Raw genomic sequence first — 72,089 nt, 5'->3', positions numbered from 1 at the left:
AGTTAATGTGTTAGCGAGACATAGTTGTGCTCCTACAAGGAGACACTGGAACGGAATTAAACACATATTGAGGTATCTAAAAGGGACTATCGATTTGGGCTTATTTTATTCTAGCAATTGCAGTCCCGATCTTGTTGGTTATGCCGATGCAGGATATTTATCTGACCCACACAAAGCTAGATCTCAAACAGGCTATGTATTTATTTGTGGGGGCGCTGCCATATCTTGGCGATCTACAAAGCAGTCTATTGTGGCTACCTCATCAAATCATGCTGAGATAATAGCTATTCATGAAGCGACCCGTGAAGTTGTGTGGCTGAGGTCAATGATACATCTCATTCGAGAAAAGTGTGGTTTGAAATGTGATAAAATACCCACAATCTTATATGAAGATAATGCAGCATGCATTGCCCAATTGAAAGGAGGATTCATAAAAGGAGATAGGACAAAGCACATTTCACCAAAGTTGTTCTTCACACACGAGCTCCAAAAGAATGGTGATATCAATGTGCAACAGATTCGTTCAAGTGATAATATGGCTGATTTGTTCACCAAGTCTCTACCAACCGCAACTTTCGAGAAGATGGTGCACAAGATTGGAATGCGAAGATTCAAATATTTGGACTGAAGTTCTCATCAGGGGGAGTTAATACATGTTGTACTCTTTTTTCCATACAAGGTTTTGTCCCACTGGGTTTTTCTTGTAAGGTTTTTAATGAGGCAACCAAAATGTATATTATTAGAAATATGTACTCTTTTTCCTTCACTAGAATTTTTCCCACTGGGTTTTTTCTGGTAAGGTTTTAACGAGGCATATTATCTATCAATGGACATCCAAGGGGGAGTGTTGTAAAATATATATGAATGTCCATATAGCCTAGGTTTTTCACATGTCCTAAATAAGAATAGGTACATGTACATTTGGTGGCAAGGTACATGTACATTTGGTGGCATGTATGAAATGAAGAAAATGAAGCAACACAAGTTTGATTTTAATTCTTGGTGTTGTCATTGATGACTTCATCAAGAGATTTACCATCTCTATAAATAGATGGTTAAGTTCTCAATTTGAGATATCAACAAGAAGTGAAATATAATATCTCCCTTCTTTCTACAAAGTTATTAGTTTGCTTCTCTTGTTTATTTCCAATTATATAGTTTTATAACACAGTTCATATTGTTCTGCATATTTTTTTTTCTTAAAATAGTGAGTGAAATAAAAGAAATGCAGAAAGTACCTTTGTGTTTATAGTGTTCTCTGTTCAATCAAGATGGTGGGCTTGGGCTCTCTAGTGAGGTTTAAACGGGCCAAGTGCACAAATAGCCCAATTGAGGACCTCTATTTAAGGTGGGCAATTCGCAGAATTGCCCTTCTTTTGGGGTGGTCTTTAAATTTTGCCCTTCGCTAAATCCCATGGGTTTCAGGTTCGAACCCCCACACAGTCAAAATTTTTTAAAAAAATCGCAAGACAGAGTTTAAATTTCGCTATGCCCCCATCGGCATACACTTGTGAAGGAATTAACAAAGTTATGCCGGACCTGACATATTTATGCCTTATGGGCAGACTTGGCATAAGTATGCCGGTTCCGGCATAACTTTGATAATTCCTTCACAAGTTTATGCCGGATCCGGCATAAAAGTTTGCCCATTAAAAGTATGCCCCCATCGGCATAAACTTGTTCAGGAATTACCAAACTTATGCTGATGGGGGCATACTTATGCCTTATGGGCAAACTTTGCCTTGAAGCATATATATGTATATTTTTTTAATTTTTCAAGGTAAGCCTTTAGTAATGCCTTAACTAAAAGTGTGCCCATAAAATATAACTAAAAGCATGCCCCATAAGGCGTAAGTTTTCCTTAAGGCATAACTAAAAGTTTGTCTTATAAGACAAAGTTTAAATTTTGAAGTTTGCCCATTAAAAGTATGCCCCCATCGGCATAAATTTGTTCAGGAATTTCCAAACTTATGCCGATGGGGGCATACTTATGCCTTATGGGCAAACTTTGCCTTGAAGCATATATATATATATATATATATTTTAAACTTTTCAAGGTAAACCTTTAGTAATGCCTTAAATAAAAGTGTGCCCATAAAAAATAACTAAAAGTATGCCCCATAAGGCGTAAGTTTTCCTTAAGGCATAACTAAAAGTTTGCCTTACAAGGTAAAGTTTAAATTTTGTATGCCCCCTCCGGCAGACTTTGCCTTGAGGGGCAGACTTTTAGTTATGCCGGATCCGGCATAACTTTACCTTTTTCTTAAAGATTGTATGCTGGATCCGGCATACAATGCCCTAGTCCTGCCTTGCGAAATTATTTTTTTATTTTATGCTTGAGCGGGGGTTCGAACCCAGAACTTCATGTATTCGCTCATCTTTCCAAGCAAAGGGCAAAATTTAAAGACTACAAATATGAAGGGCAAAATTTAAAGACCACAAATTTGAGGGGCAAAATTTAAAGACCACCCCAAACGAAGGGCAATCCGTGCAAAAAAATGATTTAAGGTATAGCCGAAATTCATACTCACTAAACTTTGAGACCTTTTTTTTCACAAAAATCACTTATGATAAGGTTTGATCAGTTCATTAAATTCTACTCCCTTTCTCGTAATAAATGTCACATCAGCAAAAAATATGCATATTAAGAAACTAATAATGCAATGTAAAGTTTACCAAATTACCCTATATAATAAAAATAAATTGTTTTTACCTTTTGATTAGAGAATGCACAAGAAGTAAACCTTTTGACATTGGAATCCAAACCAAGTTACTATGTGGCTTTTCCAATCATCATTTCGATGTTAATTTATTGTCTAAGGGTAGAATTGGAAAAAAAATAGTAAATTTATGTCTTGGTTTCCTAAGGTGACACTTATTATGAGACAAATAAATATTTGCTAAGGTAACACTTATTATGGGACGGAGGGAGTAATTCTCTAACTTTTCTTTAAACAATGGTCCTCTCAACTATTTAGTATGGGATGCATGCATAAATATACCCTTGGGCCATCTAATTTATAAAATATGACCGAAATATACACTGTCTATATACTTCGATTGTATAGGTAGTGTATAGGCATGTATAGGTATGCATATTATACACACGCACACCCATATGTATGCATTGTATATGTATATTTAATATAAACAATACACTACCCATATACTATATACATATTTCGTAAACTAAATGGTTGAATGGTATTTAGCTGTAATTTCCCCTACTAGTATTTGCTTACTTTCCTGTTCAATCCATTTTATGGTTTTTAAACCAATCCATGTGTGTGATAAACTAATAATTAGACTAATACATGAGTATCATATTCGCTTTTTTTTTTTTTAATCTTTTCTAGGTTTCATAACTAAAACAAAAGAAATTGTGTTTTATGATTATAGCATTTTCGAATGACTGAAAGTTGAGAAACACTAACTTAGCATTTTTGCGTGAGTGAAAGTTGAAAACACAAACGTAATATTTTGTAAATTTTCATGTTAGAAGCGTGTAATTATGGTGAAGTATTTGTGGTTTTGATGGTAGATACACCGGTGTATCTCCTTTTTCATTAGAAGTCGGTATTACACTGTAGAAACACTTGGAATAATACACTTGGGATAAAAATCTCTTCTCAAGATATTTTTCAATATGACAATAGTTTAAATTACCAATAAGATTCTGTTGCATCTCGTAATATTATTTATAATCAAAAGAAAAGAAGAGAAGCGGAGGAAAAAAATGAAGAGAGAGGAAGAAAGCCTGAGAAACAAAGTAAAAAAGGGGCCGCTTTTTTTTATTAAACAAATTGCTCAAAATTTAGAAATTGATTTATTTAAAAGGAATAAAGTTATTCTTAGTTTAATGCTTTATGAGCATCTTCTAAGTTAAGCATTGGAATCTACGTTCCTCATAAAATCTGCACACTGAAGAATTTTTTATTATTGCTTTGTACATTTCCTGTTGTCTGAAGCAATCATCTATCAATTAGATCAGTTGATCATATCATTTTGACATTCAGTTCACATTGAATGGTTCCTCCTTTGCTAAAGGGCATAACTTATTAATCTTCTGGTTGTGAAAAGGGATTTTAGCTATAAAAATTGGACATTATTTTTTTTGCTTTTAACAAAACTTGTGGGTTTTTAAAAGTAGCAAGATTTTTTTTAACAAAATATAACATGCAATTTACACATAATTTGCATATAAAATTTATATTGTATACAATCGGATCAAAACATACATAAAACTTACATCCAGCTTGCATATGTTGTTGTATGTCGTTTGCATGCATTTTATATGATATGTGTATGTGATCACGTTATGTCTAGTGATACATTGGATATACAAATAATATACACCCAAAATACAAAAAACATACAACTTATTTATACATTGGAATCTAGAAAAAAAAAACATCATTATTCTTCTTCCTCTCCGAGTTTCAATATGAAATTCCAATCAAAACTAACTCTAATCTTCATCATACTCTCTCAAAATTCACATATTAATTCCAAAGGATATTCTTAATCGTTTGCAACAACACTTAATCCAAACAAATACAAATGTAAAATTCAATTTTCGAGTTTAAAGCTTTGAAGCTTTTTAATGGTTGTTAATAGAACTTTTAAAAGAGTTTACTGGTTTGGGTGTGTTTGTTGAGAACAAAAGAGAGATGGAGAGAAGAGGGGGGAAATTAGAGCTTAAAATGGGGAAGATTGGAGCTTAATCCCTCGCTTTTTTTAAATTATGTTGCTATGATTGCTAAAATATTATTATATTTTATAAGTAAGTGTAAATACCCTAACAATATAATTAAGACTTAAAAACAATTGTATCCGTATAAAATTCTCTTGTGAAAACCTCTATTGGCCTGATTAAATATAGGGGAAAGTTCACGCATGTCCCATCAAATAAAAAGAAAAATTACCCGCCCATACCTCGATTACTTTTGTGCCCCCAGAAAAAATATTTATCCGAGATGCCCCCCAGTTATGATACCAATATGATATATAAATATAGTGAGATGGTATCATGAAAAATGCTTCAGTCCTTCTGTTAGTCCTCCATGATACCATCATGGTATATAAATATACTGAGATGGTATCGTGAAATATGCTTCTGTCCTTCTCTTAGTCCTCCATGATCATCATGGTATATAAATATACCGAGACAGTATTATGAATTATCTATGTTCATTTATTAAAAATGACACACTCTTTTCGAAAAAAACCTCTATGATACCATCGTCTTAGATACATATACTGTGATGGTATCATGAAGGACTGCTTCAGTCCTTCAATGAGACACTCCTTAGGACCATGGTACCATCATAGTATATAAATATATTGAGATGGTATCATGGAGGACTGTTTCAGTTCTTTTCTTAGTCCTCTATGATACCATCGTGATATATAAATATACTGCGATTGTATCACAGAGAGGAAAGAGAGGAAGGGGTTTGGCCGAGGGATATGTCGGGTAAATATTTTTAGCTGGTGGGGGTATAAGCGAAAATAATTTGGGAGAGGCATGGGCAGGTAAATATTTTCTATTTTGGGGGCAATTAGTGATGTTTTCTCTTAAATATATGGAAACAAATTTAACAGTGGGTTGGATCTTCCAGCTGATCGATCGGACTTTGCAGATAAAGATATATTTATAGTAGAAATAGAGCTGACTAGTCATTTTTCTATCTTAGTTTTTGAAAGATAGCTACTATTATTGAGTTTCAAATTTCAAGAGTGAAATTTCAAATTATTATCCTGAAGTTTTCTTGTGTATTTTGAAACCTTAGGGCAGTAACTATTTTTAGTTACAAGAGTTGAAACGTGAGTATTTGTAAAATTTTCTGAACTTTTGGAAGGACTCCTTTTGCTGGTTTTATTTTCGTAAATATTATGAATTACAAAGAATTTAATCAGTAATTTCATTATTATTAATTAATTTTTTTAAAAACAAATAAATGTATGACAAAAAACACATCACCTGCGTAATGATGGGATATCCCTAATTCCCTATCATATACTGAACTAAATTGTTTAATCATGTATGGAATATATAATAAAAATCAGAAGAAATTGTTCACTATGAGTCCAGAAATTGTGAGTTCTCAAACAAAAAAAAATGATGTTATTTTTTTGGTGAAGAATTTGTTTAGCAGGAATGATTTGGCTGCACTTGAAATTGAGCTCATGGAAGAATTCTCTTGATCTTTTCTTCTTGTTATTCTTGATCTATCATTCTTATCTTCTTTTCTTAGCACGACTCTCAAATTAAAGGCAAGATCGAATGTGGTGTAAGGATTTTAAGTTTAAACGTTCAACATTTAAGTTTGTGTTCAGGATTTTAGTATTTTTAAATTATTGTAGGTTATAAAATAATAACTTATTGTTAGTTAACATGATTTGAGATGAAGAAATGAAGAAGAAGACATGTATGAGAAATGAGTATCAATTGTATTCAATAATCTGATCAATAAACAGAAGCAGTTTCTAATTAACTAATTAACTAACTTTTGGACTTCACATAGTTAGTTAAATAATTAACTTCCTGAACTGGTAAAATGACTAATCTCCCCTTCTATACTTTAACACTCCCCCTCAAACTAGGTGGGGTAAAGATGTTTAAGAAATCTAGCTTGGACAATAAAAACTCATGCTGGACCTTGCTCAACCCTTTGGTTAATACATCAGCAGGCTGATCTTTGGTGCATATGTGCTTGATCACAATCTGTCCTTGTTGAAGCTTTTCTCTTATGAAGTGGCAAACTATTTCTATATGTTTTGTCCTCTCATGATATAAAGGATTTGCAGCTATCTGATTGTTGCTTTACTGTCACTAAACACCTCAACTGGTGGTGCAATATCTGCACCAATATCTTTTAGTACACCTAGTAACTAGGTTATCTCTGAAACGGTAGATGCTAGACTTTTGTACTCAGCTTCAGCTGAGCTTCAAGACACTGTTGTCTGCTTCTTTGCTTCCCATGACACTAAAGACTCACCGACTTTGATCATGAACCCTGTTACTGATTTCCTTTTAAGAGGACAAGATGCCCAGTTTGCATCACAAAATTCAGACACTGTTTTTGCTGGCTTGCTAGACAATAGTATTCCAAGACCTGGTTGAGCTTTTATATATCTTACAATCCTAAGTGCAGCATCCATATGTGACTTCTTTAGTTGTTGCAAAAATTGATTGAGTGTCTGAACTGCAAAGGAAATGTCAGGCCTGTTCATTGCCAAATAGAGTAGCTTTCCTATCAATCTTTGAGATGCAGTCTGATCAATTAATGGATCTTCAACTGCATGTTTCTTCTTCTGATTTTGTGTGTGATCACCAAATTTCTTTGAAGTAAGTTTGACATTAATATCAATAAGTGTTCTTGCTGGTTTTGCTGCTGACAGACCAGCTTCAGATATATGTTCTAAGGCATATTTTATCTGATGCATGATTATTCCTCTTTGTGATCTGGCGAATTCAATGCCAAGAAAATACTTTAACTCACCCAAGTCCTTCGTCTTAAAAGACTATTTTAGGGACTGTTTTGTTTATTCAATTACTTACAATGAGTTGTCTGTAATCAGCATATCATCAACATATACTAATACTAGAACAATACTCTCAGCAGTCTTTCTTATGAATAGAGAGTAGTTATGCTGACTTCGTTTGAAATTCATCTTAATCAAGACCTCAGTGAGTTTAGCATTCCATTGCCTTGGTGTTTGTTTAAGTCATACAATGACTTTACCGGTCTACATACTTGCTCCCCCTGACTGGTGAATTCTTGAGGCAAACTCATATATATTTCATCATAAAGATCACCTTGAAGAAATGCATTGTACACATCTATTTGATGAATGTGCCAATAGTTTGATGCTGCCAAAGATAAGATAGTCCTTACAGTCACCATCTTCACAACTGGACTGATAGTTTCTTTGTAATCTATGTCTTCCTTTTGACTATATCCTTTTGCCACCAGTTTTGCCTTGAATCTCTTAACTTCACCATTAGTTTATACTTTATCTTATAAATCCACCGGAGCCTATAGGAGTTTTTCCTGCTGGTAGATCAATAACTTCCCATGTATTTTGTTGCTTTCAATATTTCAGCCAGCATGGCCTCCACCCATCCAGGATCTTTAGCTGCTTCATCATAGCTAGTAGGCTCAGTAAGACTTGAGAAAGCAGCAATATATGCTTGATATACAGGAGGTAGGCTTTCATAACTGACATAGCTGCACAAAGGATAGTGTACATATTCATTGATATTCAAGGATACAAAATCTTTCATCTAGACTGGAGGTTGCTTTCCTTTTGATGACCTCCTTTCGGCAATCCTGGATTGAGACTGACCACTTTTATCATTTTTAGGCATAATCTCTTAATTCACTTCTTGAGCTGGTAATGGTATTGCATTTTGTTCCTGATCTTGCACATGGTGTGGTGGTGATTGTTGATGTGATCTTACACTTGGATCATGTACAACTTCGTTTTCACTTCCATGACTAGGCACACATGAACTTTACCTACAATTGTTTTGAGTATCAGATGCTGACACTTCAGTGTCAAACATCAATCTTGCATCTGGTGTACTGCCTACAAATATTCACATCAGTAGTTGATGTTGCTGCAAATGGAAATGTTTCTTCTTAAAAGATAACATCCTTACTGACAAAAAAACTTTTGTTAGACATATCATATAAAATATCCCTTGTGCACTTCAGAGTAGCGCATATGCACATCACTTTTTTCTAGGCATCATTTTGTCTGTTTCTGTTAGATTCTTTGCAAAATACAAACACCCCAAAACTCTGTGATGTGTTAGCAGTGGTTGTTTATTGTGCAATCTCTCATAAGGAGACTTGTTATCTATCACCTTACTAGGAATCCTGTTGTTCAGATAAACTGTAGCCAACACACAGTGTCTCCAAAACTTAATAGGAATCTTAGCTTGAAATCTTAATGTCCTTATGACCTCTAAAATATGTCATGCTTCCTTTCTACTACTCCATTTTGCTGAGGAGTATAATGACACGTTCTTTGATGCAGTATACCCAATCTTTTGAATAAAAAATCACAAACAATGTTCCCAAATTCTATGCCATTATCAGTTCTTATGACCTTTACACATTTATCAAATTGAGTTTGAACAAACTGCATAAATTGTTGAATTGAAACACACACATCTGATTTCTGTTTCAACAAAATTGATCAAGTCATTCTGAAAAAATCATCAACAATCAAGAAGTATTTATTTCCATCAATTGTAGCTGTTTTGTGAGGACCCCAAAGGTCTACATGAATTAATCAATTGAAACACACCACTGCTTCTAATACTACTAACAGGAAATGCTAATCTAGTCTGCTTGGCATGAGGACAAGCTATACACTTGTCAATCTTATTACTAACATGTGGTAAATCCATATACAATACTCTTCCTCGAACACCAGAAGACACATCACCAAATATCTTATGCCACAGTTCTACATTTGACAGCTTCACACTTGCTTGCAGCTTAGATCTATCTTGAACAGCTAAAGAAGTACTTCTAGCAATCTTTTTAAGTCCTTGTATTTCCTTCAACAACAGATACAATTCTCCTTCTTCGTTACCAATCTCCCTTACCTTGTCGTTGGAGAGATCCAAGAAAACATAGAAATTAGGAATGAAGGAGACTGAGCATCCTAACTATCTTGTAATCTTACTAACAGTCATCAAATTGTGTTTGAACTGAGGCACATGGAAAAAATTTGTAATAATACTTCTAGGAGAAACAACACTTGACCCTACATGTGTTACTGATGCAATATCACCATTAGGAAGAAACACTTTCTTTGGAACCAGAGGGTTGCTCACTGTTTCCTTTGATAACACATCTAATTTAGATGCCATATGATCAGTAGTACCTCTATCTATGATCCACACTTCACTATCTTCTGAAATAAGTAAAGCTTTACTTGCTATGTTTGTTGAGTCTGAAGGTTCTACATTCTTTGAAGTAGAGATTTGTTGGTTATGTAGAATCTGCAGGATCTGCTCATATTGATCCTTAGTGAATCCACATTTTTACAGCTGTCTTGCATATTATGCATTCTTGGTTGATCCTTTGTTGTAAGACTGTTGGTTGATCATGTTAGTATTTAGTCCATAACTGAAATTTGCCTATTGTTGAGAAACACCAGAGTTGCTAGTATCAAACTGCTCAGTCTGGACATTATAAGCAGTACTAGTTCCATTCCCATGTGGCTTCTTTTTTTATTTAAAATCAGAAGGGTATCCAACTAGCTTGACCCTTGTATTTACAGAAGTCATACACCACATTTGGATTATAAGGCTTATTAAATTTTTGATTCCCATAAGACTAAGAATTCTGAGAATTTTCACCTGTATAATTATGAAATTTTGAGTACATCACCAATGAGTCAATATTTTTGGATGGTATTCCACTCTGACTCTCCATAGTACCACCACTAACATTGGTAGAAATAGCCTTTTGCCCTTCATCACCAATAATCATGGCATAAGCCCGATTTATCTAGGTAAAGGGTTCATGAGCAACAACTGACTCCTAGCCTGTTGATAGGAATCATTTAATCCCATCAAGAATTGATACAATTTCTGTCTATGAACATGAGCCAAGAAACCTTTAGACCTTTCACAATTACAAGGAGGTGGAACTAAAGCATCATATTCATTCCACAAGTTCTTGAGTTTAGTGTAATGGGCTGAAATAGAAGTAGTACCTTGATAAAGAGTGGCAATTTCTCTGTGAATATTATAAGCTCTTGATCCATCTACTCTATCAAATCTTCCTTTTAGATCATCCCAGAAATCACAAGCAGTTGTACCAAATACAACTCCACCAATAAGACTCTTAGAGACTGAGTTCATAAACCAAGAAAACACTATGGCATTGACCCTATCCCATTGATGCCACAAATCTTCACCATAGATTTCGTTTTTACAAGAACCATCAACTAGTCCCATTTATTTCTACTCATTAGAGCTAGTTTCATCGAATTACTGACGAGCGCAAAACACAACATAAATTAAGCGCTTCTCTAGTCAAAGATAGTATAGTTTAGTATCGTCTCTGATACGCTCAAATTACACCTATTAATGGTATAACGCGGACGTTGTCAAATATAGTAACCCAACAAGGTTGGGTCGAATCCCACAGGGAATATGGTGTGAAAAAGTTACTAAAGTCGTAGATGCTAAGTTCTAGGTCTAATGTTTTAATCCGATGATTTTGGTAAAAGTTGGTTTTTCTATAACTAATTGCTAAACTATTGCTTTGGTGGAAATTTAGGGTAAAAGAAACTAAGGTTGTGTCCCCGCTAGATAGGGTGTATGATCATGGGTATTGATTTTGATATACTTATAATTGATCATTATTTGAATGCACTTAATCTCTATGTGAATCTGTACTATTTCTCAATAAATAAAGATTATGTCTTTTTATGATTTTCCCAAATATAAGAAAGTAACCATGAAGAACGATTAATCATGTCAAGTAAATTCTTCTTATTCCTAAGTGAATTTATTAAACAAAGTTTAAAGCTTTGAGTCCTTGTTAGTTATTCTTACCAACCCTAATTATTTTCCCAAATAAATTAAGGTTTATGGCTTTAATCAGTGTTTGCAACCATTAATTATGAATGAAGAATAACTAAACCCTAATAATCCATTATTTGTATATCAATCACAAACCCAATCACAAAACACTCATCATTGGGTTCACAACCCTAGTAAGGGAATTTAGCTACTCATGACAAAGAACAAGAAAGAAGAAATTGAAGAATTCATAATTGCTTACTTTGGAATGAAAGAGGAATTGATAATACTTGAATTGATGTTTGAATCTTCAAAAACTAGAGAGTATTTAATGTTATAAGTCAAGAGACAAAAATATAATAACTGATGTCTATTAAAAACCCTACAATGACTATTTATAGGTTTTGGAAATACACAAGTTACAGATTTGCACTTTAATCCTGCCGTTACGAAATACGGTCCGTAAACTGATTTACGGACCGTAAAGTCCATTTACGATCCAATCGTCCTTCAGTTGAGAGCAAATTCCATCTTTTGAAATACGGAAGTAAAGTGGTTTACGGCCCGTAAACTGCATGATCATTTTTCACTTGCCAAAACTCATACTTTCTGCCAGATGCTCGAATGATTAAATATGTGATAGAATACGGACCGTAAACTGAAATACGGTCCGTAAACTTAGCTCGTAAATCACCATCTTCTCATCTTGCCTTTCTGTTTCTAGTATCTTTTAATATGACCATGGAATACGGCCCGTATTGTACTTTACGGACCGTAAACTGAGTTTACGACATGGTTTAGCCTCTTCAACTGCTATCATGCCAAATCTGTTCCTTCTCCTGAAAAACACTAAAAACCACGTAAAATCACATGGATTTGCTTAAAAACAAGTAAAACTTATAGCAGAAAAGCATCGATTTGTGGCGTAAAATCACTCCACATCAACACCCCCAACTTAAAGTCTTTGCTTGTCCTCAAGCAAGCCATACAAAACAATGACTCAATCTAACACCTAGATATCATAGGATAACAATGTCTACATTGGTTTTGACTCTGAATCACCGGCATGCATGTTTTTCTTCAAAGGACCAACCCAATTTTCTAATTCAAAGCAATATACACAACTCAAGAACGTTATGACTAACAATGAAGCTTCAATACATGCCATTACGTTATCGAGCATATTATGATGCACACAAATGCTACTTCGGCGGTCACTTTATTTTGCTCAATTCTCATCCTTATGCCTCATATAGACCAAAAAATGTCCCAACACACATATATACAAGAAGAATGGGACGAAGATGAAAGAGAAGAGAAAAACACTCACACTCACAAAGAATTCATATCTACACATGCAAATACCATAGACTTGCCCTTATTTTCTATGTTCTCATCCTATGCTCGTTCGGTTGTGATCACATTAGGACTTGTTTCGGCTTGTAATGTAGGCTTAGGGACGGGTAGGATACTTTTTGGGTATTAGTGATTCACCCTCCTTGACGCTACATCTCTTTACCTTGATTTGCCTCTTTTCTTTCTAACCCCTTTATTTTCTTTCACGTTTTCGACCTCGATGTGGTTATATTCCTATCCAACTAGCAGTTCTTTTTGTGTTTCAATTTTCTGATGATTTTTTTTATATTCTATGCAACCACCACATCGATTCTCTACTAGCAAACTCCACTACCCCCAAGATTTGTTCTCAACATCTACTTCACATTTAATTCACCCCCAACTTAGGCGCTTTGCCTCGTCTATCTAGTAGCATCAAGGAGGGAACGGGTGCGAAGATGGGTACATTTCACAACGGGTGAGGTTTCATTAGGCTAGCTAAGAAAAAGGTCAAAAAGGCTCAAAAAGGGAAACTAGTGATATTTTCAGCTTTTGGAGATGCTTATTTCGGCACAATGACTTATTTACACAAAGAAAGCCTAAGATCATTTCACAACCAAACTAACTTTCGGATTTCAAAGAAGACCAGCCAGGAAAGTTCTAGATTATACATGCGTAAACATAATTAAACTAACAACTCACACACACATCGGCATAAGGATAGTTATTTTTGCACTTGTGGCCTCCTAAGTAGTCATTCATCACACACAATACCCTAATAATCACAATGTCATATAAATAATCAATCATGTCAAACAATAACTGTTCTAAGTATGCATTTTTAAAATTTCTAAGGGGTCCAAAATTTTCAACAAACCACAACACATGCCAATAGTTACACAGTAATACCAAATAAGTCAAAATTATTCTACTCAACCTAAGCAACACCCTAAACTTGCCAGTTTCAACAAAATAAACCCCCCTCAGGAAAAGAACTTTGGCAAAGAAAAGCCGAAGGGGTTCCTAAACATATATTTACACTACCTTACTATCAATTAGTCCCACCCCAACTAAAGAATCAAGTACTGTCTCAGTGCTTCAATTATAAGAACGAGGGAAAAAAAGAATGGTACCTTGATGCTGTGAGCATCTCATAGCTGGCCCGCCGCATCTGGTGGTTTACTTGAGGACTCTCCTGGTTGGCGCTGTGGCTCAACTAATGACTGAAAGATCGCCTGCTGCAGTTCCTTCTTTTCAGTCTTCTTTAATCTCATGGCCAACTCCTCCGGGTCCTCAGATGACTCACGGACCCTCTTTCCAGTACCACGAAGAGAGGGTTCGGCATCCTCCGTCTCCTCCTCAGAATCAAGCAAATCCAGCACCTTAAATGTAGTAGGCAAAATGGCACATGGTGATGGTGCTGGTGCTGGTGCGGCTACCATCCCGTGCCCCTTGAGTGCTTTAAGCTCTTTTTTCAGCTTCTCCAACTCACTCCTCAAAGAACTAGACTCCCCACCGGGTGTGGTCTGCTCTCGAGTCAACAATCTCGCCTCAAAGCTGTCTAGTCTAGCCTGATACACCTCGTGCTTTTTCTCAAACTCCACACGGATCTTTGTGGTCGCCTCAGTAACCAGCTGCTGCACTATTCTCACCACTTTCGGCCTGAATTGTTGTAAGATTTTGTCTACTTGCCTTTCGGTTCGCACCGCTTTGATTGTAATCTGGTTGTAGTTAGCAAGGCTGAAGTACAGAAACCCCAGCTCTGGATCAGCAGGCTCGGCTGTCGCAGCGGCAGTGGCAGACCCCGAAGGATGGCCCTATGTGGCAGGAGGTGGTGGTGGAGGTCGTGCCTCAGAAATACCCAGTGTGGCTGTAGCAGCCTGTGTATCGATAGTGTCTGGAACACCTGCCGTGGGAGCCTCAGGCCCAGTAGTAGCAGCACCCAACTCGAACCCTACTAGATCAGTCCCGTAAGAACGGCTCGGACTCAACTCTAACTGAGTGTCATCGTCATCACCGGACTGATTTGCCTCCCGGTTATTTTTGATTATCACCTTATTTTTCCTCTAATCCCCTACATGCGCAGCTGTGATGGTACCGTCCCAATCTGGAAGCTGAAATATCCTTGCCCGTCGACACAATTCCGTGATAAGACACGGAAATATCATGTTCTGGTTGGGCTTGTGTGCCCGCACATGCAGTTCCTCAGCTATTAACTCTCCAATATCCATCGGGTACCTTGACATGAAAGAGGCAATAGTTACTGCCTGACTGGTGGAAAGGGTATTATCTGCCTGGGTTGGCGTGATCCTGTACCGCAGCAACGTCCACCAGAATTTAGCCTCTGTGGACAAACAGCTTTTAGTGATCTTGACTTTCCCATCATTAGTCCATTTTTGCTCATGTGGCTCAGATGTGATAAGTGCCGCAGTCCATTAGCTGACGGATTTCTTGTCCTTCCTGTCTCGTTTGTCTAGGAACAGGCTCAAATCAGTAGGAGCCACAAAATCATCACCAAATAGGACCCTGTTGATGGCTTTGGAGGAAATATCAACCAGGGAGTTCCGGACTGTGACATTTTCCAGTATGGAAATCTGATGCCAAGCAAGACTCGACTTCTTCATCGACATCAGGACGGCCCCATATGATGCATAGAACTCCCGCACAATATGCGGAGCATACTCTCCCGGCTCATGAGTGAACACATCTAACTTGTACCCTTTGATGGTATCATCCAGCTGTGGATGAGCTGAAATACCATAAAAAATCAGCCGCCATTCTTCAAATATTTTTCGCGGTGGCTGTCCACCAGTTTCGGTCCCGACCATCCATTGGTCATACAATTTCTTTGACCCTTTTACCGAGAACCGCAACTTTTCTTCCTCTAGCCGTTTGGTCCTGACGGCCAGTTTTCGACCCTTAGGTGGCGTACCATCATCCGGATCATTATCATCACTAGGCCCCATTGAGTCACTCTCCTGATCCGTTAGGGTGGCTGCCCCTCTGCTTGATGCCTCCACGTCAGAATCCCCCTCTTCAGACTGGGAGTCTTCCGACGCAGATTTGGACGAGGTCATAGGTGATGGATGTGATGGTGTTGCCGTTGTGTCTTGCGTGGGGGCCCCCCTGACCTTTGGTAGTGGTATCACCTCGGCGTACTCCGATCCTGATTGTTCCCCTTTCGAATTGGAAGGTTCATCTATCAACCTTGAATCCAAGTGCGCTTTCTTTCTTTTGCCCGTGCTTTAGGCCCCCTCTTTCTTTGCGTTCCTTTTTTGACCCATTCCTGCAAAAGACAATAACATCTTAGTTACCATGGACCATCCAATCAAAGGTAAGACAACTTGACTGTGCACAGATTCTATGTTATGTCTGTGGTCGTAAATTCACAAGACGGACCGTAAACTGATTTACGGTCCGTAAAGTGCGATCGTAAACTGCAATTTTCTTTAAGGACATTCTGTCCCTTTGTAATATGCTTAAATGCGGACCGTAAACTAAAATACGATCCGTAAAGTACGATCGTATTTCACATCACAAACAGATACATATTCTGATTTCAAAATTTCATTTCACATTTCAGTTTCATAATGTGTTCGGGGATTGGGCTACTCAGACTTCACCCATTTTCTACCAATTTTCATAATTCCTGTAAGAGTCAAGCCATTGGTGGGCCGACCAAAGCTTCAAATTTTGAATTCTGAAGTATGGAATGCCCTCTAACCCATTTGGGTTTAATTAACAATTACCCATGAGAATTTACAGAGTTTAACATATCAGTCCCCTCACAAGATCATTAACCAAGATAGACAAGCACTTCATTTCATAATCCTAGCCTAATCAATACTTACCATTACATGCAACTCACTACTGGAAAGTAAAATGAGAGAGAGTGTTTATCATACCTTTCTATTATGAACCCACAGATCACTATAAGCACAAATTTTGGAGAGAACACAACTTGAATCACAAACAAATTTAAACCTAGGGCAGAGGGGGTACGAATTTTTTTGTGAGATGGGTTTGTTGGTGGGTGGGAGTTGTGTATTTATGGTGTTTAGGAGATGGAAGATGATGTGTTTGGGAAGATGGAAGATGATGGGTGATGATGGGTGATTGTGGGACTGATCGTTTCAGTGGAAGGGAAATTTATGGAGGGAAGTTTAATGGGTGTAATGTTTTAATGGAGGGAATGATCGTGGTTCTCTGCCCTTATTTAAAACGTTGTAATGTTTTAAATCGTGCCTCTTTCAGTTTTTTTTTTATTTCTAAATACGGTCCGTCAATTAGTTTACGACCCGTATTTAGAGAGGTTGATGAGGGCAGAACACTGTAATGTCTCATGGTAGTTTACGATTAGGTTTACGGGCCGTATTGTGAAATACGATCCGTCCTCCATGGTCGTAAACTAGCATATTACATTACAGTGCTTACTGTTACGTAACATTGTTAAATACGTCCTGGTTTACGGTCCGTATTGTGGAATACGGTCCGTAAACTATAGGCGTATTTTGCAATGTTACGAGACAGTTTCTGACAACTGAACTTACTTGCTTTTCAGCAATATTTTCTGCAACATATCCCTGCACCAAAACAACCATTACCCTATATGTAATAAAAAAACAAAAGAAAAATAAACATTACACTTGGGTTGCCTCCCAAGAAGCGCTTGATTTAACGTCGCGGCACGACGGTGGTGACCATTCACTCCTTATCTTGGTACACCAGATCATTGTTCGTTCCTAGGTGTTTCAACCTGTAGTGATCAACAATCCTATCCTCTGAAATCATTCCGTGATAGTGCTTCAATCTCTGCCTATTCACCTCAAATGTCCGAGTACCATCTCCGGACTTCAATTCAACCGCTTCATGGGGTGAAACACCTACCACCTCAAACGGACTAGACCACCTGGACTTAAGTTTACCCGGTAGCTTCCGCCGAGAGTTAAACAGTAATACATAGTCACCCTTGTAGAACTCTCGCTTCAGAATCTTCTTGTCATGGTATTGCTTCATCCTTTCTTTATAAAGGGTTGCACTCTCATATGCCTGGTATCGAAATTCATCCATCTCATTTAATTGAAACAACCGCAGCTTGGTTGCTTCCTCCCAATCCATATTCAGTTTCTTCAGCGCCCACATAGCTTTGTGTGTAAGTTCAACCGACAAGTGACAAGCTTTCCCGAATACAAGCTTGAAGGGTGAAGTCCCAATTGGAGTCTTGAAAGCAGTCCGGTATGCCTATAGAGCATCATCGAGCTTGCGGGCCCAATCAGTTCTATTGGCATTCACTGTCTTTGCTAGAATACTTTTGATCTCCCTATTGGACACTTCAACCTATCCACTTGTCTGAGGGTGATAAGGCGTTACCACCCTATGCTTTACACCATATTTCTCCATCAGTCCCGCGAAAGCTCTATTACAAAAATGGGATCCACCATCGCTGATTATAGCCCTCGGAGTACCAAAACAAGTAAATATGTTCTTCTTAAGGAACCCCATAACACTCTTGGCCTCATTATTAGGTAAATCCACCGCTTCTACCCATTTTGACACGTAGTCCACAGCTACCAAGATGTATTTCATGCCACTAGAACTCACAAAAGGTCCCATAAAGTCAATCCCCAGACATCGACCACTTCCACCTCCATAACAAAATTCATAGGCATCTCTTGTCTTCTGGCGATATTCCCTTGCCTCTGACATTGATCACAAGACCACACTAATAGATTAACATCATAAAAAATAGTTGGTCAGTAATAGCTGCACTCAAGTACCTTAGCTGCAGTCCGGTTTCCGCTATGATGACCCCCAACAGGAGAATCATGGCATGCTTTTAGAATCGCCATCACTTCACTTTCCGGAACACAACGCCGAATGATGTTTTCAGCGCATGTTCGGAACAAATAAGGCTCGTCCCAGTAGTACTGTCGAGCATCCCGTAAGAATTTCTTCTTTTGGTAGGCTTTGATATCTTCTGGAACTATCTCTGTTACCAAATAATTGGCAATGCCAGCATACCACGGGGCCACCTCATTTGACACAGCCAACACCCTCTCATCTGGAAAAGCATCATCTATATCAAGCTCATCAGAAGGTCTCCCAGCTTCTTCAAGCCGAGAGAGATGGTTAGCCACCTGGTTTTCAGTGCCCTTTCGGTCCTTCACCTCAAAATCAAACTCTTGCAGCAATAGCACCCATCTGATCAGTCGCGGCTTTGCTTCCTTCTTTTCCATGAGGTATCTCAAGGCTGCATGATCAGTATAAACCACAACTTTCGACCCCAACAAGTAGGCCCGAAATTTCTCGAAAGAAAACACAATGGCAAGCAGCTCTTGCTCTGTCACTGTGTAATTCATCTGTGCAGCATTCAGTGTTCTGCTAGTATAATAGATCGGGTGCATAATTTTATTATGCCTCTGCCCAAGCAAAACACTTGTTGCAAAACCACTAGCATCACACATCAGTTCAAATGGTAGGGACCAGTCAGGAGCAACAATAATAGGAGCTGTAGTGAGACGCTCTTTTAACACCTCAAACACCTTCTGGTACTTATCATCAAACACAAATTTAGCCTCTTTTTCAAGAAACTTGCACAATGGATTGGCAATTTTGGAGAAATCTTTGATGAAGCGCCTGTAGAACCAGCATGTCCCAAGAAACTTCGGACACCTTTGACTGAGATAGGTGAAGGAAGTTTTGCAATCACATCAATTTTTGCTTGATCGACCTCGATTCCCTTTTCAAAGATTTTATGACTGAGGACGATTCCTTCCTTCACCATAAAATGACACTTCTCCCAGTTTAGCACCAGATTAGTCTCCTCACACATTTTTAGCACTTGACCCAGATGACCAAGACAATCTTCAAATGAATCACCCACCACAGAAAAGTCATCCATGAACACCTCCAAGAAATCCTCTACCATGTCAGAGAAGATTGACAACATGCACCTCTGAAAGGTGGCTGGTGCATTACACAAACCAAACGACATCCGGCTGAATGCAAATGTCCCATAAGGACAAGTAAAAATGGTCTTCTCTTGATCCTCCAAAGCGATGTTGATCTGATTGTAGCCCGACTAACCATCAAGGAAACAATAGTAGGAACGCCCTGCTAACTTATCAAGCATCTGATCAATGAAGGGCATAGGGAAATGGTCCTTGCAAGTGGCTGTATTGAGCTTGTGATAGTCCATACAAACTCTTCATCCGGTGACAGTTCTGGTCGGGATCAACTCATTCTTTGCATTTGGCACAACAATGATGCCGCCCTTCTTAGGAACACATTGGACCGGGCTCACCCATTTACTATCAGCAATCGGGTAAACCACGCCTGCATCCAGCCATTTGATGATCTCTTTCTTGACGACCTCTTGCATATTTTCGTTCAGTATCCTCTGATGCTCTACACTAAGTTTTCTACCTTCCTCCAACTGAATTTTATGCTCACAGATCCCAGATGGAATACCTTGAATGTCTGCTATGGTCCAACCAATCGCTGCAAAATCTGCTCCTCAATCAATAAGGTTGAAACAATCACCGGTAATGTATTGTCCGGACCAAGAAACTCATATCTCAGATGTGATGGGAGATGCTTAAGCTCCAACTTAGGTGACTCAATGATCGAAGGCTTTGCTGGAGGAGTTGTTTTTTTTTCCAGATCAAGATTCAACTTCTTTGGGTGGTATGTGTATGAGCCCAACCCAACAAGTGAGTTAATTGTCTCCACATAGCCTTCCATGTCTTCAACATCGAAATTCATAAGAATACCAGCTAAAGCCTCACCCAAACTCTCTTCTTCCATCTTGAACTCCACTGCTTCATCAACAACATTGAATGAATCAATTACCGAAATACTCTCGTAAGCACTTGGTAACTTCATCCCTTTGCTAGCCTGAAAAGTCACTTCTTCATTATTGACTCGAAACTTTATTTTATTTTTCTCCGAATCCATCAGAGCCCTCCCTGTAGCAAGGAAAGATCTCCCCAGAATGATAGGAATGTCATCAACAACACAGTCAAGAATCACGAAATCAGCGGGCAACATAAAATCACCAACCCGCATAATTACATCATCAACCACCCCAACAGGTCTTTTGATAGACCTATCAGCTATCTGCAATCTCATTGTAGTCGGCCTTGGCATCCCCAAACCTGATTGTTTATATATAGCAAGGGGCATCAAATTTATACTCGCCCCATGTCACACAAAGCACGAGCAAAATCATGGTGCCCAATAGAACAAGGAATGGTGAACGCCCCAGGATCTCCCCTTTTCTGCACAGTTGTAGTTGAAATGATGGAACTCACAGTGTGAGTCAAACTTATGGTTTCATGATGCACCGTTTTCTTCTTGGTCAGCAGATCCTTCAAATATTTTGCAAAAACCGGGCATCTTCTTGACAGCTTCCAAGAAGGGAAAATTTAGAGATAACTGCTTCAGCTGATCATAAAACTTCTCAAACTTAGCATCTCCCTTCTTCTTTACCAACCTCTGAGGAAAAGGAGGTTTAGATTTGAAAAGCTGTGTCAAAGGGCGGAGAGCCCCTTTTACAGACTGCTTGCTTGTGTTATCAGCTTCCCTCACCATCTCTGGAATCTCAGCAACCTTCTTGTCAGTAGGAATCTCATCAACAATAATGGGTGTTTCAGACTGCACCTCATTCTCTTCATCTATCGGCTCAAGATCAATCACCTTCTCAGCAACCCCCTGTATTGTTTTACCACTTCTAGTAGTGATGGCAAATGCACGGTCTATACCGCCTCCCCCATTCTTGGGATTTGGAATAGTGTCACTTGGAAGTCCTCCCTTTTTTGGAGGGTGCTGCTCTCTAGAAATATCCCTCATCTGCGACTCAAGCTTCTGAATAGCAGCTGTATGGGAACCCACTGTTTCTTTCAGCCCAAATAAAGCCCTTTCAGACTTAGATTGATTTGCCAGAATCATCTCAAGCATTGCTTCGACTTTCGAACTACCCTGCTCTGTTGACTGCCCCTTCGGTGGTATATAAGGATTGGAACTCTTGTTCCCAAAATTGTTGCTGTTGTTGTAGCTCCCTTGGTTCGCACCACCATAATTATTGTTGTAGTTCCCAGAGTTGTTGTAAGCACCTTGACCTTGCTGAGGTCTCCACTGATTCTGATTCTGATAGCCACCTTGGTAATTCTGTCTTTGATAACCCCCTTAAGAGTTATTAACATAATTAGCATCTTCAACCTGCATAGGTGGCCCATCAAGGAACGGACCATCTTGAGCATGGTACATCCCTTTTGGCAAAACTGTATCATCCTCACAAACATTTACCTTCTTGATTTGAGATTCATCAAACTTTTTCGTCAGCAAGGAAATATTTGTTGCAAGTTCTGCCAATGTTTGCTGAGTGTCTTGATTCTCCTTCACTATATTCTGGATCATAGCACTACCATACGGTACCACATCAGCATTGTTTGAGTTCCAAGCCTGATTCTGAGTTGTCAGCTTGTTAAGTATGGTGGTTACTAGTCGAAAGGTCTTGTTCATAAAACACCGATCAGCTGCATTGTTAGCTAATGATTGTGACACTGGATCTAACCCTCGGTAGAACTTCTCTATCAATATATTTTTTGAAAAACCATGATTCGGGCTCTTCTGCAAATACTCCTTGAACCTCTCCCAGGCTTCATATAGTTGTTCCCCCGGTCGCTGCTTGAATTCATATATCTTGTCGCGAATCTCAGCCTTCTTGCTAGGGGGGTACCACTTTGTAAGAAAAACAACTACCATCTCTGCCCATGAAGTAATCGAATTTCGGGATAGCTTCTCGAACCATGTTCTTGCCTCTCCAGCTAAGGAATATTTGAATAACCTCAACCGAATAACATCTTGTGGAACATTGTTCTGGATGTGATTAGCACACACATCCACAAAATTCTGCAAATGACGTTGAGGGTCATTCTCGGTAGAGTTCCGAAAGTATCCCTCAAGTTTCAACAGCTGGTATAGAGATGAGTCAATTTTCACAGTAGCAGCTCCAACTCAAGGTTGAGCAATAGCAGATGCATAGTCCTTCTCTTGAACAAGTTCAGCAAAAATATTCTCATCATCAGATTCATTCGCCTGATTGTTCAACCGATTCTCCTGATTACCAGCACGCTGATTTTGCTGATTTTGATTCATGTTCACCTGGTTTACACAGAGTAGCAAACAAGGTGTGATGGAATAAGCAAAAGACTTTAATCAAAACAAACACTATTTAGTAATTTCAAAATCATATTCCTCGGCAGCGGCGCCAAAATTTGATACGCTCAAATTACACCTATTAATGGTATAACGCGGACGTTATCAAATATAGTAACCCAACAAGGTTGGGGTCGAATCCCACAGGGAATATGATGTGAAAAAGTTACTAAAGTCGTAGATGCTAAGTTCTAGGTCTAATGTCTTAATCCGATGATTTTGGTAAAAGTTGGGTTTTCTATAACTAATTGCTAAACTATTGCTTTGGTGGAAATTTAAGGTAAAAGAAACTAAGGTTGTGTCCCCGCTAGATAGGGTGTATGATCATGGGTATTGATTTTGATATACTTATAATTGATCATTATATGAATGCACTTAATCTCTATGTGAATCTGTACTATTTCCCAATAAATAAATATTATGTCTTTCTATGATTTTCCCAAATATAAGAAAGTAACCATGAAGAACGATTAATCATGCCAAGTAAATTCTTCTTATTCCTAAGTGAATTTATTAAACAAAGTTTAAAGCTTTGAGTCCTTGTTAGTTATTCTTACCAACCCTAATTATTTTTCCAAATAAATTAAGGTTTATGGCTTTAATCAATGTTTGCAACCATTAATTATGAATGAAGAATGAAGAATAACTAAACCCTAATAATCCATTATTTGTATATCAATCACAAACCCAATCACAAAACACTCATCATTGGGTTCACAACCCTAGTAAGGGAATTTAGCTACTCATGACAAAGAACAAGAAAGAAGAAATTGAAGAATTCATAATTGCTTACTTTGGAATGAAAGAGGAATTGATAATACTTGAATTGATGTTTGAATCTTCAAAAACTAGAGAGTATTTAATGTTCTAAGTCAAGAGACAAAAATATAATAACTGATGTCTATTAAAAACCCTACAATGACTATTTATAGGTTTTGGAAATACACAGTTACAGATTTGCACTTTAGTCCCGCCGTTACGAAATACGGTCCGTAAACTGATTTACGGACCGTAAAGTCCATTTACGACCCAAACGTCCTTCAGTTGAGAGCAAATTCCATCTTTTGAAGTACGGACCGCGAAGTGGTTTACGGCCCGTAAATTGCATGATCGTCTTTCACTTGCCAAAACTCAAACTTTCTGCCAGATGCTCGAATGATTAAATACGTGATGGAATACGGCCCGTAAACTGAAATACTGTCCGTAAACTTAGCTCGTAAATCACCATCTTCTCAGCTTTCCTTTCTGTTTCTGGTATCTTTTAATACGACCATGGAATACGGCCCGTATTGTACTTCACGGTACTGAGTTTACGACCTGGTTTAGCCTCTTCAACTGCTGTCATGCCAAATCTGTTCCTTCTCCTGAAAAACACTAAAAACCACGTAAAATCACATGGACTTGCTTAAAAAAAGTAAAACTTATAGCAGAAAAGCATCGATTTGTGGCGTAAAATCACGCCACATCAGTCTCCACGGGGATTGATACAAATAATTACTTAAACGGAACCTTGCTCAGTATTATTCAAGAAATAAAAACTTGAGTTTGTTGTGGTTATAAAGAACGATTATCAACTACAACGTAATTAAAGACAATTGACAACGAGAGCAAATGTTACTATTAATATGAGAAGTAAGGGTAGTAGACAAGACAAATGCAGGATTTTAGCAATTAGCTTCGATTCGTTTTATCATTCTCCTCTAAATTTTATTGAGTCTCCCGAATTCAATAAGTAATTAGTTTACTCTTGAATCTAATAAACATCTTCCGATTGTTTATATAGATTTCACAAATTAAACTAATGCAAGCCCTCAAAATGTTAAAAAAATATGGATAGAAATAGATCTTCAGAGGACTTCTAATGAATATCGTCAACTTATAACTCAAGATAAATTATTCAGGTGTCTCTTCCTATTACTCGATAAAATCCTTCAATCATGAGCTAAATCAGATTTATATTAAGATAATTCATAAAACACTTTTTGTTCCGATTAAAGCATCCAAAAATATCTCAATAATCAAATAAAACTACTATCCATTAGTTCAAGACTGATGAAAAACCTGTGAACATATGCAAGAAAACATTAAGGGTTTAGTCTCAAAGAAAACGTCTCTCGAATATTTTCCTCTTTGGTTCAGCCAATAATTCAAAAAGCTCTTTTGATTACTTAGAAGAATCACCAATTAAAACCAAATAAAATAATATAAAGATATTCACCAAACTATTCTTCTTTCTATTAAATAAAATAGTAAATAACTTTGCAATTAAATTTAAAATCCTGTTAATGAATTCAAGTAATAAAACAAGAATCGAAACTAAAAACGTCAATCAATACATCTTGTCTGTCAAAACCCTATAAGAAAAATACTTCATAATAGAATAAAAGAACATGGAAGAAATAGAAGTAGAAAACAGTACAACTGACGATTGGTCCAAACTTCTGTATTGAATTGATCGTGATGGAAAGTAATGAATTCGGCCGCCAAATCCTCTTCTACGGCCTTCCAATTCCTCGTAGGTCCAAAGTCCCTCCAAAACGTGTTTAGAATGTATTTATAACATGTCCTAAAAGTTCCGGCACGAAAATATTCTTAAAAGAACGAACTGAAAAATCTGCACAAAAATGACTTGGCGCAATACGGCCAGAGCGGCGCGTCGCGCCAGGCAAAAATTTCAGCGGGTTTGTTTTTCCTCCGAAACTACTGCTTCATCCTTGGTCTTCACTGCTGCCACATTAGTTGTTAATTTTTCTGCTTTTGCTCATTTATATATCATCAAAGCAATGCTCCAATCATGAGCTATAATGTTCCAATCATTAGCCATTTCTTTACTTCTTGATGCCATGTAGACAGTATTTAATTGTCTTCATTTAATTCTCACGCAGCCTCGTGTGTATATATATATATATATATATATATATATATTCCTTCTTTTTTCAATTTCAACAATTTCCTGCTCAATTTACTTCAAATCTCATCATCTTCGCACCGCTTTATTCTTACATTAAAATATAAAATTAAGCACAGATCAATATAATTTTATGTTCAAACGCGATTAGAGTGTTGTAAATAAGAGAGAAAATATAGCTAAAAATCAGTGTTTATGGTCACGCATCAATTACTCCATACATTGTAGTTTTCAGTACCCAACAACTGAATGGTTATAACACTAATCCCATTAATATTAGCAGCACTCAAATATAGAGGATGCCTATAGTCAATACCTTGACCTTGAGTCGAACCAGCATTAGAAATTCCAGTTCCTCCACTTGAATGAAGATTTCCTCCATTGTTTTGAATATTGTTGTTAAGATTCTGCCTCATATCCTCTTTTGCGTGTTCTCCAGTGATTCCCATTCTTCAATCTTGCAAGAATCTTGCTAGAAACACCAGCTTTGATCTGAACTTTACAAAAAACAGTTTGCAAAAAATTAAAGAATGAATCGATTGGGATATCCCTTTGAATCGAACTAAAACTAGCTAGAAAATCTTGTTGGTATATCTGATACCATGTTAGTTTACGTGATTTGAAATGAAGAAAAAAAAAAAGACGTATGAGAAATGAGTATCAATTGTATTCAATAATCTGATCAATATACAATGATATTCATGATTTAAATACTGATATACAGAAACAGTTTCTAACTAACTAATTAACTAACTTTTGGACATCACATAGTTAGTTAAATAACTACCTACATGAACTGGTAAAATGACTAATTTGCCCTTCTATACTTTAACACTTATATATATTAAATGATTTTTTTAAGACAAATATAATGTTTGGATCGAAATTACTGAGTTCGGTCAAACCTGTACCTTGCTCTCTAGCTCCTCTCCTGAGCGATATTGACCTTTTTGTCCTGTATAACATTCCTTGAAATGTCCTAAGATATTTTAAATTGTTCTTAAGAAAGAACTTATTTCGCTCTCCTATCTCTCAAGAACGTCTTGAAGAATACTACGCAATTGATGCTTTTAAAACACTTGTAAATTGTGATTCATAAGATGCTAAGAGTTAACTGTAGCCAAATCTCTCAAGTTGGCTTGATTAGCTAACTTGTGCCATTACACCAATCAAGCTAGATCTTTATTTGTTATGACAAGACAACATTAAATTAGATAAAATGTGTCACTTTATTTAACACCTTAAAGGTTGATTCTTACTAGTCTTTAGTGACAGTATGAACTTGTCTTTTGGCACAACAAAATATCCAAATTAAGAACATTTTGTGATAGATTTGATGAGCAATTGTTTAATTTAGCAAAAACAAGTCAGTTTATTTAACATTTTGAAGGTTTTGATTGGTCTTTTCGTGACGTAACTTGAGTTCCGCTTTTAACATAATGAAACATCCAAATTAAGAATATTTGGTGTGATGTAACATGAGTTCTACTTTTAACTTAATGAAACATCCAAATCTATATCTATATCTATATATAATAGGCAAACTTACAGAAATGACTACCTTATTATAGGTTCTTACCATTAGTAACTACCATTTTATTTATTACATTTCGTAGCTACCTTTTTAGTTAATTACCGTATGTATTGCGTGTATTTTACAGTATAGTAAATAGACTCAGAAGCTGTAACCAGTAAAACAGATCCCTTAGAAATAGGCATTTAATTTGGTCTTAAATGGGAAAATATATTTCATAATAATATCTTTCATAATCTACTCCACAAAATTAGCTTCAATTTCCATATTCTTCACGATTCTCCTTCTCTCCACCCATCTTTTTCAAATGCAACGTAAAATTCAAAAATTCAAACCAGTCAACTACAGAGCAAAAACAGCAAAACAGCAAAATACCATCATTCTAATGGTAATTCGAAAGTACCTTTTTTTTTTTTTTTAATAAAAACACTGAAAATGTATTTCAGATTGGCATTGGTTTTTGTAGTTTTTTTTACTTTTTATTGGTCAAACCTTGCTAAGTTCCTTCGTCTTTGAATTCCTCTTCAGTGATGAGCTTCAAATAAATGTTATATGTTCGGCAAAAAACTGAATGTAGTATCTTTGTGTTGTATGTTTGTTGGGTATTTGACCAGTGATGAAGTGTGTGTTGAAAACACATACATTCTGTTTTCGTATTTATGTAGTTTGTATCAATTTGTGAATACACAAATCTTGGTGTTTTTGCTGTGTTGTTGTTTTCCCATCCCAAATACATTAATAAATACGATGTCTTTGTATGTATTTTTGTATTTGAGACAGTGTGTTGTATATCTCTTACGTTTGTCACGAGTGTTAATGTATTTGGAATACTGTATAGAATGGATTGCTGTATATATAATTCTGTAGGTTATATGTATTTGGTAGACTGTTTCTTGTGTTCATTATGATATGAACTGGTGTGTTTGAAACTATGTGCGTATTTGATAAACACAGTTTCTGCTTCAAGTATCTTTCAAGATGTGTATATATGGCTGTGTGTATTTATGTATTTGAGATAGTGTTTTCATAAGCTAACTCAGATACATAAATGTTAATGTATTTGAAAATATGTATGTAGTAGGTTTGTGTATTTAATTTTGTATATTATTTTATAATGTATTTCAAGTTGTATTCAATCTCAACTAATTCATTCATTCTGAGTACAAGAATGTCCAGTATATCGTCGTTGATAAGACACTCAGGTAATTGGAACAATGAAAATTGCTATGTGAATTTCAAAATCGATGCAGTGGCGTTTAAAGAATATTCGACATATATTGATTTATTACAAGCAGTTGCAACTCAGCTGAATATAGACATGCAACTGAAAAACATATACATCAAATATATAGTTGAAGGTAACGATACGCCAATGGAAATACATAATGATATGAGTGTTAGGGTGTATGTGGAATTGAAGAAAGACAACAAACAATTAGCGATGTATCCTTTGTGCATAACTACAACTGATAAAAGCGTTGATACTTGTGTATCTGGTAAAAGTTGTATTGAAGGAGGATTTTTGCAAATTGGTTACATAAAACAAACAAATGCTATGGAAACAGTAGTGAGTGGAGACTTAGCTTCTTCAAGTTGTGGTAATGCCATTGTTGTGTTCGAAAACGACACAAATCTGGTTATATCAGATAAGAACCAAAAAGAGGTTGTTGTTGATCAAGTTTACAAGGACAAAGATACATTGAAGGCTGTTATGGCGAATTATGCAATTTCCAACAGGTTCAATTTTCATGCTGAGAGGTCAAATGCGATAAGGTGTGTTTAATTGTTCTGAACTATTATATTTTAAATTTAATGTAGTTGTCTGATATATTGTCAACTAATGTAATTGTTTTCATGTTTGTATTTGAAGCTATACACTAGTATGTGTGTCTGAAGAGTGTGATTGGAAATTTAGGGCATCGAGCGTTGGTAAATCAGAAATGTTCAGGGTTAGGGATTTTCGTGACAAGCATACATGTCCGCTAAAAGATAAGGTGTATTCACAACGCAATGCGACAAGTTGGTTTATAGGTGGAATTGTAAAACCAAAAGTAGCCAACCATAAGAGGAAATACACACCTAATGATATAGCGGAGGATGTAAGAAATGATCTTGGAATGGATGTGTCCTATATGGTTGCTTGGCGGGCTAAGGAAAAAGCAATGAAGGATTTAATAGGTGAACCATCAGATTCTTACAAAAAATTACCTGGGTACCTATACATCTTGGATAAAACGTATCCAGGTTCACATATAAGAATTCGAAAATCTGACGAAAACGAGTTTCTGTATCTGTTTATAGCATTGTATGCATTCATCAAAGGGTTTGATTGTTGTAGGACAATTGTTGTAGTTGACGGGAGCCACCTCAAAACAGCATACAACGGAACGTTCGTTTCAGCAAGCACGTTAGACGGTGCAGGTAAGTCAAATACACGGTTCAGCTTGATTATACTAAAGAATGAATATGTAGAACTAATTTTTTTTAATTGCCGCGGTTTGTGCAGGTAATATACTTCCTTTAGCATATGGTGTGATAGATTCAGAAAATGACAGGTCTTGGACGTGGTTCTTTGAGCGATTCAGGGAAGCGTATGGTGTGAGAGAGAACATATGTATTGTTTCCGATAGGCATGAAAGCATAAACAAAGTTGTTTCTAGAATCTATCCGAATGTGCCGCATTATGCATGCATATGGCATCTTTGGGGTAACGTATGTAAGAAGTATAAGAAGAGCCATGATGTGTTGAGTCCCGTGTTTTATGCAATGGCAAAAGCGTACACGCAGGAAGATTTTGATGAGCTTATGGGCAAAGTTGAGAAGGCAGATTTTCGGGTGGCAGAGTATTTGGAATTGGCTGGAAGAGAGAAGTGGGCTAAAGTGTATGCAACTGCTAACCGAGGGTGGACAATGACTTCAAACATAGCAGAGTGTATTAATCGTCACCTTGTAGCAGCAAGAGAGCTTCCTATATTTGATTTTCTAGAAGAAGTGAGGAAGATGTTTGGAAGATGGAATTATAATAACCGGAAAAATGGTACATACACGTTCACAACACTCGGTAAAAAGTTTCAGGAGATGTTGTCAATAAATGAGTATCTATGTTTACGTATGACAGTATGTTTCTTTTCAAATTGCTTAAGTATGTTCGATTGAGATTCATTTATGTTCGTTGTAGTTGATAGAGTTATCATATGGAATCTGTGAGATCTTTGTGAAAATGATAACATGTATTTATTAGTTGAATAAGTATTTTGATTCTATTGCATTACTGTATTTGTTGTATTTAATTATATGCAGTCTGCATATGTGTGTCAAATATTTTCACATATTTGGTGTATGTGACTAGATTGATCAAATACAATTAGTCAGCTATGAATAATAATTAGCAATATGTTTATGACTATAATGGTTTAATCTTTGCAATCATGAACTTATGTGTTTTTGATGTATCTGAAGTATGTTTTTGTTGATTTTGACTGATATGTTGTAGGCCGAACCATCAACCGAATACTTGTACACGGTATATGATGCAGGAAGGCGTTTCATCGTTAACTTGGACAACAAAACGTGCAGTTGTCGGATGTTTCAAATAGACGAAATTCCATGCCCACATGCATGGGCTGTCATTAAGAAGAAAAATCTAATGGCTGATGATTACTGTTCCGAATTGTTCAAACCGCACACCGTGGTGAAGACGTATGATGTCGCCGTGGATCCTCTCCCTGACGAGCGGGAATGGAAGATTCCAACATACATATCAGAGGATGTTGTTTTGCCACCAAGATACAAGAGACCTCCTGGTAGGCCGAAGAAAAAGCGTGATAAGCCGTTATTTGAATTGCTTCTTGGAAAAAAGAGACATGCTTGCAGTACTTGTGGACAGACTGGACACAATAGACGATCTTGTAGTAATGCTCCTAGAAGGAAATAATTATTTTTTTGTTTGTAGAAGTTTAGATTTGTTAGACTAAATACACTGTTGGTTTGCATTTTTTTTTGAATGAAAAATGAAATCTGTTTCACGTACGACTTGTGTGATATCTTCATTTAGAATTGTATTGAATAGTTATCTTTAAATTCATTCACAAATGAATATAAAAGGCAGCATCAGTTCTTTTAAAAAAAAATAGTTACTATATTTTAATATGTAATAATGGTGCCAAAATACATCAAATATATATAATGTAGAAAGTGTATCTGACTCTGCCATCTTAATAAGTTGCAGATGTATTTGAAATATGTTGATGTTTATGGGTTGGGCGAATTCAAATACATATAGCAAGATATACACATTCATATAAATTGAACTAACAAAATCACACAATGGTCACTGTATATTAAAATGTAGGCAGATTTACACATTCATCCAAAAAATGGTCACCGTATATTAAAATGTATTATTGATTCCAACATACATCAAATACATGTAATTTAATCAGTGTATCTGAAAAAACTTGCAGATGTATTTGAAATATGTTAATGTTTATGGTTTTGGCGTTTTCAAATACATATAACACCCTTGTTTCAATATCTACATACGCGTACGTATTTATACTGTACCTCACTTAGTCGCTTCCGAGATATAGCTAGATATATCAAATACATGTAATTTAAACAGTGTATCTGAAAAAACTTGCAGATGTATTTGAAATATGTTAATGTTTATGGGTTTGGCGTTTTCAAATACATATAACACCCTTGTTTCAATATCTAAATACGCGTACGTATTTATAGTGTACCTCACTTAGTCGCTTCCGAGAGATAGCTAGATATACACATCCATCTAAATTCCCAAAATAAAATCACACAACTTTGATAAATTAGAGCAAACTTAAATGTTCCAGTTAAAACTTAAGTATAATGATAAGATAGTCTTAAACTAACTAAAGCTAAAGTATTTGCTATCAAAATAGCCATAGTCTGAAATTACAATTAAATATTCCTACATCAATCCTAAGTAATATCAATTCTGACAGCTTTGCCATAATCCACTGCTGGCCTAACTTGTTTTGGTGGCGCCTCAATGTCGCTCATAGCATGTTCATCGATCTTCCGTGCAGCATAGTCCCAAAGGAGTGCGCCATACCTAGTGCGGATCATTGTTGCATCGATTTGTGCTGGGATACCTTCACCAGTGCTTAGATATTCAGCGAACGCTGCTACGTATGCACCACAATCCCTGATAAGGTATAAAAGATGTAGAATTATTAGAATGAACCCCATATATTAAAAATTGCAATACATTAAAATATACGTACATGTTGGTAGTGTCTTGCTGCGGCAGATTTTCTACATACTCCACTTGAAGGTTCTCATTCTGTGTCATGTCCGTATTAGCTGGATGATTCTGCCAATTTATGCCAATTTTTTTTAGTGTAGAATCCACTTATGTGTAGATAATGTGGCAGGAGGGCAACAAGCTTTTGTACTTCCTTTCTAACAACGGAATTGTGGCCTGCGCTGCCTCGGTATAAGTTGTACACATAAAGTCGTCTGTCGTACCGAAAAGAAACATTAAAAACTGTGTGTATTTGAAAAAAAAAAATAGACAACCAGATACACTGGATAGTTTTACAGATACATAAAATACACTCTGAATGCCAACAATGATTATCCAAAAAGAGTATACATATATATATGACTCATTAAAACTCAGTCGACTACTGAAAATACTTAACTAATAAAAGATATATACATAAAATACCTGTCATTGAATGAGAGTACGACCAAAATCCAATGATTATCCTCTTTAATGTTGACAGGTATAAAAATATTGTCAACTGAATGCCAAGGGACATTTGCATGCAATCTGTAGCCCTTAACATATTGACATATATCGTCTTCTTCGTTGGCTACATTGGGTCCAGTTTCCGGGTTGTTATATGCAAGATATGTTTGATCAGCCTTACGCATGAAGAGACAGTCAGTTGTTGTGTATTTGAAATTGCTCCTTCTGTCATACTTTCCTTTCTTTCACAAGTAGTAGAAAATCACGTCAATGTGCTGAAAATTGAAACACATAAACATTAAAAACATCAAAAACATAAATCTTAAAACAATGGAATCTTGTATTTTATGTATCTATATCTTTATTGAACCTCATCATTCCACGGCTGGCCACTCATTGATAACTGGTAGAATCAGTTTTTGTTCTCTACTACTGTGATGCCAAAATTATAAGTATAATCTGCATCATTCTCCAAAGCTGCCATCTTCTTTCTGTAACGGTCTTCATTGTTCTTTCTACGAAAGAATTATGCAAAATACATACAGTTAGTTGATATGAAAAATAAATGAATGATATTTATAATAAACACTAAATGTATCTACAAAATTTACATGAAGAACATACTTATTTTCATGCCGGACAAGAAGTCCCTTGCGAATCCACTCCAAGTATTTATCAAAAAGCTGTGTGTCGATTGGGCCAGTGATAGGATCTTCCGCGAATGGATGCTTCTTCTTAAAAATGCGGACAGTGATGTGTTTTGAACCAGCTATAAATATTCAAAATACATATGATCAATATAAAAATGCTTTGCAATACAAAAAAATAAATGCATTAATGATTTTTTATATATACTTTCCTGAAGCAGACTCGTAATTCTCCATGAAAGGGGAAACTTGGTATTTACTAGGATGCCTGTTCCGGGCTATTGATGGATGCAAAACCATTCTTCTTTCGGGAGTTTAGCTTGGAAACAGCTCGTCAGGCAAAAGAAACTGAGATAAGGGAATCACATTCTCACCAACTTTGGGCGGCGTCTCGAAAATATGACGATCTTCCTGCAATACAACACTCTTGTCGTGAGTGGGACCCGAAGACCAGCCTGTGCGAGAAATATCAGCTAGGACCTCTGCTATGTCTGCAGAGTTTGCTGATACGACTGGCGATTTGACAGATACGGTGTCGTCGGGAAACTCAACTATGTATTCCTATTCAAGAAATAGAAATACATTAAGTACACAGTATATATTGTGAAGGAATAGGAAAAAGTCAGATGTATTTGATCTATGCCTACCGTCGAATCTTTTTGTTCTCCAGAATTATCACCACCTTCCAGAAGTTCTTCAATAGATGCCTTTAATGTTTCCCCACTTTCGTTGCGGTGATCCATTCCAATATTAGGCACTTCAAATTGTTGCAAGCCTTCTCCCTTTGTAAAAAAATAGCGAAATTAAATAAATAAATAAATAAATAAATAATACAAATACAACAATAAAATGTAAGTATATTCAACGTACATGCATGTACATGAAAGCGTAATTCAAGATACCCAATAAACACATGAAACAGTGAAAACTGTGGTGTATTTGGAAAAAGGCAACCAGATACATGGAATGTAAATTCAAAATATGTCAGAATCAACTTGAACCAAATACACTGGATATTTTTACAGATACATAAAATACATTCATTTAGAGAACAAAGTATTTTGATAGAAAACAAATACATTCAGAACAACCACCAAAACATTTAACAAAAAAAATTATGTCAATCAGAAAATACAAGTACAGTTTCAATACATCGAATTCACCAAAAAATTACCTCTGTTGACGCTGCATGACCCGTATCGGTTTGCATTTGTACTCCAGCTTCCCGTTGAATGTACTCGTCGGCTGGCTGAACCGGGGCGGCACTGTCAGCACCCTATAAAAACATTTTTATTGCTAACTTTTATTTATCCGTTGTATTTCAAAATATCAAATAATTGTATATGTATGCATCTTTAATACCTTTTCTGTAGTTTGATTCACTTTCCTATATTCAAAAACCTTGGCAAAGTTTTCGTTGATGGCTTTGTGAAGATCCTTGAATTCGGCGAAAACCTAAAATTTCAAACAATATAAACATAAAACTGCATACCTTAATAAACAGTTGTATAATACAAACAAACAAAAATATGATAAAGAAGAAATAATAAGTCTTACTTTATACTTAAACTCATTGAGTTCCTCCGTCAGACCAGAGATATCCTCGGATTTGCTGGTGGATGGGACGTCAACAGGAACAGCAGTCGGGGGGTTGGGTATTGGAGCTGGTTATAGAAACATGTGGTGGTGTCTAACTAAAATCATCATAGTCATCCGCCACCTGTTGTTGACTTGTCGATGCAGAATTACCGGAGAGATATGGACGCAATCCAAGTTCCTCAATCTCACTGATGGTCGGTACAATATTCGTATAAGTAAGACGGTCCTGCAAAAATAACGTACTTAAATAAGTCATATACAAAAACACCAAATATTTCAAGGTTTTTTTCATGTATTTGAACTTATGTTTATTTTAATATACATAGGTTGAAAATACATAATTATGTTCAGATACATGTGGTTATACATTTGTAAATGACTAGTAATCTGATTGACATAGGTTCAGATACATGTATCTGCTTGACACATGTTTAGATACATGTGGATGTACACTTGTTTTCATGCATATTGAGTCTATGAATAATTTCATATACATAGGTTCAAATACATAATTTCATATACATAGTTCAAATACATAATTATGCTCCAGATACATGTGGATATCAAAATAGATATTTATGATTCAAATAAATGTTGAAAAGTACGTTGTCTTAATTTGAACATCCATGTAATTTTGCATTAAAAATAATGAGTGCAAATTACCTCTGTCTCGTCTTCTTCATTGAACATTCTAGTTATGAGATCTTTAAAATGTGGAGTCCTGTCTATAGTTTTCAAGTTGAACATTCTAGGAATACGATCTCCATTTTTTACTGCCAAATTTGGGGAAACGTTGGAGCAGCACTCGTATAGCCATGCTTGCATAGCAAACGGAAAACCACGAAGACAATAATACTGTTTTGTCTTATCCATCTTATGGTGAATACTTCTGACCAAATCATCAAACGCTTCCTTTCCCCATGTATAGTCTACGTACCGCCCACTCTCTACCAAGTCAAAATGGAGCCTTGGAATCACTACATTGTTTTTCTCACCGGATAGGATTTATGTATGGATAAAATACAGTAATGCAATCTTTACAGCATCTCCGTCTGCATCATCGTCAACGCCCCAATTCTGATCCTTAAAGCATTCAAGCAATTCAGTCTTTTTCACACTTTTGTCGGAACCCCCAAAATATGTATCCAACAGTGTGTTTTTCTTAGAGTTAACGACAATTTCTTCCCCGAAACACTTCAACCCAGTCATTAATGCAAAATCGAAAAGCTGGAACGTCAATTCAAAACCATTAACATCAATAACAAAAGCAGCAGGGGTACTTTTTTTCAGCTCTCTAACCATAAAACACCTGAACATCTGTGGTTGAACTTCACAATGCTGCATGTCGAGGTATTTCCCAAATATAGTCTCGGAAAAGAGTTCAAACTGTCTATCCGTAGGCTTGTCCTTCAATTCTTTTTTAACTTTCGGGTTCATGTAAGAAGCATATCGTATTGCATGACTGGGCGGATATTGTACAAAGAATTTAACATCCTGTATAAATACAAGTAGTTAACTAAAAAGAAGACACAACAAATATATGTATACGAATATCATAAGAAACTGGTGAAGAAATTTATGAGGTTCTCATAAAACTGATCAATTTTACACAGTAAAATTGCTTAAGTATGTGGTTCTCAATTCATCAATTTTTCTAATAAATACATCACATACATTGAAAATGGTTCCAGGTTCTTCAATTTTCCAAATTCAAATACATGATTCTCAGTTCACCAACCTTTTCAAATACTCAGCAAATTTCCAAATATGGGATTCCAGTTCATCAATTTTCCAATTTTCCAAATACACTGAACAAAAATGATTCTCAGTTCATCAATTATCCAAATACATAACATACATTCAAAAAATACGATTCTCAGTTCATAAATTATCCAAATACTCAGCAAATTTCCCAACTCATAAATTTTCCAATTTTCCAAATACATAACATAACATACACAGAATAAAATATGATTCTAAGTTCAACAATTTTGCAAATACATAACATATATTAAAAAAAATTCGAAAAAAAACACTCTTCACCAATACATAAAATATGTCAAATACATTCGTCAATACATAACGTACATCATTACATAACATACATAAAAAAAAATGAAAAGTTCATAAATACCTGCTTCATCGCTGGGTCAAACTCTTCCTCTTCTCCTGCTTCATGTTGTACGACTTTTTTCCTCTTCATCTCTTTTCCGGTATCTATTTTCTTTGTTGATTTTGTGACTACCGGTTTTTTATGCCTTTGCATGTGGGAAGGATCATGCTTATTTTTTGTCCTTCTTTCAGCACTGATTCTCTCAGCCGAACCTACAACAACATCATGTTGTTGTTGAGAAATCCCCAAATCAAAAGAAGGATAACCAAAATTTTGAAGAGTAGAAGGTATACCTCGAGTAACCATGTTTGATTTTGTTTCGTCTACCATTAATGTATAAGCATTTAGCTTCCAATTGCTTTAAACCCTAGCAATTTAATACTTCAATTGACTTGAATTTGGTGGAAAGAAAAAGACTAAAATATGAAAATACACTATCAGAGCAAGAAAAAATCTAAAGAAATATACATTCCCCAAAAATCACGGAAGAATCTTTTGCTAATGTTGATCGTGAAAGAGGTAATGGAGAAAAAAAACGGTGAAAATTAATGGAGAATGAGAGAGAAATCAAGTTGAATAATGATGTATCCGTTAAACTTGGGATATGGGAATATGGTAGCGTCTAATACGGTCAGTTACCAGTGTATTTAACTGTGTATATTTACCAATAACTGTAATTTACTGATGTAGTTATAAATGCTAAATAAAAAAAGTAAATTAGTTACTAAATATAAATAAATAAAATGGTAGTTATTATCATTAAATATGTCTTATAAGAAGCTATAACCAGTAAAAATTCCTATATAATACTAGTGTCATTTGGCCTGTGCTAAGCCCCGGCCCAAACCGATGTTAAAATTAAATTTGCAAATTTTTTTAATTTTTTTTGGTTCTTGCTTCTTTGATTTTTTTTAGTATTATTTTGACACTTTCTAAAGAATTCTAAAATATTAAAGTAAAAAAGGGTATTTGAAAGTTAAAGGAAAACATTTTTCTTAGTTTATATACTAGACTAACAAATGAAAGCTTTTCTAATTTCTATTTTACTGACTTTTTGAGATAATTGTCTCCAATGATCCAATGAGCTTTTCATATGTTACATTAATTTCATTTATTTCTCTGAATTGAACCTATATTAGCTAATCTATTTTTTACAAAAAGATACTACTGATTGTCAAAAAATTGTAATGCTACAATATTGTTGTATGATGAAATCAATAAAGTAGACTTATGGATCAATATAAATAATTAAAAGTTTTGATATTGCAAGATACTTTTGTATATGTTCTTTCAAATTAAACAATAGAAAAAGTAATGCAAAAAAAAAAATGAAATTAAATTGTTGTTACTTTAAGCTTTCTTTTTCCTTCCAAAACGTGCATGCTAAAAAAATCTTTTTTCCTTTTTCTTGATTTAATGAACTTTTTTATGGAATCTACATTGTAATAAATTTTTCATGTTGAACTTAACTATTTTATCCGAAATTATATAAGATATTGACTATCCCGTATTTCCCAAAACATTTTAATATTAAAAAGTGAAAATATACTTTTACAATTTTTCAGTATAATTACTGCTTAGAGATCAAATTCTATTTCCTTTAACTACATTTTTCTTCAAAGAGTTTCATAATATATACGAAGATAGTGTATATTAGATATTATGTTAAAAGTGTATGCACGTAAGTTTAGATTAATTATGCACGTAAATTTAGATTAATTAGCTACCGTACTTCAGAATTCACTTTTTGATTGAGACGGAAGGACTATAATTTACATTTCTGATACATTTTAAAAATATTTAACAATGATATAAGTTATTAGTGTTTATTCTTTTACTTTAAAACTTAATCCTACCTTAAGTGAAATCTTTGTTAATTACGTATGTTTGCAAGCACGTAACAATAACCACAACATACCCAGTGAAATCTAACAAAAAGGGGTCTGGGTATGTTAACTCCTTTATTGAATTAAAATATTGTTCTTATGATATTATTTTTTTATTATACGTGCTTGCAAGCAAACCTTCCCAGACCCCTTTTTGTTAGATTTCACTGGGTATGTTGTGGTTATTGTTACGTGCTTGCAAACATACGTAATTAACAAAGATTCCACTTAAGATAGGATTAAAGGAGTTAACGTCGCCGTCAATAAAAAAATAATATCATAAGAATAATATTTTAATATTTTTTTCACTGTTGTTTATAAAACTATGATAATCATTTTTTCACAGTTCCGTGTACAAATTTAAGTTAATGATGATCCACAATAGCCGAATGAGGAATACCTAAACTGCTGTCTATCCAGAGGACCAGCTCAATTACTATATGTAGAGAAATGGCGGTAGGTGGGCGAAGGCCTGGAGATCCCCTCCAGCAACTTTATGTTGTTTTTTTCCATCAGCAACATTATGTTCACTTTTTGGATATCATACCTGTTTACGCTAAAAAATAAATAATAGCTAAATTTGTAAGTGGTTGATAGGAGATGTGGTTAGATTAATTTATAACGTATCATAATAGCAAGCAAATGATAATTTATTGATAAATAATAGTAAAGAAAATTTAAGAAGCCAAGTTTGTAAACTCTGAGAACTGGTCCGATTTTGGAGATTTCTTTCTTCCACCGAGCAGAAGTTCCACTGTCTCCTTTTCAGATTACAAGTGTGAAGAATAATGAGAAGCTAACCCTAAAATGAAGGGGGTACACCCCGATTTATAGCTACAAATAGATGGGCCTTAGTACAATTTAAAAAAAGCCTTTCAAAAAAAATCCTAAAATGGATAAGGCGGCGTCCGTACGGTCATTCTGACACCCGTACTGTTGTTAGCGCAAATGGCGGAATGGTCAGGTGACGCGTGGCCTGGCCCATAACGGATACTCCGAGCCTATGTTGAGTGTGTTCGCTTCAGGCTCGGGTTTTCTGCATTTATCAACATACCCTCGGTTTTGACACTCAGTTGAATGAAATCACGACCCCTCGATCCTCGTTCCCTTTGATGGCCAACGACCTCATTCCTGTTCGATCTCGTATCGGACAGCTACAATTTTTACTCCGGTTCTTAGCAAATGCAAATTGCTTCGATTTTTACCGTGTAAAGATAGTCCTCACACTTCTCGGATCGAAGTTTCATCGAAGTGACGGGAAGTGGAACGATTACCTCAGTAACTTCCTTAGTAAGCCTCTTCTTTGAGAATAGGGGGAAATGAAACGTCCTTTCATGTCACATCTTTCTGACTTCGGACACGTGTCTCCTTTTGGTTGGACGACTTTGGTAACCGCTTCAAAAAATTTCACTATATAAGGCGTTACAGTGATTTCATTTTTCACTTTTCACCTTTTACTTCTACTTTCTTTTTTCACTCTTTACCTCTAGATTATCTTATTTCACCTTGTTCTGTTCTTGCTCTTTGTTCAGAAATTTAGTGTCTTCAAAAATTCGTTAAGAAAATTCATTTGTGGTGTCAAAATCTTCTCCATTTTCTGGAAAATCCTTCTTAACTTCATCTGTTGATCTCCAAATCTTCATATCTTCATATTTTTGACCTTCAAATCTCTAGATCTTCATATCTTCATACTTTTATCTTTCAAACTCAAGAAATGGCAACAAACACCGACTCTACTTCCCAAAACGTTCCTTCGATTTCTTCTCCAAGTGTCGAACCTATCGCCAGCCCAGGAGACAAAGCTCAACCCAGCTCCTTTGAACCTACGGCTAAAGACATGATCCCCTCGAAATACAATTTCAACCACGAATTAGCCGTCAAAATGGCCGTGAAGAAATCTGACCGGGGTTTCAATGTGAGACGTTACCCATCCTCGATCAAAGAGAAGCACCTTCCCCGAGTTCGAATTGAATATGGCTAGGATAACCCCCCATCCACCCATCGAGATTATTGATCCCAGTGATGATGAATCAATCATGTCACGACCCAACCCCATAGGCTGTGACTAGTGCTCGATCTGGACACTCGTATATGTGCCTGTTAGCTACAATTAACCCGAAACTAAACATAATATGGAAACTTGCATAAGGACTCCAAAGGTTCATAACGTCATCATATATACACATACTCAAATAACCTGTCTCCTAAAGAGTCACAACTTATCAGAACATATCATAATACGCAAGCCGACAAGGCTGCCACAACATGTCAATATACTACGCAAGCCGACAAGGCTGCCACTACGTATAGATAACATATGCAAGCCGGCAAGGCTGCCACAACAAACAGAAACATCCACAACAACTATATAGACACAGCTGACTATACTCTATATACAACCCACACACATGTCTACAGACCTCTAAGAGTATCAACAGTGAAATATGACGGGATAGGGCCCCGTCGTACCCCTGGACAAACATATATAAATACATCAGGAGATCTGTACCCAAAAGTCTAGGCTCCGGAACAACGGAGCTCTCCAAGACAGCTGAATGGAAATCCTAAGCTGGGGGATCACCGAATCGAGCGTCTGTACCTGCAGGCATGAAACGCAGCCCCCCGAAGAAAGGGAGTCAGTACGGAATATGTACTGAGTATATAAAGCATGAAATACAGTAAAAGGGATCATAATTGAAATATGGAGTACATGAGACAAGTATAATATCCAGAATACCAAAACACTTGCCCTTTTGAAACATAAATCATGCATGTCAATATTATATGTCATACCCGGCCCATTATGGGACTCGGTGAATAAGGTCGCCACATACCATCCTTGGCGCCATAAACACATCATAACGCCATAAACACATCATAACGCCATCACATCATAACACCATCATATATATATATATATATATATATATATATCATATTCTGGCCCTCTAGTGAGGGACTCGGTGAACAATACAGTGAAACTGTGCACGAAAATGTATCCTGGCCCGGGACTCAGTGAAAGACATATTGAGGCAGGCACGAGTAGAGTAGTGAGCAACCATATGCAAATGAAAACATTATCAAAGACTCGATGAAATAATCAAAACGAACTATCATTTGAAAATTAAGACAATAGTCATATCAAATACCTTTCGAATGTCACAGTGGATTATATCAAAATAGAACTCCTGGAATCATATATACGTATCAAGGTATAATAAAATAGCTTCTGGAAATCAAGAACAGTAGCCATCCTAGTGGCTCTAAGAATAGGAACTCCTTTGGAATCATATACACGTCGTCTGTTTATTTCATAAATATCATGCCAAAAAGAAAGAAGGGTTAACTTTACATACCTGTTAAAGGTTAATCGTATTCACGTTCGCTTCGTCGCCCCTTTAGCCTATTTAATATAAAAGTAACGCTATTGTTAGTAGACTATACTTCCTAGCTCATAAATCTGTAACCAGTCGCCTATAGGACTCATTCTTTAACTTATACTTTCTTGATTAGGGTTTTCGTTAGTTAAGGACTTAACGGAAATCGGGCAGCATTTCCCCTATATATTCACCTAACACGAACTTTTAATTTACCTCCTGTTATCACAGAAATACCAACAATGACAGTAATAGAGATATGCATATAAAACCCTTACAATTCAGCCCACAAACAATTCTAACAATCCAACTACCCTTCTTAATCCTTTCCAACCCACGATTTCATATAACAACAATTTCGTGCAATTTCTTACTTTCAATTTCACCCAATTCAATTTTAATCCTACCCTTACAACACCATTAATATAATTATACCATAAAATAAGAAAATCTTACCTTAACTTTCTCGGAGGAATTTCTACACTCAATTGCTCAAATTTCACAATTTCTTCTTCCTCAATTCAATATCCAATGTTGCTATCACCTCCTTGAACTTGTAAATTACTTGGGATTTGATCAAATTAAGCAAAAAAGCAATTTTTTCTCCATCACCATGGCTGGCCGAGAGCTCCTCCTTCTCTCGACTCCATCTCTATCTTAATTCAATTGAAATTAGAAATTTAGGATCAATGAGTCATGTTTTGTGGTTTATATATGCATGCCCTCTACTCTACACGTGCCCACCTAATAAATCATCCACTATATATTTGTTGATCTATTATTTTTTTATTTTTTTAAAATTAAAACGGGTGGGGCCCATAAGATATAATTAACTTAATTAATTTTAATTAATCACTAATCCCTACTTAATAATCTAATCATAACTAATTAGTCCCTAATCTCCAATAATATTTCTATACTAAATAAAATTTATAAACAATTTGTGTACTAATTAAAATTGAAAATTAAAAGTTTCTATTTCATATCCAAAAATAACCCCGTCCTCAACTTAAGTCGATTAGCTTGCGAATAACTCGACATATAAAAATACGGGATATAACATCCTTCCCCCCCCCCCCCCCCCCCTTTAGAACATTCATCCTCGAATGTTGAATTGGTCCTGTAAAGTCTTATAAAAATTTCGGGGAAGTCTTCCTTATCACTATAACATATAGTTCCATCGATTAATCAATATAATCAAGTGAGGTGTTTAAGTTACCTGTAGGTGTAGGGAACAAGTAAGGGTACTTATTCTTCATCTCCTCTTCGGCTTCCCAGGTCATCTCTTCTCTATTGTTGTTTCGCCATAATATTTTGACGGAAGCCATATCCTTGGTACGCAATCTCCTGACCCGCCGATCAAGTATGGCTATAGGTTTCCCCTCATAGGATAACTCCTCCGTCACCTGGATATCATCCACGGGAAATACTCTGGAAGGGTCGCCTATACATTTGTGAAACGTTGACACGTGAAAGACTGGATGCACTGCTTCCAAATCAGACGGTAGGTCCAACTCGTAGACAACCCGTCCTACCCTACGGATAATCTAATAAGGCCCAATGTACTTCGGGCTTAGCTTCCCTTTCTTGCGGAATCTCATGACACCCTTCATGGGTGACACCTTCAAGAACACCCAATCACCAACCTGAAATTCTAAGTATCGACGTCCATTATCTACATGTGATTTCTGTCGATTCTGGGCTGCTAGTAACCTCTCCTGAATAAGCTTCACTTTATCAACAGCCTGTTGAACCATGTCTGGGCCTATTAATTTAGTCTCACCAACATCAAACCAGCCAATAGGTGACCCGTACTTCCTCCCATACAAGGCCTCATAAAGTGCCATCTGGATACTCGAATGGTAGCTATTGTTATAAACAAACTCGATAAGTGGTAAATGATCGTCCTAGCTACCTCTGAAATCAATAATGCAGGCCCGTAACATTTCTTGTACTGCTTGAATAGTATGCTCGGCCTGTCCGTCAGTCTGAGGGCAGAATACTGTGCTAAGACTTACCTGGGTCCCTAATCCTTCCGGGAATGATCTCCAGAAGTTAGCTGTAAACTGAGCTCCTCTATCGGAGAGAATAGCTGTGGGGAATTCGTGAAGTCTCACTATCCCCTTGAGGTATAACCCAGCATAGTCCTCAGTACTAATCCTGTCTCGGTAATTTGGTTCAAACCATGTTTCACCTTTCCTTGTCACACCCACATTGTTGTTACTGAATTCTTACCCGTCTTATCAAGTACACGCTTGGTCTCATTCTTAACATACAAATATTCGTAGATTGCATAACTATTCTTGTACAACTTGTATAAAGTATATCCAATCTTAGTCATAGTCCTTTCTTCTCTTGGTTCATCCTGTTTTGCATATCTTATTTATTTGTACTAAAACTCAGTTGCAGTCTATCTTGTCATACTCCCTTCCCTTCCTTTATTCACCATTTGATTTTCTCATATCCTACTATCGGAGATTTCCTATCCTTTCTCCTTTGCTACTTATAAGTTACAGTATTATTAGCAAGTAACCCCATTGACAACGTCTTAACCTCTAATCCAGTATTGCATTGCTATCCTTTATAATATCTCTTAAATTACCCGTTATCATTTCCTTGTCGTATTATTCCTTGTCATAAGCATCCATTTTCTAATGTCGTATTATCCCTAATATTCACCAATAATTCTCAGCACTGTCTCAAATACCATCCTGAATTCGATCCATTGATTGTTGGTTTTCAGATCTTATTAACTTGCTTCGGCAAGAGATCTCACCTAAAATTTAAGTATCCATATCAAATATATTGTAGCGTCAATTCTTTCCATCTTATACTTGCATTTCTCTTTGTCCGCTTCCCCCCTTGAGGGTGTACTTATACTATTATCCATTTATATTCCGCTCTATGTCCCTATTCCTAATCTCAAATTCACTCGATCCTTTTTTTAACTCACTTGGTATACTGTACCATACTCACGTCTTTCTCTATAACTTATAACTTGCTTATCCACGTACGAAACCTTAATCAAAGTCAGGAAGCGACGAGAACCTTTCGATATATAGTACAAAATCTTATTTGATAATTTGTACTCGAGTAATATAATCAATGTAGCAATTCACCCAAGGCCACATTCCACTTACTCCAATCCATAATTAACTAGTACTTGTAGTCATTCCAAGTTCTCAATCACCTATATTCCGATGATAAGTATCCAAGGCTCTCTTGTAAAGTTATTTTTCCTAACCTGTATCGTCTATTTCCTGCAACAAATTTACCTTGCATTATTTGTTCCTCCGGCCTACAGTTCTTGTCCTTTATGGACTTCACTGTTTTTGAGGTAAAGTCATATATATGCAACACTCCTTTATGCCTTATGCTCTTTTACTCTTGTTGTGTACCCAACACTGACTTCTAACTTACTCAAAATCATATCGAGTTCATCTTAATGACAATCTTATCTTATCACCTTGTCGTCATACTACACCTTTAAGTTCATAACTATATATTTCCCTTTTGTTCTATACTCGCATCAATTAATCACGTCTATCTTAGGTGTTTCCTTTAGAATTCCCTTACCATTTCTCCAGTCTATGTCCATCTTTTATTCCGTGAACGAGGAATCTTATGCTACCTCTATATTCTTCGGAAAACACTACTTCTACATAACCCCCTTTTCATTCAAAACGTATTCTGTTCATCCCTATTTGCTTTTATCATACCAGTCACTTTCTGGCACTCATTCTGCTTCGTTGCTCATCTTTCTATAGTTTGGTCTTTCACAACTCTATCACTTGTATTACTCGTGTTCTCAGCTGCGCTGCTATCTCGCTCGCTTCTTTCTTATTTCCTTCTTTCAGTTAACTCCTCCTTTTCTTGTGCTCGCTTTCGTTTTCGTTATCACATAATCTCCATTCTGAACTTTCCCTAAAGGACTTTGTAAGTCTTTCTTATTTGTTCTATACCTTATCTTTCCATTTCACATTTGCTTTTATACTTTAGTCGCATAGATCACGTCATCTCTTTTGGTCACTTCCCTACCAGACTTTACTCATTTTCATAACAGTCCTTATTATATTCACATTATATTCTGGTCGTAATCAATCCTATAGTGTAACACTTCTTAACCTTTTATCCTTTCTGGTTAATCTTATCCTTAATACCTCATAAGCTGTTTCATCAATACATTCATATTCATGACAATTCTTCTTTCTTTGTACTCTTGTCTCAATCATACTATTACTTCTTCTAACTATAAACTCGTCGTAATTTACCCTTGCTTGTCGATTCAGTTGATACCATAATATAGCACCCTATTAAGATTTGCCAGCCTTTTCTAAATCATCTTTTAGTATCACAAGCCCTTCCAACTTACCCTAGCATTTCCCTTTTTACCATATTGATATCGATCTCATAATCACTATTACTGTCACACCCCAATTCCGCTAGGGTGTGATGGGCACCGGCCCCACATCCGGAGCCGAGCGAACCCACAGACCTTTGGGACATACAAAATCTTATTAGGCTTTTAAATCAAATAAAAATGACATACATAACACGCTCTCAAAATATTCTTTCCTGGTGCTTTACAAATCAAACAGAATCTGTGATTATACCAAATTTTACACATAATACAGAAGGACATATCGGCTGATGAAACCGCTTACACGACTGACATACTATACCCACGACTCTGTCTGCAAAGTCTCTAACATCAATCGAGAAAAATATACGTATAAACTCTGACTCGGCAGCACTCCAGGAGCAAATGGAGCTTGTCAACTCTGCCGGAACATCCTCTATAATAACTTCATATCATCTGGGTGTACCTGCGCGGCATGAAACGCAGCCCCCGAAGAAGAGGGGTCAGCACGGAATATGTACTGAGTATGTAAAGCATGAAATACAGAAAACAGAACATACCGGATCAACAGTACAAAGGTAAACACATTATCCAAATTATCAAAGCGTTATTTCCCGATTACTAATCATGTAAGCAGATGTCGTATGTCAGAAAAGTGCAGACTCAGAATATTAGAATGATTGTTTCCCGAACACAGGTCATATAAGCCGAAGCCGTATGTCAGAAGAAGTACGGATCCAGAATGTCAGAATACTTGTTTTTCCAGACACAGATCATGCATATCAATATCATATGTCAGAAGAAGTACAGAGGATACAAAACGTTAGAGAAATTACTTTCCAAACACAAACCGTGCATATCAGGATCGTATGTCGTATATGTGCGTATAACAGATCCCGGCCCTTCCGTGAGGGACGCGGTGGACAGAACTATCAATGCATGTCAAAACATATGCCATATCCGGCCCCGTCATGGGACTCGGTGAGCAGAACGTGGTCGCCACCCCGTCACTGGCGCCACAACACAGCATAACTCCAGAGTAGGAAATATCTCCGTAACATATCATAACATATCAGAATGTGCACATATCATATCATATCATATCATCGAATGTCAGAATATATGTACATGGCACAGTATCTGACGGACTTATATCAAAGCAAAACCTTTCGAGACCGTTTGTACAAGTCCAAATATATCATAGAACTCAACGGAATAGTTAAAACAACCATCGTTTAGTAGTCGGAACAATAACAAAAAATTTCCTTTAATTATCGTACGGGAATAAGTCAAATGGAACAATAGGAGAGGGTTCGGGAATAGTGAACCCACCCCGGGTCAACAGAGGTGGCGTACACAAATTACGTACATTAAGCTTCATGGAGTCACTTATGAAGGTCTTAGTGTCATTCGGTTCCATTTGGGCAAGTTATAGGTGTTTATGCAATTATTTCAACAAGGCGTGTAGAACTTAGTTCAATTCTATTGAATGAAAAGGGGTCAAATTCAAACTCGGATTTCTAGGAATAGAATCGTCCCCGAGGCTCGTATCCAAACTTAATATGTCTAAGATATGCCAAAAGAAGGAAAAGTGAAGCCTTACATACCTTATTTGCCTTTTTCACTTGTCCAAACTCAAATCCGGTTTCCTCCAAAATCTACGATTGGTCACAATTACCAAATGTTAACTATAAGCCTTTAGGAATTGAATCTTAAGTTAACACTTTTCTACAGAAATTTGGGCAGCATCTTCCCTGTTTATATGCCTAGCCCGAATTTTTAATTCAGCAGCCAACGACACAACAACAATACCAACATCAATAATATCCTTTTCCATATCAAAATATTTCATAAAACAGCCCACACGCTGTTTTCCAACTTTCCACAACTAATTAACTCATTATACAATTATTTAATCGCGTCTTCTTCGTAAATAAACTAGTATTAACACAAATAGGAATAGATTCATACCTTTCTCGCTTTAATATTGCTGTGTCTCCACCTTTTTACGCTAATTTTAGGCCACCACACGCCTGCTATACGATTCTGCAGTAAAAACTATACGCTATCCGGACTGGAATTGGAAAATTATACCTGGGTTGGGCAAAAAATTGGTTTGGGGAGTTGGGGAGAACTCTCTAGATTCGTGGGTTTTGGCTGAAAATGAGGGGGTCTCCCCCTTTTTATAGTCGTTTTTGGTTCTGCTGGAACCGACATAAAATTCCTTCTGCGCGTTCGCGGCCCCTGTGGGCGTGTTCGCGCAGAGTTAAATAAATTCCTTCTGCGCGTTCACACTGAGTTAGCTTTTCTGACTGGACCTTCGTTCAGTAAAATGGTCATAACTCTTGATCACGATATCGTATGAGGGCTCACGACCTATGGTTGGAAAGATAATTCAACTATCTACAACTTTTATTTCTGGGGGTTTTCCAAAATTCCAAACTTATAATTCCGATTTTTCCCCTCCAAGGCGGATCACCCAAAAACGTTTTCTTAAATCGTCCCTTTGGAGGGTCTACACTCATTTTTGGCTTATGGGTCCTTCTTAAGACTTACTCAACTTTCCATATACTATTCATATATATCATCATAGGTCCTTTATAAAACTCCGATATGTGGGCCCCACTTGGCTTGCAGCAACGAGGGCTTTTCATCATATAACACGTGAACTAATTTATACCATATGGTCTCCAAATGTCATATATATGTTATTATTACCTTCTCATAACACAACCTTCATTCCGAACTTGATTTTCAGATTTGTTTTCAACGCGTTCGCGCCACGTGGGGGAGCGTTCGCGCTGTATTGGCCCTTTGGCCTTCCTCGTTATTTCCGCATCAATATTTCATGAACAACACATATATATTAAATAAAATCAAAATGTGGCCTTATTTCTTACAAGTCAAAATTATTTTTGAATTTCCCGAATATGCAAAAATACGAGATATAACAATTACCATCAATTTAACGGTTAACTTATTTCTCGAAGTCGGTCGTACCCACAACTTAGTCAAATCTTATTATCACTATCGACACGACCTTTCAAGAATATTACGAATTTGTATCTCATTCTCTTTTTATTTCTAGGAAAATTTTGGCAGTGTTTCCTCTGTATTTCTCACTATCCCAAAACCTGCACGCAGGAAATACCAATAATGCCTCACAGGGCCAACATACACATATATATTATATCGTATCGTAGCCGCACAGGGCTTCCCATATCAGTCACAGGATGAAAATGATGAACTTACCTCGTGTATCCAACTCAAACTGTACCTGTCACACCTTCTTGTTTATTTTCCCTTTCAATCTTTAACTGCAGGCTTCAAACACACCTGCAACATTCATACTATGTCTAACATATATTCTGCTTACCATCAATGATTCCTTTAGCTTCTTCTGTGCACACTTTCTAACTGCACTTATCTACAATATATATACATTCAACCCATTTCCTTGCTATACTTACCATAACTTACCATAATGATGGCCAGTTTGCCATTCCGTATATACAAATTCTTATTATGTAACCTTGATATCCAACTTTCACCTGTACATACAACTATTTTCCATCTTAGATTTCAAAATTCCCACGGTGCTGGGAACAATTTGGTCACTGTTACTCGTAAATACTTGGTTGTCAACCCCTTTTATTTCCGCTCGCTCGTCGTCACTGTTACTCGAGGTCTCGACTCATAGATATCTTTCCGTCTCTAAGTGCAGAGCCGAGGAGGACCAGGTCGAACATGGTCACCGTTCCTGAAGATTGCAATTTTTTGTCTCACCTGTGAGGTGGCCAGTTATCTACGACCTCTCATTTCGGAGTCCGACAAAGGGAAGATGGACGGACTCCCATGACAGTGCCTTCTCAACGAGGGTATGCATACTGGAAACTGGGTGAACACTCTTTCTCCCTTCTTCCAATAAGTTTCAATTTATTTGGTGTAACTTTCACTGTTTACCGATCTATAACCTTGTTCACTTTATTTTTGCAAGTTGTCGTGCTTACGAAGGTTTTCTTCAAGCTCAGCACGAGATAGATGATTTACGAGCCCAATTAGATGCCTAGGGCCGAGAGACTGAGAAGTTCAAACTTCTCTTCCAACAAAAGGAAGATCAACTGAGCCAAGTCGTTGCTCCTCCAACCCTCCAAGCTGAGCTCAAAGCAACCAAGAAGGAGAATATTCTGTTGAAAAATGAGCTCGATGATACAACTAAAAAGAACAAAGTCCTAGAAGAGGATAACAAGAAGCTTGACCGAGGAAATTCCGAATATGCCACCAAGATCCGTGAGTTAGAGGCCACTGTCACCCGATGCTATATAAAATATTTGGAATTTGTATGGGCTTTTCTTTTGCTAGTATTTCTTCAAACGGATCTTTAACTCAGATAGAATTTATGATACTGTTTCGTATTGATATTGTTTCGTAAAAAAGGGCTGAGGTTTGACCTTAATCCCTTAACAACTTTCTCTTAGAAAATCAAGCCAACTTAACTTTTGAGTTTTGGGCTTTACTTTAATCGGTTCCTGTTCGACCGATAACTTATTGATGGCTTGTCCGCGGGAGCCTTTTTTTATGCTTTGTGAATTCGGACATCTCCGAATCACCTAGGGCATTTAAGTTGAGATCTTTAATTATTCGACCTTTTTTTGACTGTTTGAATTCTTTGTAAGTTGGGCTCGGTTAATTATAACCTTAGCACCTTCGTCTATTTTGTGACGGCAATCCCCAGTTGAGGGTAGCTCATGGGCTTTATTAAATAGTTACTCTTGGTAACATTCGTAAAAGGCACATTTGCAACGTACTTTTACCGAAGTATTTTTCTTCACATTCCAAATATTTGTTTCGTATAAAGTCTGAGGACTTCGTCGGACCTCTTCTGCTTTTGCCATAGCAACACTATCTAGGCACGATTCATACGATCATTTAGCCCTTACAATCGAAAACTAATGAAGAGGGTTCGGTCTTTACAAAGAAAACAAAAATTGTTTCTACTTTAACTTTACTTCTTACTTTCCTTTTTTGATCTTTCTTCAGTCTTGTTGTTCCTAACGAGGGTATCATAGTCCCTAGTGTTTGTTCGTGAAGTATGAGCGGAGAAACACTATAGTAAACGATGTTATTGAATATCCAGTCCCCAGTACTTAGCTGGTCTTTGAGTTCACGACACTTAGCCTTGTTCTTCAATACTTAAGGTAACATGTTGTACTTATTTCCTCATTAAAAACCTTACCGAAAAACCCACTTCAGGATAAAATCGAGCTAAGAAAAAAAAGCGCAACGCGTGTTTTCAGACCTAATTCTACTATCTTCAGATTTTGTTCCGGTCTGACCCTACAAAGAAAATGTGAGAATTATTGAAATTCACAAAGGGTTAGTAGCTCACACATTAGCAATAATATTTTTCAAGTGTGCCACGTTCTAGTTGTTGTGCAGTTGTTGGCCATCTCCAGTCTCTAATTGGTACGAACCCTTGCCGGATATTCTGATTACTTTATAAGGTCCTTCCCAGTTCGGCCCCGTTTTCCATCATCGGGATTCTTAATATGCAGGGTAATTTTTCGAAGCACTGAGTCCCCAATTTGGAAATGCCAAAGGTTCGTTCTTCGATTATAATATTTCTCCATCCGTTGTTTTTGAGCTGCTAAACGGACCAGCACATTCTCACGCAGTTCGTCTGTTAAGTCAAGCTTCACGGCCATAGCCTATTCATTTGACTCAATCATCGCATACCGGAACCTTAGGCTTGGTTCCCCAACTTCTACAGGAATTAAAGCCTCAGCCTCATAAACTAGGGAAAACGGTGTTTTTCTAGTGCTCGACTTTGATGTCATTCTGTAGGCCCATAGTACCTTCGGCAAAACTTCCTTCCACTTGTGTTTTGACGACTCTAGTCGTTTCCTTAGATTTTGAATTATGGTCTTATTCGTCGACTCTGCCTATCCGTTTACACTCGGGTGATACGGAGTTGAAAAAATCTTCTTAATCTTCAATCCTTCGAGGGAGTCATTAACCTTATTACCTATGAACTGTCGACTGTTGTCGCAAGTTGTCTCGGCAGGAATGCCGAACCGACAAACGATATGATCCCAAATGAAGGTAATAACTTCCTTCTGTCTGACTTTCTCGAAGGCCTATGCTTCAATCCATTTGAAAAAATAGTCAGTCATAAATAAAACGAACCGAGCCTTACCTGGAGCCCATGGCAAAGGGCCGATAATGTCCATCGCCCATTTCATGAATGACCAAGGGGATAACACCAGATGCAGCAACTCCTCCGGCTGGTGTATCATCGGTGCGTGCTTTTGGCACCCATTACATTTTCGAACAAAATTCTTTGCGCCCTCCTCTATCTTTTTCCAGTAATACCCTGTTCTGATTATCTTTCGGACCAAGGCTTCGGCCCCCAAATGATTATCGCAGGTTCCTTCGTGAACCTCCCGCATCACATAATCTTTTTCTCCGGGCCCTAAGCACTTAGCCAAAGGTCCGTAGAATGATCGGCGATACAATTGATCATCGACCAAGCAGAATCTCGTAGCTTTTGTTCGAAGAGACCTCGATTCCTTAGGCTCTGTTGGGAGCTTCCCTTCTCATAACTAATCTATGTATTTATTGTGCTAATCCCATGTCAAGCTCATTGTATTTATCTTGGCGTGACCATTTTCTACAGCCGAGTTCATCAACTGAACGACCGTGCCAGAACTGAATTCTTTCGTCTCTACCGATGAACCTAAGTTGGCCAATGCATCTGCTTTATTGTTTTTGTTATATCCCGTATTTTGTACGTTCGGATATTTCAAGATAGTCGTGGTAAGTTAAGGGCAAGACTATTTTCCAAAGTTATTTTAATATACAAGTTGTTTATTAGTATGGAAATATTGAGAAAGGCTAAGGGTAAAAAGGAAAATTCACAAGATGGTTCATGGTAATATTGAGGAAGGCTAAGGGCAAAAAGGAAATTTCACAAGTGGTCTTGAAAGTTCTATGTGGCCGTGTGGCTCTAGTGTGGGCCCCACCCAAGGCTTGGCCAATGGTTTCAATCCATAAGTGGGGGTAAGTGTTCTCCCTTTGATTGGTGGAAGCAATGTATATATAAGGGGCAAGTGATGATCAAATTAACCATTTTCATCTTTTCCATAACACAAAAAAAACTTGAAAAAAAAAAGAGCCATGTTCGGCCATGGCTAGCAAAAAAATTGGTTCCATGGAGTTGATCAAGGAAGAAATATTTTCTTTTTGTATTCCAACCAATTAGAACGTCCCTATTAACATGGAGTGGTTGTTTGAGCAATCAAACCATTCATTTGTGCAAATTCACAACCCTAGCCGAGCCAAGAAGTTAAGTGAAAAAGGTATGTGTTCAATCTTCTTTTACTTGTGTTAGGGATGATTTATGCATGTTGTAGTATGAAGAAATGGATGAAATTCATGGAACTATATATGTTGGAGTGAAGCCGTGTGGGTGTTGTATGGTATTGAAGTGATGAACTAGTTTTTCTTAGTATTTTAATTGTTGTTGTGGTAGATTCTATGATGTAAAATGAGAATTTAGTGGCTTGAAATGAAGTGGAAATCGTTTGTGGATTGTTGAAGAAGTTAATGTGACATTAGTATGGTTTCTTACATTTGTATGAATGATATTGCTAATGTGTAGATTGTTGCTGTAGTTCATGAATTTGGAAGAAAGAAATGTGTTGTTATCATTCTTGTTGAATTTGGAAGGTTTCGGGTGAAATGGTATGTTTGTTGGGTTGTTTTGAATATTGTGTGAATTGTTTGAAGTGTTCTTGAATCATGTAAGAAGGATTTCAAATTAACACTTGAATGTGAGATCATCGGTGTTAGCTTGGCTATATATGGTCGATTTGAATGTAAATGGGATGTTGTCGAATTATGTAGAAGAAAGTTACTAACATTAGAATGCGTCTTGAATTGATTGTTGATGTTGTTGGCATGATTATTGGGATTGTTGTTGATAAATTGGCCGAGTTGAATTCTCGGATTGTTGATTAATAATTTGGCCGAGTTGGATTCTCGGGGATGGATGTATTTACAAGGGAAATGCTGCCGAAATTTCAGTAGATTATAAGTGAATTTATTTGAGAAACTAAGGCAAGTGTATGACGACGAATCTAATGATTGTGTAAATTCTTTTGAAGGTAGACTAGCAAGCTTGGATAAATAAGCGTAGCTAATAGGACGTGGAACAGGTATGTAAGGCTTACCCTTTCTTTCTTTTGGCATGTCCTAGAGCCAAGTAAGGTATGATATGCACCTTGGGGGTAACTCTATTCTTTGATCCCGAGTTTGTTTACGGTTCTTAATCATTTTTTATATGAGCATACTTGGTATAGTCGAGTCTATTGCATGATTTAATGACAAGCAAAGCATAAAGAGTCCCTAACTTTCATAGGCGGTCTCGGATTTGTTTTGAAACGTTCGTAAAGGTTTCCGTAATGACTAATGTCCATAACTTTCTTGTACTAACTTGGATTGCCTTGAAACGTGCTTGTGATCCTTCAAGTGTCGTTTGTATACATATCCATCGAGTCTTAAAAATTGAGTTATGTGCATATAGTTTCTCATGACTCTACTCGTGCATGCCTCAATGCATCTTTCACTGAGTCCCGGGCTAGGATATGTTCTTGTGCGTACTCCACTGCATTGTTCACCGAGTCCCTCAGTTGCGGGCCGGGTACGTTATATGTATATGTATATGATGATATGATGATACGGTAATGGCGGCCATGACGGCATATGATGACTCCATTCACCGAGTCCCGCACTAGAGGGCCGGGTACGGTATATATATGATATATGATGTTCACATACATGATTTTATCCACCGAGTCCCTTAATGGGCCGAGTACGGTATATACATGATATATGATGTCCACGTGCATGATTTTATTCACCGAGTCCCTTAATGGGCCGGGTACGGTATATGATAATGATATGCATGATTTTCATTTAAAAAGGCAAGTGTGTTGAAGTATCTTTTTAACGGTCATGTTTGTTTCTGGTAAATCTCCATTTCAGTTATGATCCTCTTTACTGTGTTTCATGCTTTACATACTCAGTACATATTTCGTACTGACCCTCTTTCTTCGGGGGCTGCGTTTCATGCCATGCAGGTATATACAAATGAGTAGAAGCCATTATAGAAGATGTTCCAGCGGAATTGGCGAGCTCCATTTCCTTCTGGAGTGTTGCCAAGTCAGAGTATTCATGCTATGGTATATTGGTCGATGTTAGAGACTTTGCAGACAAAGTCGTCGGTATGGAATGTCAGTATTGTAAGCGGCTCCACCAGCCGATGTGTCATTATGTTTCATGTTACAAGTTTCATGTGATGACAAATTTTACTTGACATGAGTACGATGAAAAGAATGGTTCTGAAAGCCTTACTATGTATTTCATTTTATTTGATTCAAGAGTCCAAAGAGATTATGTGTGTTATAAGAGTCAGCGGGTTCGCTCGGCCCTGATTAAGGGTCGGGTGCCCATCACACTCTAGCGAGATTAGGGTGTGACAAAGTGGTATCAGAGCAGGTCGTCCTAGGGGTTGTCTGCAAAGTCGTGTCCAGTAGAGTCCTGTTTATGGGTGTGAAGCCGGCCACATTTATAAACAGGAGGCTGCAAGGCATCTAGGGAGTGTTGACCTTCTTTCTATCTTAGACCGTGCGTAGAGCCAAGTCATAGGAAATGAGAATTCCTGGCACTAACCTTTGATTTCAGCGGACGCACAGTATCGAAAGGGAAAAGGTGAGTGATGATATGGGAAGTCACGGAGGTAAGTTTTGATATTTTTGTCCTTTTACCGAAAATTGGGAGCCCTGGGTGGCTGGAATGTGTCATATAATTGTATGCCCTGTGAGGCATTGTTGGTATTTGCTACGTGCAGATTCCGAATAATAAGAATTGTAAAAGGAGACTCTGCCAGAAATCTTTCAAAATCAGGTCATTTAGTTAGGTACGCCTAACAGGAAGAAGCGTGGAAAGGAAATATCGTAAATAGACAATAAGTGGGATGCGTTGTTCCAGAAGGGTTATGGACTTGGCATGGCATGAAGAATAATTGTGAGAAAGACGATTAGCAGTCCGAAGGATTAAAATGGATAACATTCGAGATTTAGTAGGAGCAGGGTCTGTTGGGAGGATTCAGGAAAGTCGACAATCAGTTTTGTTGTAGATTATTATATAAGAGTGGCGGGTGGAAGTCCAAAGAGGTGGATAATCGAGTATTTATATGTAACGACGACGAAGGTGTGTTCACTACCATCGGGAATCTAGAAATCTAGGATGAAAGGTAGTCCTACACGTGGGTGAAAGGTGAATATTGAGGATTGAAAAGGGTAAAATAGTAATTGTTAAGGAGAAAGACGTGTTACGAGAATGACTCGGAATCTGTAAGACTTCGACTTGCTCCAGATTATGTAATGAAGGTCATGCGATGAGGTGGATGCGATTATATCAGCACTAATACACCGGATTTCATCGAAGTTTCAAGATTAAGCGTGCTAAGGTAAGAGAAATCTTAGGATGGGTAACCCCCCTAGGAAGTGTGCAAGAAATCCTATAGATTTAGACATAAGAAGCAAATGAGAAGCTAGAGTAGCCTAAGGGAAATTAGAGTATGTGGAATGGTGATAAACCTTAAGAGGTCGCATAGGACGAGGTAGACTAGACCAGTGAAGAGAAAGAAGGTGCACCATGACTCTAGAACTAGGATGAGGTTGAATAGCATTTGGAAATATTTTGTAGGCGAGATGGTAGTAATTATATATACATATATATATATATATATATATATATATATATATATATATATATATATATATATATATATATGAATGTGTATGATATCCCATATGTGATTGTATCGGTGGGCATGTGTGTCCCAACAACCAGTGCTACGGTATGGAAGGCATTAATTAAGTAAGGGTACTGAAGTTCAAGTGACAACAAAAAAAATAAATGGTACCAGTGTTATAAGGTAAGCTGCTATTATTTTCACTACAGGTTAAGAATGGAAAATTCTAATACAACGATATTTGAAAAAATAAAGAGAGTGAGTAAATGGAAGGCAAGGAGATCAAAATGTCGGAAAAAGGTGAAAGGTAAGAAACCTCAGTAAGTGAAGTCCCCGAGAGAAATTACCGGCAAAACACGAGACTATTTGGTTAAAAATTCAAGGATAGGCACGTGAAAAGGATAAAGTATGGTAATATGAAACAAAAGAGGAATGTGTGAGGATAAAGGAATAGCGACCACGACAAGGAATGTGAAGTAAGAGAAAGAATGATTAAGCCTTGCAACGACGTTAGGAGATTTCGGCCCTTGAAAGGTATATTAAGGGATAAATGTGCAGCCATATTAATGTAGTTGCTTCGGACATGGAGGGGCTTTTCTGAAAAGATGACTTAGAAATGAAATGGAATTGCGCGTCTAAAGTAAAATTTCATGAACTTCAGAGCCGATGCCACAAATAACAAGAGGAGAAGAGTGCTCGAGGAGGAAGATTAAGGATGAAAGTAGGAAAGGTATACTAACAGGTTAGTCGAAGGAAGCAGAGAACGTTTGGGAGTAAAATAATTGGAAATCTTTAACCATAGGAGTAAGAAGGATACCTTAACAAGTTAGCGATAGGAACCCGATTACGCATCGAGGAAACAACAAGGATGATGGGTCGACACTGTTGACTGGGAAATTAATGGTATGGAATGAGGATTCATGTGAGATCTGGGAGATTTGATCTCAGAGGAAATGGAAATGAAATGCAAGGAACGTGCATGGGAGACCGCTCGGTCATGGCATCATAAATATAATTAAAGGTTCGATGAGCGAGGATAGAGAGAGTGTAAACTGTAAGGATTCTGTGCTAAGAGCAAGAGTCAGCGGGTTCGCTCGGCCCTGATTAAGGGTCGGGTGCCCATCACACTCTAGCGAGATTAGGGTGTGACAGTTTTGTTCCCTCGGTATGTGCTGCATAGTCTATTCTTTGAACCGGTGTAGGATTATTTGAATTTTTTCCAAGTATTTCTGCATTTTCTCATCTTTGACCTCAAAAACACCATTGACTTGATTTACGATCAGAAAGGAGTCGTACTTTGCTTGGATGACTTCTGCCCCCAAATTTTGAGTCAATTCCAAACTTGCAATCATAGCCTCATACTCGACTTCATTGTTAGTCAATTTTAAAGTCCTGATTGATTGTCGAATAATGTCGCCTGCGGGGGCCTTAAGAACAATCCCCAATCCGGACCCTTTTACGTTCGATGCGCCATCCGTATATAGGGTCCAGCTTCCCGAGGTTAACAAAAGCTCTTTTTCTACCTCGAAATCATTGCCAAAGTAAACCCCGCTATAAAGTCGGCCAAGATTTGGGATTTTATAGCCGTTCTAGATTTATACTCGATACTGTAACCGCTTATTTCTACGGCCTATTTCGTCAACCTTCCTGAACACTCCAGTTTATGCATGATATTTTGTAATGGGTAAGCAGTCACTACACATATAGGGTAGCATTGAAAATAAGGTTTCAGCTTTCTAGAAGCACTTACCTTTTCGAGGTGAGGATAATGAGTATCTGCGTCCCCTAATGTTCTACTTACATAATAGATAGAGAATTGCGTACCTTCTTCTTCTCGGACCAAGATGTCACTCACCGCAACCTCAGATACTGCCAGATATAAGAATAGTTGTTCATCTGTCTTCGGTGTGTGCAGCAAAGGTGGACTTGACAGGGACCGTTTCAAATCTTCCAAAGTTTTTTGACATTCCGGTGTCCACACAAAGTCATTTTTCTTCCTTAGCAATGAAAATAAACGGTGACTTTTATCCGAAGACCTCGAAATGAAACGACTCAGAGTTGCTATTCTTTCGGTCAATCTTTGCACTGCCTTTATATTGTTTACCACTTCGATGTCTTCAATGGCTTTGATTTGGTCCGGGTTGATTTCAATCCCCTGGTTTGACACCCTGAAGCCCAAAAACTTACCTGATCTAACTACGAAGGCACACTTCTCCGAGTTTAGCTTTATGTTATATTTGCGAAGCATATCGAAGGTTTTCTACAAATGCTTTGAATGGTCCTCTATTTCCAGGGACTTAACTAACAAGTCATCAATATAAACCTCCATTGTTTTATCTATCTGTTCTTTGAACATTTGGTTAACTAGGCGCTGGTAAGTTGCTCTGGCATTTTTTAATGCGAACGACATTACGTTATAGCAATAAGTCCCATATCGGGTTATAAAAGAAGTTTTCTCTTGATCCTCAGGGTCCATTTGAATTTGGTTGTACCGGAGTAGGCATCGATAAAACTTAACATCTCATACCCGGTCGTCGCATCGATCATTCGATTAATGTGAGGCATAGGGAATGAATCCTTCGGGCATGCTTTGTTCAGATATTTGTAATCAACACATATTCTAAATTGATTACCTTTCTTCGGCACAACGACGACATTAGCTAAACAGTCCGGGTATTTACCCTCTCGGATGGAACCTATTTTCAAAAGCTTTGTTACCTCTTCTTTGACGAAGGCATGCTTGAATTCGGCCATCGGTCTTCTTTTCTGTTTCACCGGAGGAGATTTTTTTCGATGTTCAGCTTATGCGTCGTCATCTCCAGTGGCACACCTATCATGTCTAAATAGGACCATGCAAAGCAATCGGTATTATCTTGAAGAAATTTAATTAATTTGTGTCTGAGCTCCGAGGTTAACCCCGTGCCCAGGTATACCTTTTTGTTCAGCAAGTGTACGAACAAGATAATCTGTTCCAGCTCTTTTATGGTAGATTTGGTTGCATCCGAATCATCCTGTAGCACAAACGATCTGGGCACACCAAAATCGTCTCCTTCGAAGTTCAGGCTCATCTCTTCCTTTTCTTCACTTGAGCCGATTGTGTCCCCATTCTTTAATTGCTATATAGTATCTTTGCTTTTGGTTGATTCAGCAACTTTTTGGGTTGATTTCTTCTGAGTGAGAGGTGCTTCTTCGACCGCGAACATCTCCCTTGCCGCGGGTTGTTCACCACGGACCGTTATTATCCCTTCTGAGGTTGGGAATTGTAAAATTTGATGCAATGTCGAGGGCACTTCCCTCATGCTATGAATCCATGGTCTGCCAAGCAACGCACTATACTTCATCTCACCCTCAATGACATAGAACACCATTTACTAAATAGTCCTGGCGATGTTGATCGGCAAAGAGATTTCTCCCTTGGTAGTTTCACTTGACATATTGAATCCGCTGAGAACCCGAGCTACCGGAACAATTTGGTCCAACAGCCCCAGTTGTTCTACCACCCTCCATCGGATAATGTTGGCCGAACTACCTGAGTTAATCAAAATACTTTTAACTTGAGATTTAAAAATAAGGATAGAAATTACCAACCCATCATTGTGTGGTTGAATGATGCCTTCTGCATTCTCAGCGTTGAAGGAAATAGATCCCTAGAAGACATGATCTGTCACGCCCCGAACTATGGCCTGGGCGTAACACGACACTCGGTGCCTTGCTGCATGTGACCGAGCGAACCACATGACTTGCTGAGTCTACATGGCACATGAACTGATGCAGAATATAAAGTAAGCATGCATGAATTGTGAAAGCATGGAATTCAATAATCATAAGTCTGAAAATATTATTATTATTATTATATCATGAATGCGGAATTATGGTAATGTAGCCATTAAGACCAACTCAACTGAACATGACAACTGACTAGTCTATGAAACCTCTAACACGAATCTGTCTGCTAAACTGTTCACCGGGACAAGGCCCTCGGCATACCTTAAATGCATAACTGACATAAATAGAAGTAAAGACACAACCTCGAATGAGATGGGGCTCACCAAAAGCTGATACGAGTAATGTCCTAACGATCAAATCTGTTGTTCTGTCAATCAATACCTGCATCGTGAAATGCAGGCCCCCGGGCAATAGAAAGGGGACGTCAGCACCTTGAATGTACTGGTATGTAAAGCAACTGAAAGAAATAACATGGGATATGGAATAACATGATAAGAACTGAAACTGAAAACCTGGACATGAACATGAGCATGAATACATATAAATAAAGTCTGAAAACAGTAAATCAATGGAAATACATGTATATATAACTGCTTGTAACATGGGAAGTGCTCTAGTATAACCGAAAACATGATCTGGTACTTGCGTCCTACCAGCAGAACACTCATATCTTGCCAGGAATATGAGATTTAAGTAATAATAAGCATGTAAGGATCCAAATTGCATAATAAAGGTGTTACCTCCTTGCTGACAACCCTTATCCTACGGTGGCTACGTAGTTTCAGACTATCTGAGCCTTCTAGGTTAACTAAGAAAATCCCAAAAAAACATGAACATGTAAAATAAGTGGTATTTGCTGCCCATGGTTTTCATGAATATAACTTGCTTGTACATGGATATCATGAATTATAGCTTGCTTGCATGAACTTGTAAAATATGTATAGTATTTTCTTGAAAATGGCATAATATATCATAAGCTAGCATGCATGAACTCATGGAATGAGATATATGAGTTTTTCATAGATTACGGACAGATTCTTAATAATCATAAAGAAATATTAAGAACTCAATGATGGAACTATAACAATTCATACATAATATAATCATGGACATAGACCTAGGGTTATCATGAGCATGGTATAAAAATCCTAGTTTTCGCAGAGAATCATAATTTATAGATTATGAGGCGTGGGGAAGAACAATGATGTTCCCACACGTAGATATTAACTCTATATACCTTAATCGCTCCAAAACTTGAAGAAAAGTCAGAATCTTTGAAGAAGAATTCCAAAAGCTTTGAATTTGGAAACCTTGAGAGGATTTTTACTGATTTTCGTAGCTACTGTTCGTGGCTCAAAGGGTAATTCTCCGGACCTCTAAATCCAATCTGCACCGTCCATAATTTAGAATTATGTGTTATAAACACTCAGTTAAAATTTGGGATTGATCCAACGGTTAGATTATCGGGAAACACCAAATTACTATGGCTGGTCGGAATGAAACTCAACAGAAAAATACTAGAGTTTTCTCCAACTTTTTACAACTCTTGATTTTTATAGGGTAACGGGATGGATCGATTTATTCTAGTCTTTATAAATGATAAATATTGTAGAATACAAATGTTCTTGATTAAAATATTTACCTTGGAGGAAACCGTAGGAAACTAGATTGCCAAACCAAATTCTTGAAGGTTTCTTGATTTTTCTTGATTGCAAGAATGAGTTTCTTGCAAGGTTGAGGTGTCTAGGTTCTTTAGGGATGGAAGTAGAGAGAAGATAATAGTCTCTTAGGGTTTAGAATAGTGTTAGAGACATTTTTACTTCATACAATAATAAAATAAGGCGTCCCAATTCGAGTAGGAAAAGGCTAAAAACGTAACCCAAAATCTGAAAAGTTTGCTCCGACCAGTGATAGTAAAACAACCATAACTCTTAGCACAGAGCTCCGTTTGAGCTCCATAAGATACCGTTGGAAAGCTATTCCAAAGGGATACAATTTTAAGTTTTCTCAAATTATCAACTAATCAACGAGTTATGGGTGCCCGAAATAGGTTGGTCAACCACTTTCGTAATACGTACAAACTTTCAATTTTTTTTCTAAAACTCTAACGTTACGAGCCTAACGTGAGTTCTAAGATACGAGGTGTTACATAATCGCTGGTCCACTTCTCCTCAACAATTGAAATCTTTGTCTTCTTCATCATCGGTCCTCGTGGCATATCTGTTCCTCTGATTATCATATTGATAACATATTGTAGCTCCACGGGCTCGACCTGTTTGTGATTTTCCATGCCTTTATAGTGTCTTTTAGCTTGGTCACCCAAGAATTCACGAAGGTGACCATTTTTTAACAATCGAGCCACCTCCTCTCTTAATTAGCGACAGTACTCAGTCCTATAGCCATGAGTTCCATGGTACTCACACATCACGCTCGGATCTCTTTGAGCTTGGTCGGATCTTAATGGTCTCGACCTCCTGGCATCTTTGATATGGCTAATGGCCAAGACAAGATCTGTGGTGTTAATGTTGAAGTTGTATTCTGATAGCCTCGGGTTGTCCCCGTTGTTGGCTGACCCACAACATCACCTCTAAACAGCAAACCTCGATTGCTTGATCCACGATCAGCTCGCCTGTCACCTCTACTCGAAAGATGACTGGGCCGCTTCTTCCCTTATCCAACCTAAAGCTGGATCTCTCCGATTGAGCATACAGTAGGTACCTATCCTTCGATGGCCTTATCTCCTATTCAAAATTCCTCTTCGACCTCTCAGAATTCTTACCTTCACTTATCGGACCAGGAGAAAGTTTAAGTTGATCATCCTCTACCCGAATCTTGGTATCATACTGGTTATGGACATCGTCCCAAGTTACTACCTCATATTCCAACAAGTTTTCCTTTAATTTGAATGAGGCAGTTGAGCTTCATAGGTTAAGACCCTTAGTAAAGGCTAGAGTTGCCCACTCCTCGGGGACCAAAGGGAGTTCTATTCGTTCCTTTTGGAACCTATTCATAAAAGAGTAGCTCCTTATCTCTTTGGGTGATTCTGAAGATGTCCGTTTTCCTTGGTTGTACCTTCTTGGCTCCGGCATGGGCTTTGATAAGCGCATCTGCGGGCATCTCAAAAGAAGTAACGGAATGCTCGGGCAAATGATCGTACCAAGTCAGTGCCCTTTTAGATAACATTTTACCAAACGTTTTTAGCAACACTGATTCGATTTCATCTTCTTCTACATCATTGCCTTTTATGACACACGTATACGAAGTTACATACTCCTATGGGTTTGTCGTCCCTTTATACATTGGGATATCGGGCATTTTGAACCTCTTCGAGATCAGCTTGGGGGCCGTACTCGGAGGAAAGGCCTTTGGATATATCTCTTAGAGTCCGGTCCTTTCAAGATTGAAGGTGCCCCCGAGATTTAGACCACTCGAGAGTTATACGTCTCCACCCTTTTTTCAGTTGATTCGACTCATTTAGCCAATATGTCGAGCATTTTCAAGACCTCAGTTGATTCACCTGACCCCGATCCATTATCGCTATTAACTACCCGATTTGGCCCTATCGGTGCTGTTCTATTGTACTTCGTTTGAAGTTGCACTATAGCCACCTGTTGTTCCTGCAACATTTCAAATATCAAACGTAAGCTAATTTCATCCGCGACATCCGGCATCTTTCGGGCTTGTGCCAGAAGCAAAGTAGCTGGATTATTGCTATTTAAAGGATCCGTGGCCGGAAGGGCAGCATTGTCCTGGTCGAAGGTATTCTGGTTAAGGCCTTTGGTCGTGTTGAAAGCATTTGGGTTAGCTGGGTCAGCAGGAGGTGCGTTCGGGTTTGGCAATTCGATGTTGTTGTCATTTTCAGCGACTTTCTCATTGTTATTCACGTGCCCGGATTGACCACTGCTTACTATCTTGAATGTATTTGTAACACAAATTTTCAAAGAACAAGTGAAAGAGGGAGTTGTAAATTAACTGCCACTATTATCCTAGGCCCCACGGTGAGCGCCAAACTGTTTACCCTCGAAAATGGATAACAATTAAATTTGTAAGTAGTTGATAGGATGTGTGGTTAGATTAATTTATAACGTATAAAAATAGCAAACAAATGATAATATATTGATAAATAATAGTAAAGAAAACCTAAGAACCCAAGTTTGTAAACTCTGAGAACTGATTCGGTTTTGGAGATTACTTTCTTCAACCGAGCCAATCACTTTAAGAAAGTTCCACTGTCTCCTTTTCAGATTACAAAAGTGAAGAATAATGAAAATCTAACCCTAAAGTTAAGGGGGTACACCCCTATTTATAGCTTCAAATAGATGGGTCTTAGTACAATCTAAAAAAGGCCTTTTTATGAAAACCCTAAAATGGATAAGACGGCATCTGTACGGTTATTCTGACACTCGTGCTGTTGTTAGCGCAAATGGCGGAACGGTCAGGTGACGCGTGGCCTAGCCCATAATGGATACTCCGAGCCTATATTGAGTGTGTTCGCTTCAGACTCAGATTTTCTGTGTTTATCAACATACCCTCGATTTTGACACTCAGTTGAATGAACTTACGACCCCTCGGTCCTCGTTCCCTTTGATGGCCAACGACCTCATTCCTCTTCGATGTCGTATCGGATAGTTTCAATTTTTACTCTGATTCTTGCCGAATGCAAATTGCATCGGTTTTTACCATATACAATACCATCTGTCCCAAATTAAAGAGGGAAAGTTAGAAAATGGCTGGGATTCATTTTGTAATTCAAGCTTACTAAAAGGAATTAAAAAATGGAGAAGAAGAATATATTCTTCTCAAGACCACTTCCCGTCATCCCCGTTTTGCTCAAAACTACAAAGTTATAAATGCAGCACCAGATACATGAAAATATGAAAATGAGCATATTTAAAAATAAAAAAGTAAATGATCATATGCGAAATAATAGTTGCTTTTTACCTCCATTTTTTTCTACTATCGATTCTTGGAATTGTATTTTACCACAAAAGAATTTTTTTTGCAACTAATACTAGAATTCAGGCGACATAAAGATCCTTGTCTTCTTCACCTATTGATTTTTTCAAGTAGCAAGTTTGTGCGACCAGAGACAATATGAGATTTCAAATTACTTTATAGTTTCAATATTTCACAAAATAATCTAGTAGACTACGTCCCGATAGCTAGCACTTGGAAATTTGAAGCAAATGGGACCATTGGAACTCTCGTTCAACAATTTTGGAGGTTATTCTGATAAAATTATTTAATAAGAATAATTCAATATTTAAAAAGGGTAAATTAATCAAATTGTAATTATTTTACATTAACAAGTAGTAATAAATAGGTGAAGAATTATTACAAAATAAGCAAAACAATTAAAAGGTGAGGGTAATATCGTAAAACACAATAAGAGGTCTATGAAATTATCTCTTTTATGCTTTCATAGAGTGAATAATTTAAAAGGTCATTGAGCTATAGCAAATGTGTCACCAAAGTCACTTATGTTTGTTTTGTATCAAAAATGTCATTCAAGTTAGACTACTTTACCCATAAAGTCATTATATCAGAAAACCAAAGAAATAATTACATAAACCTCCCCCAAGTTTAATTTTGTAACACTTACTTCCTTTGTGGTTTACTTGCCTCTCTTATTTTAATTTTTTATGATAATTTTTTTAACCTACTTATTATTAATATAAAAAAAATTGTTTAACCAAATTGTCCTTTAGGATATTTTTTTTAAAACTAACTTTGTAAAAATTCTGCACTTAATTAACTCTCTGTTTAAATATAATTAACTGTAGAGATTATGTTGTGCCTTAGGATATTTTCTTTTTTTAATTAACTTTGTAAGATTTTTTTTTCTTTTTTTTTTTTTGTTGAAATATTGAATCTTATACAAATCTAAGATATAGATATAGGCATGCAATATTAGGACTTCCGTATATGAAACTTGATAATTTAATCTTCATTAATTAAATTAATTGAGGATATACTGATTTTTTAGAGAAATTACTAAACTAATTGTGGGAACCTGTCAGAATTTATTTATCAATCATTGGACGAAAGGTGTACACTTCTTATATTTTTCTCATTTTGTTTTGCTTATTAAATATTTTGAAGCTTATTAGAAAAATTTCTAAGAGATATTATCATATGGTTCAATATGTACCGTTCTGATTCGGCATGCCGATGTGCCCATTCTCGGCGTAATCCGCAAAAATATTCTCGTGGGTCTGAATATTTCATGCTGCAAAACTCATCATTACGCTCTATAAGAATGTGGGGTTTTATATCGTCTAGTTTGAAATCATTGTTATTAAGAAAAATTCACTGGAATAGCTGCTATGATTTGAACTATCATCACCACTGCTATTCGAATCCTTTGGAAGGAATAAAGACCAGTCTACATTTCTACTACTCGGTATTGAAAATGTTGTAATCTAATAACAAATGAAAGGCTACTTATATAGATGGAAACCCCCAAGTACCCTCGAGGGTGGTTATTATGACTCTACCTACTTACTTTATTATAAAAAAATATTAATCTTCATCGGACATCTCACAGTCCGAATCCCACTTGGATCTGAATCTTACATAACCATGTTGACCATATTCTACCCTTAGGCAACGTATTTTCATCCGATTGTTCTCTTCGCGAAAACGGTTAAGAGCAAAATTCAACTCTTGTGGAATGTCATGAGACATTGACATAGCACGTTTTTTTGGGCGTTTAAGCCCTAATGACTTCATGTTTACTTCAAGTCCCGCAGCCTCCCTGACACGCCAATCTCACTCCTCTCTCATTGTGTTATTGTATTGTCGATTGAATCTGTTGTTCGGATTATTTGAGTATTTAAAATCATCATCTAGTTCTCATGTCCTACCCATTGCTTCGAATACGTCTTGTGGGTTTAAACATGTAATAGAACCAATATCAGTAAATTGGGTATAGAATGACATGATAACTCGTTTTAATGTGAATGCTAGTTATTCATCAATGATGTTATATACTACTCTTTATGACACTAACTTGTATTGCGCAACATTTAAATGCGCAATATATCATCCATAGATGACACATTATTTGACCGCTTTTTATGATACACTATGCCTTATGTGACAACACAATGCTGCATTATTTGTTCGCTTTTTATGACACTAACTTGTATTGTGCAACATTTAAATGCGCAATATATGAGCCATAGATGACACACTATGCTTGTCCGTTTTTTATGACACATTATGCTTGATGTGATAACAAAATGCTCCATTATTTGATCGCTTTTTATGACACACTATGTTACACCTCAAAAAAAATTTCGTTCATGCACAGTGAATTGACTGACGAAGGGCATGATGCATATGATGTTTTGATAAGTAATACATAATATTTAATGATTCTAAATAAGATTTCAAAGACATTGGAGGTAGGAGACGAAAGTTGTTAAGGAAAGCAAGGTATATGTTGTGTATCGGGAAAGAATTTCGAGTATCGAATTAATGATGGCTTAATGACATTTTGGAGAAGAGTTATAATGTCCCTTATATTGGTAATTAAGTGTTAAGTAAGTGTCAAGAAGGACCCATAAGCCAAATATGGGCATAAGCCATCCCAAAAGGGCGATTTAAGGGAACATTTCGGATGATCTGATTTGGAGAGGCCAAAACGCTATTCTAAAGTTGGAATTTGGGAAACACACCACAGTATGAAAGGTGTAGACAATTAAAAGAGATTTCTAACCATAGGTCGTGGGCCCTCACAGCCTATCGGGATCAAAATTTATGGCCATTCTACGACGTACAGCTTGGCACACCTTGCGGCCCAACATGCGGCTCCGCAAGTTAGATATGCGGCTCGCAAGTTCGACATGCGGTTCCGTACTTTGACCGCAAAGTGTGCCAGTGAGAGTTGGTCAGCTGGCATGTTTTGCGACCCAACATGCGGCTCGCAGGCATGCTTTGCGTCTCGCAAAGCGTGCCGCATGTTGTGTCAGTCCAGAATCTTCTGGACAATTATATATAGACCCAATTTCGTTTTTAACCCATTTTTTCACCATGTTTGGTCCTAAAACCCTCGAGAACCCTCTCAAGATTTCATCCACAAGAAAAATCAAAGGGAACCAAGATTAACAACATCAAATTCATGAACCCAAGTGTGTGAAACTCAAGTAGGATTCATCTTCTTCAAGACAATCCTAAGGAAGGTGAAGAAGGGTTTTGGTGATAAAGGGAGGATTCAACTCTAATCTTGTTCCACCATCATCTAAGGTATGTTTCATGGGTTTATTGTGCTATTTAAGGTATTGTAAAGCTAAGATGCTTGGATTGTAGAAAAGCATGGAAAATGAGTTTTGGAAGGATGAGTAGTGTCATTATTGAATGGTAGTTGAATGAAACCATGAACGTGATATGTTGTGATCATGAGTATGTTATAAATGATGTTTAGACCATGAAATAAGTGTGGTGTATGAGAAAAATGTGACGATAAGCTAAAACCACTAAATGTGGAGAAATTGGAGGAAATTGGTGGATTTTGCTAAATGTATATAAATGATGATTGTTGATTTCTATATTGTGATTATGGTTGCGAATGTTTGGGAGCTGAAATAGAATATGGGAAACGTAGTAGAAACAAAGGAAATGCTGCCCAATTTTCCCTAAAAATAGTAGTCCGTTCTTATAATTGCTTAGCTAACGACGGCATGAATTCTCTTGAAGGTATACATGAGTGCATCATAGGGGAAGCAAGCAAGCCATAAGAATAGTAAACGTCAAAGGTATGTGAGGCTAGTCCTTTCTTTCTATGGCATGAATCTTATAGCTTGACTCCCTTTTTATCCATGAGTTTCCTTAAGTTCCGGAAAATATGAGTCTATGTCCATAATTAGTCACACAAGGTAATGAGTAAAGTATAGAAATCCCAATACTCATGTTGAGATGATCCTATGATGTTAATGATGTTATTTATTGCTTACACTCACCTTATATCATAATTCCTTCAAGGTGAGGCAGGATGTCAATGAATGTTCCATAATGACGTCGGAAGCCACCGACCTTACGTCACTCCGATATAGTTATGGATTTTGATTGGGCTCTTATGCATGTTTTATATATATACGTATGTATTTTCTCACACCGCGCTGCGCTGTAGTCGGTCGGGTAGGCACGTAGATGTGCACACCACTGTAGTGGGCAGCTTATACCCCGGACGCGGGAGGCCTAGACGCAGGCTATGATTATCACACCGCTCCTACAAGGTCGGGCAACTTATACATTATCACACCGTACCTATATGGACGGACAGCTTATACATTGTTGCATACATGAGATGATGATGATTATGAGTAAGTCAGCATGTGTTATTTCTTCTATAAGTTACAGTCATATACAGTTGCATCCTTATTGATGCTTCATTCATCTCATTGACGTATTTTCATTGTTATACCTTACATACTCAGTACAATATTCGTACTGACGTCCGTTTTCTTTGGACGCTGTGTTCATGCCCACATGTAGACAGGGAGACGGCACAGACTTATAGGAGCTATCAGCAGAATTTAAGGAGCACTCCATTATTCCGGAGGTGCTAATCGGGTTTATACTTTTGTGTATATATATGTGTGTATATATTTTGGGCATGACAGGGTCTTGTCCCGTCCATATGTCTAGTACTCTAGTAGAGACTCGCAGATACGCAGTGTGGGTTAGATGGTCTCACGAGATGCTATATAGTATAAATGTTATTTTGATGGCCAAGAGGCATATATATAAGTATTTATGTTTTATATGAAATATGATTTTCCTACGATTTGAGTATAAAAGTAATAAAAGAGCATGAAATGAGTATGATGAGACGTAGAACGAGTGGTGCTCGGTGGTTAGCCCCGGGTACCCGTCGCGGCCCCTAGCTGGGTCGTGACAAAAGTGGTATCAGAGTAGTTCAGTCCTAGGAAGTGTCTTCGAGCCGTGTCTAGTAGAGTCTTGTTTATGGTGTATTGTGCGCCACATCTATAAACAGGAGGCTACAAGACATTTAGGATGATTACTCTTCTTTCATCTCTAAGATCGTGCGATAGAGCTAAGCCGTAGGAAATGAGATTCCTTATACTAACCCCTGATTGCAGTAGAAGAATGGTAATGATAGAAGAAAGTGATTGATGACAATGAAAGCTACGGAGGTAAGCCCCTTCGTTGAGGATACGTTATCGAAATATGTAATACTATGATGATGAATTGATTGTCAGTAAGTAAGTCAGTGTTCATATGATAGAGAAATTGATTAAATGTGGCTCTCTAT

The 72,089-nt window shown here is 37.2% G+C and overlaps 1 protein-coding gene and 1 non-coding gene across 2 annotated transcripts; both read left to right on the top strand.

Annotated features, from left to right (window-relative positions):
- Window positions 1-22,502: 22,502 nt before the first annotated feature.
- LOC132638929 (small nucleolar RNA R71) lies at window positions 22,503-22,608 on the top strand. The gene has a single exon (XR_009581986.1). It is a non-coding gene; the product is annotated as a small nucleolar RNA R71 (small nucleolar RNA).
- Window positions 22,609-28,720: 6,112 nt separating this feature from the next.
- LOC132637280 (protein FAR1-RELATED SEQUENCE 2-like) lies at window positions 28,721-31,486 on the top strand. Its single transcript, XM_060354395.1, has 4 exons — window positions 28,721-29,325; window positions 29,423-29,973; window positions 30,059-30,669; window positions 31,046-31,486. The coding sequence occupies exons 1-4, from the start codon at window positions 28,721-28,723 to the stop codon at window positions 31,484-31,486; spliced, it is 2,208 nt and encodes a 735-aa protein (XP_060210378.1).
- The last annotated feature ends 40,603 nt before the right edge of the window (window positions 31,487-72,089 follow it).

The sequence above is a fragment of the Lycium barbarum genome, chromosome 4 (assembly GCF_019175385.1).
Source record: "Lycium barbarum isolate Lr01 chromosome 4, ASM1917538v2, whole genome shotgun sequence".
Taxonomy (NCBI): Eukaryota; Viridiplantae; Streptophyta; class Magnoliopsida; order Solanales; family Solanaceae; genus Lycium; species Lycium barbarum.
Note: the sequence above shows the minus strand (reverse complement) of the source record. Positions and strands in the feature narration are given on the sequence as shown.

Bases quoted from the DNA above. Each gene is read 5' to 3' on its own strand.
- LOC132637280 (XM_060354395.1), top strand. From the start codon at position 28,721: ATGTCCAGTATATCGTCGTTGATAAGACACTCAGGTAATTGGAACAAT. The intron at 29,326-29,422 runs GTGTGTTTAATT...TTGTATTTGAAG, and splicing joins GAGAGGTCAAATGCGATAAG to CTATACACTAGTATGTGTGT. The intron at 30,670-31,045 runs GTATGTTTCTTT...GATATGTTGTAG, and splicing joins ATCTATGTTTACGTATGACA to GCCGAACCATCAACCGAATA.